Source organism: Cryptomeria japonica, chromosome 6 (genome assembly GCF_030272615.1).
Source record: "Cryptomeria japonica chromosome 6, Sugi_1.0, whole genome shotgun sequence".
In the NCBI taxonomy this organism is placed as follows: Eukaryota; Viridiplantae; Streptophyta; class Pinopsida; order Cupressales; family Cupressaceae; genus Cryptomeria; species Cryptomeria japonica.
This window is the reverse complement of record NC_081410.1, coordinates 208693058-208765146: the sequence shown is the minus strand read 5'-3', so window position 1 is coordinate 208765146 and position 72089 is coordinate 208693058. Positions and strand designations below refer to the sequence as shown.

Here is a 72089-nt window from a genome sequence, read left to right as displayed (position 1 = left end):
TATGGTGAGTATCTTGGGGGGGGAAACCAACTATGCCCTTGCATTGAAGCTATCACGATGTTCAATCAAAAAAGGGTGGGCCACTAATCTAAAGGTGTCTAGTCATGTTTTGGGGTATCTGGTGGCTATACATGCGGTATTTTGCTCATGTTGAGTGAAGCCTCCCAGTCTGTAGAGGTTATACTCTACAAGTTTTATCGCACCAAATGGCACTAGAGGAGATAGATGTCAGTATAACACATCGACACAAGGTGATAAGGGACTTTCATCTAAAACCACAATCTTTTGTATAGCGGACCAAAACAAAATACTGCTTGGGTCGTTCCCTCTCACAAGATGGGAGGTAAGCCCTCTAAAGATAATAACAATTTCTCTTACACCCAAGATAAAATGGAAGGCAAGGGGAGAGGATACTTTTGTTATCACCTTGGGTTCGAAACTAAACTAAACTAAACACAATGTGCCTAAGGCACAAGGCACACCAAGAAAGTTAATTACCCTCAACAAACAAAGAAAATGTCAATGAAATCATGTGAGCCTAATTAGACTAGGAATTTAAAATGCAAAGACACATATTATTTCAAATTAAAACAAGATTATTTTTAATCCAACCATTTCCAATTTATGAACTTGTTACTCTAGATATAGAGGTCCTAATTTAAAGACATCCTAGAAAAAGAGAGGTTGTAAAGAGAGAGAGAGAGGAGTTATCAAAAGATTTAAGTAGAGCATCATAGACTAATTTCAAATTTGATTATTTTTAATTCATTTATTTAAAATGACTCATAATTTAAAAAAGCACAAACACACTTAACAACGTTTAATAAAAATAACATAATTTAGAAATAATTAAGATAGAATTGTAGTCACATAAATCTGTCCACTTAATTAAATGAATACTTAGTATTTATTTGATTATTTAACCATCAATTAATAATTAATTAAATTAATATTTAATTAATTCATCTTAACCCTCTTCTCCTATTAATTAAATAAATTATTCAATTTATTTGATTTAATTCACTTAACCAAATTCAGACCATTAATTAAATAAATAAATCATATTTATTTAATTAAATCTTCTCTCACATTTAAATAAATTAATATTTATTTAAAACCCCCAAAATCCCACCTCTCACATTTAAATAAATAAATCATTTATTTAAAATCACCTTTATCCTCCACCCACTTGCATTTTCCTACAAATACAAGTTGCACAATTATTTTAAATAAATAATTTATTTAAATCACCTTTATCCTCCACCCACTTGTATTTTCCTACAAAAGCAAGTTGCACAACTATTTTAAATAAATTATTTATTTAAAATCCTATTTATCCTCACCCACTTGAAACCTTTAATGGTTTCCCTTAAAGTAGTCAAACTTGATGGCTTTAAAGTCTTCAAACTTGATGGCTTCCTTCTATAGTCTTCTTAAGACTTTAATGGTTTTCCTTAAAGTCTTCAAGCCTTTAATGGTTTCCCTCAAAGTCTTCAAGCATTTTAATGCTTTATCTTCATTTTTCTCATTTAAATAAATTAATATTTATTTGAATATTTATCCAAATGCAAATTACACCATTTAATTGAAATAAATGATTTTATTTTAATTGAAAATACCAAAATTTCTCCCACTTGCATTTTCCTACAAAATCCACTTGCATGCCTAAACCCCTTCTAGATTCTTCTAAACCCTTCCTAATTAGCCTAATCCATCCCCTAAATATTGTCACATTCCTAAGCAAATTGGAGTCACTTCTCAAAGACTCCAAAGTCTTTGAAAAGCAATTAATGCTTTGTGTGTTCAACAAATTAACCCTCAAAGTCTTGGATAATCTTTGAAAGCTTCCAACCTTCAACCACTAAATGGCTCAAAGTCTTTGATAACCATTGAAGGCTTTCAACCTTCAACCACTTAATCCCCAAAGTCTCCAATAACCATTAATGGTTACCTCAAACCCTCCCACATGGTTAAAACATTTGTTTTGACTCAACCTCTACCCAACCCAAAGGTCTCATCAAGCCTTTAATGCTTTGACCATGATTATCTCTTAAACATTTGCACAAAGGTTTATCCTTGGATTAACTCTTAATCCAGTGGGTAATCTTAATTTAGACTTGACCCTTACCTTCTAGATAACCATGAGGTCTTCTCAGGCCTTTAATGCCTCCAACCTCTTCTCTCAACCCAATCCTATGTTGACACTTGTCACCATTTTATTGGTGCCAATTGTGCACATGGATCCCCAACTTTCAATCCTAACCCTTGTTAAGATTGCTCAATCTTAACCCTTCATTTCCCTATTTCTTCTATAAATAGAACCCTTCTCCTCAAGCAAAAGGAGAAGCATTTTAGAGTATTGTTGTTATACTGGCATTAGCATAGAGCTTTTTCATAGCATCACTATCTACTCTAGCATAGTATTTAGCTTTTCATTTCATATTTGAAGCTTAGTATTAAATCTCAATCCTCCATAAGCATCCATAGTGCAAAAAGCTGCTGAGAGCTACACTCATTTGGGACTTGGAGAGGAGAGGAACAAGGGAGGAGCAACTATGAGCATCTTGATTAGCTATTTCATTTTATGTTTATATGCTTTCTATTTCATGCTTAATATCTCTCTTGATATGCCTGTTTAGGATAATCTTTTGTTGCTAACACTAACGTTTGTTTCTTGTGCTCTTGTGTGTGTTGCCATCAAATAGATTTTCTAATCCTTTTTGCAGAGCATCAAGAATTATTTTTAAAATTATTAATTTAATTGAATTAAATTTATTTAAAATATTTTTCATAAAATTATTCAATAAAAAATATTTAACTAATCAAATAAACACAATTTTCGGTACGTAATACATGTAAAATTAATTAGAAATTAAGTAAAGTTACATACGTGCATAATATCTTTGCATTCTCAGTTCTCGATATCTTTGTTTTATGTCAAGTGAATACTTCCTTAAGTCTTATTTTTCCTTCTCTTCATGTTCCCTGTGTCTTTAAAATAACCTTCAAATATCTCCAAATGACTTAAATTTGTCACCCAACTAAATGACCTTCAAATTGTTGCCCTTAAAATAACCTTTAAATGTCTTCTTTCATTAAAAAATATGAAAAAATTTGATAATTTGTGTTTCAAAAAATGAAATAAAAAATTTCTATTTATATGAGATTGTTAATTGTAAAACAAATACAATTTTGTGTTGGTTTGGGTTTGTATAAACATCGGTCGTTAAAAATGGCATGTCTGCACGAACCAGTTAGTTATATGGTTGTTTGTGCACTCTGTGTTTGAGTAAACAAGGGTTCAAATGAAGTACCTATTGGTGCTCAAATCAACAAATTGGAAAATTCTAGGAGTATGCCTTGCTCAATTATCAAATATTCCAATTGATTTTTCCAACTAATAGAGTGAACCTTTTGAGGTTGCTAACTCCCTTGCTTCAGGCTCTGCAGGACCTAGGGAGGTGTACCTTCTCACCAACTAACTTTCCAAATTGGTGCTTTTTATAGCAGATTTCACATTGTATTTCCTACTTCTATTCTAATCTCAAAGTGGCATATATCTTTGGGATAAATTATCTTTCAATTATCTAATTTATCCTACTCACTTGGTGATCTTCTTTAACTGACTATCTTTTCTTTAATCTGGTTCCTACTATCTACTGAACCATCCTTCCTTCTAAATTCTACTTATATCTCCTATTAACATAAAAATGAAACTGGAAATGTGGATAAGTGATCTGAATTGAAAGTTTGTATGTAATGAGACCAGTGCCTTATCTCCTTTGGGCAATAGATACATTCACTTGCAAACCCTGTGTATAACTCTGAAAGACAATTTTTAAATCCTCTCTTGGATGGATCTATCAATTATCTAACCCTCAATGTTACAATTAGATGTCTTAAATTATTTTTAGTTTGATTAATTTAACTCTCAGAGAAAGACCAATCAGAATAGAATGCAAATAGCCACCTTTTGTCTCAGATGCACTCTATATTTTTTTAAATTGTAATTACAACAGAAAATCTTCATACAAGGATTTAAGATAACAACCACTTGCTTCAAATGGTTATAACAGAGAACTGATCTAAAGATGAAAGAATCCACAACACAATTTGAAAATAAAAGAACTAGTTCTTGTATTGCTTGAAAATATGTATTACAACAATGATAATATCCTTACAGTAACATATATTACAAAATCTGATTTTTTTTCTTTCTAAAATCTCTAATGTTTTACATATAAATATGCTATACTAGGATTGCATCGCTTCATTTAATCTATCACATCTCCTAGGTTGGTACCTTTTTGACAATTTAGTCATTACTGGAAACTATCTATAATTCACATCATTTCGACATGGTTATACCGATAAGTAACCACCAGCTTGATTTTGATCTTCGAGTTACCTATGCCGAAAACATCTTGGTTGTTTCAATTATCGGCATACCTAAAAAATGTCTTCCTAACTTCACAAGTCATCCTGATGAAGATCTTCCCCTTTGATTCTGCCCATTGCTATAAGTTATTCTGATATAGGTATTCGGTCGAGAGTGCACTATTGGAGTAGCTATTCCAATGTGATTACATATACTCATTTTCGGGATAAGTTGCTCTATCAGATTATAGATGATCCATTATTTCGATTTCATTAGTTTTACCAATAGGGGTATCATTTTCCTTCATTGCCATAGGTCTTACTGATATCAGCTCCTTGGTCATAAGTGCATAATCAGGATAGTTCCCCTGATATCATTCTGTTTACCCATCATCAAAATAGTTTTAGTGATTGAAACCTTGTTGACATGTTATCCCGACTTCATCAATTATTTCAATATGCTTGCATAATGCTCTTTTTGTATTTTCCTTTGTCGGGATGACATATCCCGAAATGTGTGTGTGTCAAGATAGCTTGCTCTATCGGTATTGTAAAATACCATTTGTCTACCTTTGATAGCTATTCTAATAGACATCCACATGCTTGGTTCGACATAGGTATACTGAAATAGCGATATCAGGATAGTTAGTTCTATCGAAATCACATAGAATCATTATCCTGCCTTTAGTAGTTTATTCTGATAGGTGCCTCAAACATTTTGTTTGGTATAACTATACCAATGTAATTCTTATCAGAATAGCTCATTCTATTGGAATCTCATATAATTGTTATTCCACTTTTTTTAGTCATTCTGATGGGTATTCAAGACTTCATGTTCGACATTGCTATCTTGATGTCCATGTTCAACACTAATTATTTTATTGGGTTAGCTATCTCGATTCGGTATTTAATAATGATTTATCATGTCAAAATAGCTATTTCGATATAGACATGAAATGTTTGATTAGTGAAGGTTATTTTACTGATCTTTCTCACATCTATCAGAAATTTTTTACATATCATTGGGGCATAATGAAGAAAATATATGTGGGATTCTGTGTTAGGTAAAGAAAACTTTTGTAGCTTCAACATTTCACCATTTTAAACACAAAATATTGGTGATCATGTCAAGGGTATTGTTATAAATTTTAGGGTTCCAACAATACCTTGGGTTTGAACGAACCCCCTTTGTACGAACCCTTGTTCGCATGAACCGACTTCCTAGACATCTCTCTCCCAAATTCTTCAAAATTATGAGAAATTTTGGCCTTGAAACCTCTAGTTCAAGGCTCAAATGAAAGAATCTTGGCAACCTAAAAATATAGGATGGTAGTGTTCATAGAAATCTTTCCAACAACTATAATTTTATTATATTGTGAGTTTATTATGATCTTGTTTTTTAAATTTTATGAAATATTGTTTTTTCAGTGAACATGAACTTCTCTGTTCAACACATTGGGAAAAACAATAAACTAATTCAAAAAATTTATGAAAAATATTTATGCCCTACATATTGATGTCTTCTTTCTAACAAAAAAAAATTGAATTTCGATATATATAGAACAAGTTATATGTTCAAACATACACCTATGTCTAAATTATAATTAGTCAGACTTCAAAACTTAATAAAATGAAATATATTCAACATATCACTATCAAACCAACTCCATGCCCTGGATATTGATGTTACAAACCAAAATTTGAAAGAATTGAGTTTTTATCATTTATAGAAAAAAAAATTATATGTTTTAGAAGGCACATCACTCTTAAAAAATGTTGTTTGTTGTACTTTTCAAGGGATATAAAAAAATTAAAAACAATTTTCTTCAAAAAAAATTGAAAAAAATATATTTAGAATCTGCAGACAAGATGTTACAAATCGCTAATTTACATCTTCTTCAAATTCTAAATGGTTTAAAAGTTATAAGTGTCAGAAAGTGAAGATTATTTTAAAAATGTTCATCTCAGTGTCAAAGTTGGCAAAAAAGTGAGCACCATTATTATGAGTTCAAGATATACCTATCAAATAGATTTGGCTATCTTGTGCACCTTCTCAAGGTAGGAGAAATGAGATCTACATGTTTTCCTATATTCTTATCTTGCACATCTTCTAAACCCTCTTCTTATTCTCTAGTCTCTTATCCATTTGGTCATTCTCTCACATTTGCATATTCCTACTTTTTCATTTTTGTATAAAAGTGCACTCTTTTAGTCTCTTTTTCCTCCTTTGGTTTTTATTTACCTAAATAAGCTCTAAACTCCCTAAAAAATTATATCTCTAGATAAATTATTTATGGATTAGAGGATTGTAAATTTTATAACCTTTTCATTCCCACTATAACCTACAAAGATGCATTTCTCAGATTTTGGATCTTGTTTAGATCACTTTTCTTGAGGCACATGAACATAAGCCTCATAGCCAAAGACTTAAATTGGAGACAAGATTATTTCTACCTATCTACACTTAATAAGGATTTTAAGCAACAATATATGAAGAAAGAGATCTATTAATGAAATACAAAGTGGTATTTACAACTTCTTCCCAAAAGAATCTATCAAGGTTCACACCACTCAACATACCTCTAGCCCTTTCTATTAAGGTCCAATTCCTTATTTATTCTATTCCATTTTGTTGGGGAATATAAGGAGTAGTCTTTTGGTAAAGAATATCTGCATGCTTACATACCTCATCAAATTCCCTAGAACAATATTCGCCACTAGTGTCACATTTTAATACTTTTATCTTATAATCCATTTGTTTCTCAACTAGGGCTTTAAATTCTTTAACCATAGTGGAAAACTCATATTTAACATGTATAAAATAATGTTGGTGTGAATAAGGATATTTCCTAGCTAGTTATTAGTTAGCACCTATTCACACATGTTAAGTTTACTTAAGATAGCTTAGTTGTCAGAGACTACACAATCATTTAATATAGTTCAAGTTAGTTATCTTAGGTGTCATTCTAAATAGAGATGAGTCAACATCTTGCATTTGATGTTGTCATAGGGTAGTTGTAACTATAGTAATTCCCCTCTAGAGTACTCTTCTACATTCTTGTTTCTGAATGTGGATTTGGCTATGTGACTATGATTTTGTCATTTGTATTTTGGATGTAGATCTTTATGTGGTGCTTTGATCTTATTCTAGATGTTCCATTTGATTGTAGTGTATGACTTTGAGTGCCTATCTTATTCTCAATTTAATATGTGTTCCATGATTTTTTGGACCCATGATGTGTTGGATTGCATTATGGTGATTTGTGATTCAACAATTGCATTGAGATGCATGGTGGCTTATTGTGCATTTGATGATTATGATGGACTGATGTAGTGATTCAATACTAACATATGTGAGATGCTGATTTAAGTAATGATTGGAATATAACAAGTGGTTTTAACCTGATTGGTTGAATTAAAATTAGTAAATTATGTTTATGTTATTTTATTCTATTAAGAGATAAAATGCTTATTGATATGATTGATGATAATCTTGTTGGATTCAATGGATGGTTATGATGTTATATTGCTAACCATTTGGGGAATAATTATATGTTTATTGTTGAAATGAAATAACATTGATGTAATTTAATGTAGTAACTAGATGAGATTATTTTTTTTGTTCTTTAAATGATGATTACATGTGAAAGGGATGATATTGCATCATTCAAATATATTAGAATGCATGGAATTTTAAAATCCCCTTTCAATGATTGTATTTATTTTGATTATTTTAATATATACATGTATATGCATGAGAAAGTGCACTTGATGTGTGAATATTTTAGTGACTACAGGTACAAGATATTAAATCCACCAGGATCCATAGGTCTAAGCGTGCACATATACCTGACGGTGGTTATAGGAGATATCACACTGCCATGGTTATTGTTTCTAATTTGGATGATTTTCCCTAAATTCATGTGATTATACCTTCAATTACCAATTCAGTAATGTACGGTTACCCTAATGCATATTTGTGAATGACTAGTAAATACTATTTGTGCATAGTCGATCGTATGTGGATTGTTGTAATGATATTTTAATATTACTATGTTGAATTAATATTTAATTGTGTAATATGGCTTATATATATTTGATTTAATGTGGATTGCATGATTATATATTTGGGGGTCTTTTGGGAGTTAATTGGCTTTATTAGTCTAGTTTGATTTTAATATTTTTATATTCCCACTTCAAAAAGTCAGTTTATATTTATATTTTGGGTTAATTTTCAACACTTAGTCCATTTTTTTAGGAATTTACTTTAAAACCCTACATATGAAAGTTGAAATGTTCATTGTGGGAGATTGTATGGATGGAATTTTGTAGGTAGAGGCTAGTTTGAATGGTTTTGGTGAACTCTTTTAGTATGTTTGGCTTTCATTTTAATTTTGGAGTTTTTCTCAAGTTGAAGGTATGAATTCTTATTTTCTCCATCGTTCTTTAATTTGAGTGCTTACATCTTGATGGAAATGGTTTATGAGATGATTTAGAACCCTTCCATTGTTTCAATTTAGTCTTTCATTGAGTATTTGAATTTATTGCTTGAGTTTGAAATTTGTATGCTTTCAAATTTAAAAACTATGGTTGAAATGAGGAAACTCTGCCCAATTTTTTATGGCTAGATTAAATGTGAATTTTATTAAATTTTTGGAGTGTTTTGTAGTTATAGATCACTGAGTTTTCCTGGATTTTCAATTGTTTGAGTTTGAATTTTGAAGTTTTTTGGAGGTCCATCAATAGTGGATGGCTTCCATGAATGGTTATAGTCCAAAATGTGAATTTGTAAAAAGTTAGAATTCTCTGGTTTAAAATATGATTTTATTTTATGGAGATGATATTATATAAGTAAATTTTATTATTGGGTTAATTCGGATCCATTATCTTGGCATTATGGTCAATTGAGTATATTGTGAATTGTATGTGAATATGGCAATGCAAATATTAATTTGATGTGCATTAAAAATTGTTGGGCTCGATTGATGAAGTATTTAGTTTTGCATATTGTTACCTTTATCATTTGGTTTCATGTTTGGATTTTTTGAGCCTAAAGTAGGTAATAGGGTCAATGATCCCATGAGTGGTGTCCAATGGGGGTTGGGGCACAAAGGGACCACTAGCGTAACTCATTAGGCATTTCCATAATCATGTGGAAATATTAATTAAAACTTTGGGTTGGGAATTAAACACTAACAAGATAATGTATGCCCCAAGAAAGCCTTGAGTGCTACCATGAGGCCAAGGGTGTTTTGGGAAGGCATGCCTACACATAGAGTGATTGAGACTTGTCTAGAGAGGCATGCCCACACATGTAGTGATTGGACTTGCATGACCATCATTCTCATTTGTATGAGAGAATGCTCGGTTTTGTGTGAGTCATCCATTTGAGCTATGTGATGACACTAGTCACTTTTATTCTCTATGTACCTAGCTTTGTAGATATGAGTAGTAACCTTTGGGTTTATTGTTGTTTAGCAATTTGGTGACCTCATTGTGATTTATTCTAGATGGCGATTTTTGGATGTTCCTCTTGATGGTTCCCCTTAAATTATTATTGTTATTTGAGGATGCTCACTCCCCTTTGATATTTCTTATTGTTACTTAGGCACCTATTCTTATTTGGTTGTTTCTCTACGTTGCAAGTGATTCAATTTTGGTGTTTCAACCTTGTTATGGCACTATGATTCTTACTTTGTTGTTATGCTTCATGTTGAGTGTTGCTATATGTTTCTCTTGTGTGAGCCTATTAATTCTCTTGCATGTGTGTATGATTATTTGCGTCGTGTGACTATATCCATGAGCATGGTGGGTGTACCCAATGGCTCCACATGGTCAAGTGGCATTGCCAACCACCATTGGGGATCAAAGGACTTGGATCAGGAGTGGTTTGAAGAGTTCTTCCTCCTTCCTCAACACTTGTTTGTCTCCTTCTCTTACTTCTTACAAGTTATAATCAATGTAAAATGGTATTAAGCATTATAATAATTGATTATTTGTATGTTGGATTCTCCAAGAGGAGTTGAATGTAACTTGTATAATAATGTAATGAATTGTATTATCTTTATGTGGATTGGTGTTGGAACCAGCCACTAAGCATGATCTTATATGCTTCTCATTTCATGGTATTTTATGTGGTATCATAGGAACAATTTCATTGGTGCTTAAAATTAATGTAAATGTGTTTCTTATAGTTTTACAGATTGGTTTAGTTGTCTCATATTGTGGCCATGAGATATTGACCAAGCCTTAGTAGGATTGGGCCCTTTAGAGATAATCTGGGCTTAACTAGAGCCACCTGGTGAGTGTAACTTGGAATCTAATTGTGGTTTCTAGTTGTATTGGCCTACATTGAGTGTGTTTGCTATGGTTTAAGGAGTTTTAGATGACGTGGTGGCATTTTGAGTCCACCCAAACTCTACTTTGTCTTGTAGGTGTGATCCAGTGACTCAATGTTACTCATCTTGTCTCAATTCCACACCTTTTCAACTAGATATTGTTTGTCATGAGATAGTTTGAATGATAGTGATATAGTTTGTCATAATTTCTTTGTGGATCTTCAAAAAGAGATGGTTATGAGGAATCAAATTCCTCTTAAGGTTATGGAATGGTACAAGGATGAGATTAATTTCTTAATTGATAAGGATATTTTTTTTAAGGACTTCATGGGTGTCAAAGATTCCCTATGAGGTGTTAGAAGATGAATGCATGAGAATTGCAGAGATACTTCTTAAAATGCCTAAAGACTCGAGTGAAGAAAGATTAAAGACATATGATGAGCTTGTGGGGATGTTTGGCAAAAAGAATGTCAATAAAGTTGAAAGTGTGTCAAAAGAAAAAAATATATAGGAAATCATCTACATAGGATTCTTCCTTTGTATCTAGGGTGTTGAAATATGAGCATGTGAGTCCATAAAGAAGGGAATGTGTAGAAGTTGTAATTGTGGAAAGTGATGAAGAAGAACCAAGAAAGGTCCGTGTGCAAAAGGATGTTGTGATTGAAGAAAAGGTTGTTGCTTACATGCTCATTCTAAGGAAAATTATCTTGATGTTGCTAAGGTTCTTGGTTTGATTGGTCGAACTAATGGTCTAAAGGATGTTGGTGAGTTGTATCTTACTATTCAGATATATGATCAAGACATTATTGAACAGGCATGTGTGACATATTTTCTTTGGAACAATCTTGTTCCTCATAGTGTTTCTGATGTTCTTTTGGAAGTGCTAATAGAATTGTTGATTGAGTGTGGGGCCTTAACAGGAAGTGTTAGCTATGAATCGAGTGAACCTTGCATAGAGACAAACTTGGAAGAAAAATGACAAAGAAGTGCCTAAGGGCGCATCCTAATCTTAAATAGGACTTGCTTGAGTTTAGGAAAGTGATTGATAGGACTTTCTTGAGTTTAGGAAAGCAATTGTTTGAGTTGTATTAGTATTGTTTGAGGTGGTCTGATACTACAAAGAAATTCAAAGATGAGATAGACTTTGTTAAGTCTTAGCTTACCGAGTTGGTTCATTCGTTTGATATCTATAAGGATGCAAAGGGTGCTATGAGATCTAAGGTTTGATATTTTCACTCTCAATTGCACTGAAGGAAGAGACAAAGAGATGAGTATATGAAATTATCTTGTGGTCTTAAGGATGAAATGGAATAGCGGTTGTCTACATTTATCAGATTATTGGTAGAAGCTAAAAAGGTAGAATGGGGTGTGATGAATGTAGATATTTTTTATGTTGCAGCCAATCTAAGTCTTGAGAGTGAATGTCAGAGTAGAATTATGTCAACCACTTTTCACTCATGAAAATCTTCTCCTTTGGGTTTTAAGAATTAGTTCAAAGATATCTAGCTTTCCAATGCATGACAATTTATATGGGTTGTTGTACGAAGGTACTTTTAATCAATTTGTTTCTTTTTGTTGTTTTTTTGGGGAGTTATAGTTATGATTAGTCTATTTTGGCAAGATGAGTTATCCTTTTTCTTTGATGTCAAAGGGGGGGAGATCTTGTTGATAGGGGGAGACATTTTGCAGAGAAATATATTTGTTTTTCGATCAATGACAAAGGGGGATAATGTTACACATATGTGTCTTTGTTGTCATTGATGTCAAACCTATTGTTGGTGGTCCAGTTAATGGTCCAATTGTTGGTGCTAATATGGTTGATTTGTCTAGCTATTGGTTTGGTCTAGATGTAATATTACGATGTTAGTATGGATGTATTGTTATGGTTTGGTAATATTCTAATGTTGGTATGAAAGTGATGTATAGTAGAAGTATATGGTGTAGTATTTTGTCTGGCAATTTATTCCTGTTCGTGTTCTTGATGTTTGATTGCATTTGGTTGTTGGTTAGGATGTTTATTTGATTGATTATATGCTATAGAGTTATTTGTAGATTGACGTTGTGCTTTATAGATAGATTATGTTGATGATATGAGTTGTTTCTGAAAGGTTAATGTTCTTTGTTTGGTATTAAAGTGGTTTTGGTATCCATACCGACTGTTTTGGTGAATAATATCATGGTTTAACATATGCGTTTGTAGTGGATATTTTTAAGATGGTTGTGTTGACCATTCTAGAGTGTTTTTTGTAGTTTTATTTCAGATTTCTAGTTGATTGGATTGTTGTTCGTGGGCAACATTGTTGCCCATGATCAATTTTGGTATTGTTTTAGGAATGTGTAGAAGAATTCTTCCAAGATGTCATCTTTATTAAGGATTGAGATGTGTGTATTCTTACTCTTGGAGGTAGATATATTTAAGAAAAGATCTCTTCATCCTTTGTTAATAATACATCCCTGAAAAGGATCCCTTTACATTTGTTGCAAGATATCCCTTTAACAATAATCTCTTCCCTGCTTAACGAAACGAAGCCTACTCAGGAGTCTTTCTTTCTAGCTTGGAGTGCATGCATTATTGATTAGAGTATATCTCCTTAGTGTTGAAGGTGCTTGTCCTTGTTTCTATATACCTTAAGATATCAACATAGAACTATGTTGACATCTTAAGGGGGGCATATATGCAGCCTCCTATTTGCATTTTTGACTATCAATTATAAAAGTGGGATTGTTGCATACTCATGTTTCATCCCTATTTTGTCCATCACTTATTGGATTATTGCATTGGCATGCTTAATCCTCATTTCATTTATGGGATTATTGCATCCTCATGCATAATCCTCATTTCATTTATTAATATGGTATTGTTGCATCCTCATGCTTCATCCTCATTTTATGCATCATTTCTCTTATATAGAGTTTTCATTCTTGAAACCAGACAAAGAAAAGTCTTATACGCTTGATGCTTCATGCCCAAAACCAAATGTCACTTGCACACACACATGAGGATGAGTGGAACTAGTGGAACATGGCTAGAATATTCCTACTCTCCTCCACAACATGGATCACCTGAATAAACACATCTAGGGGCAAGGTATCTATGTTCTCCTCTTTCCAATCATTCTTCTCATGGATCATCTAGAAAAACACATCTAGGATGTATTAATGCTTCTCTCTTTCCTTCTTTTCATGAACTCATAGCTTAGCTACTTGTAATTTCATGGATGATATGTGCTTTTCTCTTTTATATGATCACTTATGTTTGTGAGATGACATTTTTCAAGAATGATATTAGTGGTTGAGACATTTTGATATCGAGGTCTCTTCGGCTAGTTGACTTGAGGTCTTGTTTTTTATTCTTACCTTTTGTGTCGTGTGTGTCTTTTTGTATTTTGTCTTTTTTGTCTTTTTGTTTTTGTGTGTGCTCTTGCATATATTTGAGTCAGTTAAGATCCTAAGATTGGGGTCTTGGTTCCTTGAAATTAGTGATGTCTTATACTCCTAGTGATTTTGCTTTGCATTCCACATCTTCTTCATCTCTCTTTCATCTAGTTTATTGTGAGTATTTGTGTAAGCTAATACTCCTACTAAAGTGGAGGGTAAATGAAGTGCCCTAAAATTGCACCCTTTGCAATTTTGACTACATTTGGGGCCCTCACCTTAGCGTTTCTCGTCCTTATGCTTGATTAGGACCTATTTATGTTAGCACCATACAAAATTGACTTTAATATCATATTCCACCTTGTATTGTCCCTTAATCCTAGACCAAATATGAGGTAGGATCAGGGTGTGGCACCTTGGTCCTCGTTGGGACCATGGCACCATGCCATGGTCCTCCCTAATTGGGGCCCATTTTAAACCCTGTTCCCCATCTCAAATTTGAGCAGGAAAACTTTCTCTATGTTGGCCTATGTCAAAAAAATTAATTAGTTTTGTTGATGGGTAGGTATATAAGGAGGTCCTCCCCTCTCATTAGGAGAGAAATTCACAATTGGGAGTATTATAATAAAGAAATAAAGAATTAAAGCATGGGAAAATTCATCATCAAGAATTTCTAGAGTTCTTCAAGGCTACATATTTTTCATCTAGCCATTGTGGAGCAACATTACATCATTCATTTGCAGACATGTGTGTGTGATTAGGGTTTTGTCATGTTCATGCCATTTTATACAACATATGTGATTACATTCAAGAAGCAAAGCATCATTAACATTCATTGCAAATCTAAGGTATACCTTTCCATCATTTTATTTCAAGTATTTGCAAGATTTCATTCCAGGTTGATTCCAAACTGAGGTTTGACTTAGGCAAACCCCTATCCCTAACCTATTTCCCCTTCTTTCTATGTGCAAGAAACAGGTATAGATTTGTACTCCTCAGAATAAGCTTCATTCACAGAGATGAATCATCCCCCTTTGGCATGAAATTTTTTTAGAGGATTGTTGTGATGCACCATGGTCCCGAATTTTTAGGAGCTTTTTAGAGGATCATATCCAACTTGGCTTATACTTCTCCTAATGAGAGGGGAAGACCTCCTTATATAATTTCCCGTTGGGAAAAATGATTAATTTTCCAACATAGGCCGACACAGAGAAAGGTTTCCCGCTAAAATTTGAGATGAGTAAAATGGTTTAAAATGGGCCCCAACTAGGGAGGACCATAGAATGGTGCCATGGTCCTAGTGAGGACCAAGGTGCCACACCCTGGTCCTACCTCATATTTGGTCCAACGTCAAGGGACAATGCAAGGTGGAATATGATATTAATGTCAATTTTGTATGGTGCAAACATAAATAGGTCCTAATCAACCGTGAGGAAGAGAAACACTAAGGTGAGGGCTCTGAATGTATTCAAAATTGCAAAGGATGCAATTTTATGATGCTATATTTAGCCCCCACTTTAGCGGGAGTATGAGATTACTCAAATAATCATGGTAAACTAGATGAAAGAGAGATGAAGAAGATGAGGAATGAAGAGAAAAAACACCAGGTGTATAAGACATCACTAATTTTGAGGAACCAAGCCCCTATTCTTAGGATCTTAACTCACTCAAATATATGCAAGAGAACACACAAAAACAAAAAGACAAACAAAGACAAAATATAAAAAGACACAAGACATAAAAGCTAAGAATAAAAAACAAGACCCCAAGTCAACTAGCCAAAGAGACCTTGATATCAAAATGTCTCAACCACTAATATCATTCTTGAAAAATGTCATCTCATGAACACAAGCGATCACATAAAATAGAAAAGAACACATCATCCATGAATTTACAAGTAGCTAAACTATGAGTTCATGAGAAGAAGGAAAGAGAGAAGCATGAATATATCCTAGATGTGTTTTTCTAGATGATCCATTAAAAGAATGATGAAAAGAGAATAACATAGATACTTCACCCCTAGATGTGTTTATCTAGGTGGTCCATGTTGGAGAGGAGAGTAGGAATAGTCTAGCCATGTTCCACTAGTTCCACTCATCCTCATGCATGTGTGCAAGTGATATCTGGTTTCAGGCATGAAGCATCTCGTCTAAGACTTTGTCTTGTCTGGTTTCAAGAATGAACACTCCATATAAGACAAATGATGCATAAAATGAGGATGCAACAATCCAATATTAATAAATTAAATGAATATTAAGCATGAGGATGCAATAATCCAATAAATGATGGAGAAAATAGGGATTAAACATGAGCACACAACAATCCCACATTGATAATTGATAGTTGAAAATGCAATGAGGAGGTCGCATATCTGCACCCCCTTAAGATGTCAACATAGTCCTATGTTGATGTCTTAAGGTAGATATAAACAAGGACACACACCTTCAACACCAAGGAGATATCTACTAATCAATAATGCATGCACTCCAAGCTAGAAAGAAAGACTCTTGAGTAGGCTTTGTTTCTTTAAGAAAGGAAGAGATAATTGTTAAAGAGATATCTTGCAAAAAATGTAAAGGGATCCTTTTGAGGGATGTATGATTAACAAAGGATGAAGGGATCTTTGCTTAAATATATCTACCTCCAAGAGTAAGAATACACACATCTCGATCTTTAATAAATATGACATCTCGATTCATGTTTCTTTCCTTGTCTTGATATTGCTTTGAGGATGTTGTGAATTAGTTGTTATTACTCCTAAGGTGTTGTGCCTCTTCTATGGTGGATCTCTTATTCTATTTTTGGGTCCAAATTAAGATATTTTGGGTTAATCATATTCATATGAATTGGCTTATATGTTTTGGTCTGAGCGGTTGCATGTAAAGTCTTGGGGTGATTCTTGGAAGGTGTGCCAACTTGGTGTGAACCCTCCTACATCTTCTTTACCTTTTGCTTGAAATATTTTGGGTCAGTATTATGTACATGTTACATTTCCTTTTTGGCTGATCTAATAGAGATTGTTATTAATTTGGTTGATTTATAATGGACAGATTAGTTGTGTTCAATTAAGTAGAGATGTATGATGGAAGAATATGTGAGATAGTAAGAAGTATGGTATGAATGTGAAGCAAAGCAATGATTCAAAAATGTTGCAAAGAAGTCAGATGAGTATTGATTAGTGAACTATTATCCACATGTTGATAGATGTTATTTCCTATGTAGCTCAATCTATTTTTGATATTGTATCAGTAGAGTTATTTTGTATCTTGCTGTGAAGAAGTGATCTTTAGTTGAATAAGTCCTTCTATTCTATCTTTCCCTAAGGCAATGCACCTTAGCCTGCAAGACCAAAGTACTGAGTGTTAGATAGTTCACATAACTGGAAGACAACTGAGAGGGGGGTGAATCAATTGTCACAGATTACAGGAACATTCAACAATTAAAAATTTAATACTATAACCCAAAACATTAATATCGAAATAGAAGTTAATCAATTAAGCATAATCAATAATCACAGAATAAAAGCCATCCACACAACACCAAGATTTGTATGTGGAAAGCCCAGTAAAGGGAAAAACCATGGTGGGAAGCCTACCCACAGCCAAATAATACTTCTGCAGTAAGTATGTGAATTACAATGAAGGGGCCTACACTTGCAGGAAGGCCAATAGCCTAGAGCACACTGGTCATCACGAAAGGAGCCTCACTGACTACATATAAATCTAGACTACAATCTGGAGAAGTGTTGAACTGCAAAAGATAGCATCTCCTATACCTGAGTACAGTTCCGGTTAAGCTTAATACCAAAGGACTAAATCCTCTTACATAAACCCGATTCAATCTCCAATGATCGACCAACTCCTCTGCCTAAATGATATTACGTTTATTTGCACATCAAATTCCTTGACCATGACCTCTTACATTAACCATGATGATCTACAATGAGATCTTACATCTATTTATACAAACCCTCAACCATAAACAATTAGGTTAGCCACCAGACAATAAACCAATTACATAATTACAAACCATTTCGGCCTTAGACCAAACAAGTAATATCAACACATAAGACATCCCCAAAATACATCAATAGGTCCTATCCACGGGTTACATTAAAGTCAGTCCATAACCTAGATCAATCAGGACCAAGTATAGGTCCACATGTTTCAATAATGATCTCCAAATGCCAAGTCTCAAACATGATCACCAACAACATCCTTAAACTCCATCAGAAGCTGCACCAACACCACTTATGCAATTCATCAAAGATCTCCATCAAAATCTCTATCGATGAAACCCTCGTCGAAACCAGAAACCAATCTTCTAAGCAAGAAGGATAGCATCCAATCTCTAGACCAAAACCACCTGACCATATATGAGTATAAGTATCATGAACAAGCTAATTCCATCACCAGACTATACCTAAGCCTATCAGATCATACCAGATCCAAGTTAACCAGAAACCACTTAACCTACCAGGACCAAAAGGGTGCTGGTAAAGCATCCAAACAACTAGTGTTGACATCAATGACAAAACATCAATGCAACACATAATCAATTCCACCAAATGGCCAACAATCTCCCCCTTTGGCATTGATGGCAACACTAGATGTGAAAAACATTTAAGTACCAAGAAATGCCAAACAAGTCTCCCCTTGTGGAAGACAACCAACAAATTCCCATAAATAGCTCTAAATATCAATTTCTCTCCCCCTTTCTTATCAATATCTCTCCCCCTTTCTTTTTCTTTTTCACATCAATATCTCTCCCCCTTTGACATCAATGCTAGAAATCTAACAAAAATATCAAAGAAAAAACATAAGCCTCTAAATCTCAAAGCTGACTACTCCTCTTGAGTAGTAGCATCCCACATTAGTGCCATAATGAATAGTATCTCAAATAGTGCATACCAGACTGATTGCAAACCGCATCAATCAAGTTTCTACCGGAGGGGCAGAAACTCCCAATTTGTCTCTCAAGTACTCAAATGATTCCTTGGATAATGGTTTAGTGCAAATATCTACAATCTTCTCTTTAGTGTTCACATAAACCAATCTAACTTTATTTGCTTCCACCTTCTCCTTCAAAAAGTTATACTTGATAGATATGTGCTTTGTCTTAGAATGAAATACCAGATTCTTTGATATATCAATAGCAATAGAGTTATCACTGTGAATAACTATCGGTGCATCACAATCCACTTTTATATCCTTCAACATTTGCTTCATCCATAAAACTTGTGTACAATTAGTAGCAGCAGCAACATACTCAGCTTCAGCAGTAGATAAAGAACTATTTCTTGTTGATCCATGAAACCAACTTCTTTCCAAGAAAGAAAGCTCCACCGAAAGTACTTTTTCAGTCATCAACATCTCCAGCCCAATCAACATCTATATATGCACATAAAGTAAATTTATCATCCTTAGGGTACCATAAGCTATATTCTGATGTACCTTGCAAGTATCTAAAAATCCTTTTCATCGCCATCTCATGATTTTCTCTTGGATCACTCTGAAATCTTGAAACAATACAAACAACATTCATAATGTTAGGCCTAGTCTGAGTCAAATAAAGCAGACCTCCAATCATAGATTTGTATCTTGTAGGATTTACCGGTGTAGAAACATCTTTTCTTGTCAATTTCTCACTTGTAACCATAGGAATACTTACCGTTTTAGAATCTCCCATACCAAATTTCTTCAATAATTCCTTAGCCTATTTAGTTTGACAGATAAAAAATACCTTTGTCAATCTAAGTAATCTACAAACCTAAGAAATATTTCATCTCACCAATCATAGACATCTCAAATTCTTTTTCTATATTCTTAGAAAATTCTATGCATAATTTATCTTCACGTCCAAAAATAATGTCATCAACAAATACTTCAACAATTAGTATATCATCATCAATGATTTTATAATATAAATTATTGTCAGCACTGCCCTTAGTAAAACCAAGCTTCAAAAGATATTTATCCAACCTTGCATACCAAGCTCTAGGTGCTTGTTTCAACCCATATAAATCTTTCCTTAACCTGCAAACCATATTTGTATCATCTGATAGTGAAAAACCATTAGGTTTCTCAATATAAACTTCCTCATTAAGATTCCCATTTAAGAATTCACATTTAACATCCATCTGATAAACCTTGTAGTTTTTATAAGCAGCATAAGCAAGAAATAATCTTACAGCTTCAATCCTAGCTATAGGTGCAAAAGTCTCTCCATAATCAATTCCTTCCTTCTGAGAATATCCTTTACAAACCAATCTAGCTTTATTTCTTATAACTTGACCACCCTCATTCAATTTATTCCTAAAAGCCCATTTAGTTCCAATAACATTTTTATTTTTAGGGCGGGGAACCAAAGTCCATGTGTTATTTTTCTCAATCTTATCTATGTCTTCTTCCATAGCTTTCAACCAATGTTCATCTTTACATGCTTCAATTACTAATACTGGTTCAATTTGTCAAATTAAACATACTTCATTAGTTGTCAGTCCTCTTCTTGTCATCACTCCATTTCTTATCCCCAATGATTTGATCTTCAGAATGATTCAATCTCACATACCTAGGAGTTTTCTGACTCTTTGTTCCTCTTCCATGTTCTTCAGTTACTGTAGAATTCTTTGATGTTTCTGGAGTAACTGGTTCAACTCTCTATTCTGGTAAAGGTGCTACTGGTTTAGATATAATCATTTCCATTGTCGATTCCTTCTCATGAGCTATGATACCAATTGTTAGAAAGTTCAGATAGCCGGAAGACAACTGAGAGGGGGGGGGGGGGGGGTGAATCAGTTGTCACATATTACAAGAACATTCAGCAATTAAAAATTTAATACCGAAACCCAAAACATTAATACCAGAATAACAATTAATCAATTAAGCATAAACAATAATCACAGAATAAAAGTCATCCACACAACACCAAGATTTGTACGTGGAAAACTTGGTAAAGGGAAAAACCATGGTGGGAAGCCTACCCACAGTCAGATAATACTTCTGCAATAAGTATGTAAATTACAATGAAGGGGCCTACACTTGTAGGAAGGCCAACAACGTAGAGCACACTGCTCACCACAAAAGGAGCCTCATTGACTACATATAAATCCAAACTACAATCTGGAGAAGTGTTGAACTACAAAAGATAGCATCTCCTATGCCTAAGTACAATTTTGGTTAAGCTCAATACCAGAGGACTAAATCCTCTTACATAAACCCAATTCGATCTCCAATGATTGACCAACTCCTCTTCCTGAATGATATTACATTTATTTGCACATTACATTCCTTGACCATGACCTCTTACATTAACCACAATGATCTACAATGAGATCTTACATCTATTTATATAAACCCTCGACCATAAAAAATCAGGTTGGCCACCAGACAATAAACCAATTACATAATTACAAACCATGTCATCCTTAGACCAAACAAGTAATATCAACACATAAAAAATCCCCAAAATACATCAATAGGTCTTATTCACTCGTTACATTAAAACCGATCCATAACCTAGATCAACCGGGACCAGGTATAGGTCCACACGTTTCAGCAATGATCTCCAAATGCCAAGTCTCAAACATGATCACCAATAGCATCCTAAAACTCCACCAGAAGCTATACCAACACCACTTATGCAATTCATCAAAGGTCTCCATCAAAAGCTCTATCGGTGAAACCCTCACCGGAACCAAAAAACAATCTTCTAAGCAAGCATGATAGCATCCAATCTCCAGACCAAAACCAACTGACCAAATATGAGTATAAGTATCATGAACAAGCCAATTCCATCATCAGACTATATCGGAGCCTACCAGATCATACTGTATCCAAGTTAACTAGAAACAACTTAACCTACCAGGACCATAAGGGTGTCGGTAAAGAATCCAAAAAGCTAGCGTTGACATCAATGCAACACATAATAAATTCCACCAAATGACCAACAATGAGCTCCCTGGCCTATGACCCAAATTATTGTAAATAATTAATATATATTATGAGTTTGATTCTCGCCATTGTTTTTCCTATTTTGGGATTTCCACGTAAAAATATTGGTGTTCTTGTGTAGATACATTTGTTGCTTTTGTTATTTACTCTCATGCACATTGGTATGGATGGATGTTATGGTTTAAGCAATTTGATCTAATCAATTTTTAGTATGTGTTGATTCACCCCCCCCTCTCAACATCCGATAGTGTTCAACCTATCTTATAAGGAGTTTGGCCTTATTAACTACTACTATCTTTAGTAGCCATTAGGATATGGTCACAAGACTCCCACATATAATTTTTTCAAATGGTGTGTGTTCAAGTTGCACTATGGAAAATAATCCAAAAGAAAATTTAACAAAGGGAAGTCTTGGAGGGACTTACAAGTCCTTTAGGTGGTTCACAATGGTCAAGTGAATACCTTTCCAACCTTGTCTATTAGAAATACTTTCTATTTACTCACCTTCGTTGTTGATTGTTCCATGTATTATTGGGTTTTCTTTATTTAGTGGAAGAATGAAGCTTGATAGGTTTCAAGATTTCAAGGCTCATATTGGGAAGCAACCTAGAAAGTATGTGAATATTCTTCACACTAACAATGGTAAGAAGTATGTCAACCATTTCCTTCATATATTTTGCACTCTTGGAGGGATTTATCTTCAATAGTTAGTTGCATACACACCACAATAGAATTATCTTATTGAAATAAAGAATAAGACCTTCAAGGAAGTTTCCAGTTGTATGATGCATGATCATTCTCTTGATCCATAATATAAGGTCAAGTTAATTAGCTATGCTATTCACATTCAAAACTAGTATCCCCCCATAATATTGAAAGGTATAACTCTTTTTGAAGCTTTGTTTGGAGAGAAACTAGTTATATAACATTTTTAAATTTTGGCTCCCCTGCTTGGGAACACATTCATTTAGAGAAATGTAAGGCTTTGGAACCTCATTGAAATTATTACATATTGGTTAGATATCCTAATGGTTTCAATTAGTATTAACTCTTATACCTAGATATAAATGAAATATTCACTAACAAGAGTGATCACTTCAAGGAAAGTCCTAGCTTTGTCTCTCATCCTTCTTAGATCCTTCCTCGATAGTGGACTCCGATGATAGTAACTTAGATGTCTCTAACTCATCTTTCTAGAGGATTCACAATATTAGGTGTAGCATCCTAAAATTGCACCCCTTGCAATTTTGATCGCATTTGGATCTTCACCTTAGTGTTTGTGCCCCTTGGCATGAGTGAAGATCTGATTATGTTCATGCACATCTCATACATAAAAACCTTGAATAGCACCCCCTTGGGCACCTTGATCTTGACCCAAAATAGGGCAAGACTAGGGCATGGTGCCATGGTCCTCCCTAAAATGGGCCCTCTTTAAAACCTCTTTCACATTTCAAATTTGAGCAGGATTTCCTTCTCTGTGTTGGCTCATGTTAGAAAATTAATCAATTTTCTCAACAAGAAAGTATATAAAGAGGATTTCCCCTCTCATTTGAAGAGAGACATAGCAATTGAGAAGCATTCAAGCACTAAAGAGCAATTGAGAATCTTTAGTCTTCCTTCAAGCCTTGGAGCAGAAATAAAGTCAAGATTTAAGCATTGAAGTGGAGATCTACATCATATTTCATGAAACCCTAATTCCATGTGGAGGCAAGCAAAACTTCACAAGGAGGTATAATCATTCAATTTTCAATCATAATTCAGCATCTCCCTCAAAAGGAGAACCTTTCCTTTTAATCATTTCAATTACATTTGTCTCAATTTCAAGGTTAATTCCAAAATTGGGGTTTGACCTAAGGCAAGCCCCTATTCCCAACCCATTTTCCTTTCTTTCTGTGTGCAGGAAACATGTGCCTAGTTGTACTTCTCATAATAAGCTTTAGACATAGAGGCGGAACAACCCTTTTTGGTGTGTGAAAAATTTGGAAGATTGTGTTGCTGCATCTTGGTCCTTTCTTTGTGGGGGAATTTTCACAGGGCAGATCCTACAAATGTCCCCATTTATCCTCATTCTTTAGATAATTTTTTATGATGTGGAGGATTCACTAACTAGGGTTTTCGTTGACCAATTGGAGAAGATTGACAATCAATTTGAAAATTTTCAATAATGGATGAGTCAACAATACCCGGAAAGTGAAGCTCTCCCATTGATTGAAGGATTAAAAAGAATGGTTCAAAGTGATAAACTTGGTGTTGATATCTTGTTTGGTATTTCTCACATTATTGATTCTAATATTATGCCCAAGAAGAGTTGTGCCGAAGCCCTAGGCTATACACAACCTCCTATTTAAGTTAATCATTCCATTCCTTTGACTACTCCTATGGCTAGCGTTCCCACATTTACATCAAACATCATGGCTACCTCTACACAAAATGTCATACCTACAAATGTTAGTCAAGGGGGAAACTACTCTTCTCTCATTCCTCCTACCATGAGTCTTCCATTTGTTACCCAATCTTCTCCTATACCTACGAATGCTAGTCAAGGGGGCAAATCCTCTTCTTTCATTCCTCCTACCATGAGTCTTTTATTTGTCACCCAATCCTCTCTCATACCTACCTATCATAATGTTCCACCTCCTTATTCTCAACCCCCACCTTCCTATAACAATATCTCTCATTATTCTCAACCCCTTACTTCATTCAACAATGTTACCCCTTCTTGTCAATCCAACATGTCCAATTTCAATCCATCTATTGAAGCTACCATCAATAATCTAGCTCAAATAGTGTCTTCCTTAGAACAACAAATAGCTTCTATGAATCAGTCTAAGTATAATGTGCCCACATTTGATGTAGAGAGCTCATTATCTAATGATATTGTCCTAGATATCCCTCCTAAACATGTGGAAGTTCCTCAATTGGAACTTTATAATGGAAAGGGTGATCCCTTGACTCATGTTAAAATATTTTAAACTTTGTGTAGTGACTTTGCTCATGACCAAACATTGTTGGCTAAAGTATTTACTAGAACATTAAGGGATAAACATTTGGAATGACATTGTTCTTTGCCTCCTTATTCTATTACTTCTTTTCAACAATTGGCTAATGCTTTTATTCAACAATTTCACAATTATATCGGTCTTAAAATTACTTTGACTGATTTAATGAATTGTAAACAAGGTGTGAAAGAAAAAGTGAGTGATTTTATTTGTAGATATAAGCATTTGTATTCTCAAATCTCTTTTCCTGTGCCTAATCAAGATATTCAAATAATTTTCATTTCTAATTTGCAAAAGGATATTAGGAATAAACTTCTCTTTTCTAAGTTTATTTCCTTTACGCAGTTGGGCACAATACTTCACAACTATCATCTTATCGTGAGTCAATTGGAAAAATCATCCTCTTCAATGGCTCTGAATGATAAAGGTGAAAGTGCACAACAAACTTTTATGAAGTTCAAACTGAATAAGGGATTCATCAAATTCAATGACAACAACAACACTCAAGTAGTAGTCACCGCAACAGGTGTGCCTCCTTTGTCCAAATTGTAATGCCCCGCCAGGAAACCCCGAAGGGATAAGCCAAAATTACAAGAATAAAGTGCAAATTTTTTTTTTTTAAAAGTTACAACACATAAGATGCAACAAGATATCAAAGATTCAGATTACAAAGCGGAAGACATTTACAACAATCTCCTAAAGAGTTTCCCAACGAGATTACTTAATTTCCACGATTCAATTAACTCACACAATTAATCCAATAAGCTACTAATCTAACAATGAGATAATTCCTAATCAGGATAATTTCTTTCAAAGGACGGAAATATAAATCACAACAAAGATTCATCCATTAAGATCCATTCATCAACCTCATTCAAGCTTTTCAATTTAAAATTACAAACCATACATCTACATTTTCTAATACACTAGGATTTCATCATAACATAGGAGATCTTTTCCAAGCATATCTAAATTTCTTAACAACAACTGAGAATAATTCATTACTCTAAGTTCCATTCTTTCCATATTCCAACTTAATGCATTTAAAGGACGATTACACACATACATTTACGATAAGTCGCATCCCAACCAATTAGGCATTCGATCCACATAGCATTCAAGGAAGAACTGAATATAAGCATTAATAGTTAATTCCAATTATCCACTTAACCATTTTACATAAAATAAACATACATGATAAAGCTGAATAAAGGAAACATAAGAGAATACACCACATAACACCATAATGATCTCGGAGTTCACCCCTAAAGGGCTACATCTCCGGGTCTGCTCAACTGCAAGACCCCTCTGATAATTAATAAAGTTAAGAGTATAAGAGGTTACACTATACAATCCAGCCATCCAGGGGAAAATAAACAATATACAAACGACCACACCGATCAATAAATACATAAACGATCCTTACAAGGAACAGGATCTAGCTGAACATAATCAAAGCTAATAACATAAGAGTCCATGAGAGCATCCGTAAAACTGAACCATCACCACCCAAGGTCTAACACGAAACTGACACTCACAAGGGCAGCGACAAAGGACGACTCGCAAAGGTACTCAAAATAGGACAAAACGACAACACACTAGCGAACGTAGGGACAAGTGTCATCACACGACCTGGTATGGATACCATGGCAAGTCTTCATAGGTCCCGGCCCATACACTGGTAACCCTGGCAACCTAATCTGAACTTCCGGCCCATCCAAGCCTCATGTGGACCCACACATCCTCTCGTGAAGACAAGGAAGGTGGTTTGCCATTTCAGGCCTTCTCACAGCATGTCGAGCCTATGCTAGCACTCGTCCCATGTGTGAGGCACATTATCTTATTTATAAATAATTTTCTAATCTACTTAGGTTATCACTTATTAGACTCACTTTCGACGGGTTATCTAGCAGCCACTTTGGGCGCGGCCCCCAATTGAAAGCCACTTTCCCATACGACACTAGACTAAACTCAGACGAACTCAAAACCAAGGAATACACATGGTCAGACGAACGGAGTTCAAGAAGAGAAACAATCATCTGGTCAAACACGACTCAAGGGTAATCACTTACTGACGGTACTCTAACTAGAGACCTGACCACTAAGGTTAACCACGAATCATCATTCGACTCACACAAAGAGGATATAATCAACTAAGTCAACATCACAATCCATAGTCAACTCAAAATTTGAGGACTGAAACAGGAACACCAAATCATCCGTACGACAGGGTCCTATTTAAACAAAGCAAACATGCCATTTCATAATTAAGGGCGAATACAACAATTACACTCGCAAGGCAATAATCAGGAAAGACAATATTTCCTCAAATTGATTTAAACATTACAAGGCGATCAAGTTTCCTACAAGATCCAAATCAGATTACAGTTATCTACCTCAACTGGGGATAAGTTGTTCTTGGTTTTCTAACTCCTAAGTTTCAAGCATTGAACAGGCAAATTGAGCCATGAAGAGTTTTAACTAATTCATATTGATAAATCTCAGACGACCATTAATCAACTAAAATAAGCTATTAAATCTCCGGCAAAACATCATTAAGTAGGGTTTACATCGTATTCCAACGCTTTCCAATAACATATTATTCTCTATTATTTTTAAACAATACTACATCAATTAGCCAACTCCCTTAATCAGCTAGCAAGTAAGATCTAGATTCATTAATCCAAGTTCAATAGGAAAATAAACAACAAAGTTCCATTGCGAAAATTCACATTTGAAGAACTTAATTAGAAAGAAGGCGTAAATCACAAAATGAAGTTGAAAACAATTAGCCTATAACTCCATTATAAGGTTAATCACTACCAACTAACATTTGCCAAGTTTAATGCCTCCTTAATCAAAATTAAGAACTAACTAACACTAATATTACAAGAATATTCAACATATTATGATCCCTCCTTTTTTTTTTTGAATGGGAAAGAAAATACATAAAAGGGAAAACCCATTTTAAAACTATACTTTCTTTAAACAAGAAAAAGAAAATGCATTTTAAAATAACTATTTTCTTTTATTAAAACGAAATGCATTTTTTTAAAAAAAAGTGGGAGGCGCGCTGGGAAGGGTCGTGCCCTAACCCTAGCGTCGTCCCAAACTATGCGGCGGCGCCACTCAACACGGCCCGCGGCGGCGGCGCCCTGCGGTGCCCGCAGGTCCGCGGCGCCCTGCGGCCACCGCAGTGTGCCGCGGCCCGGGACTAAGGCACCAGCGAGGAGTTTAAGGGAAACCCGGGTGAATGAGCGGGGAAAAGGGTAGGGGGCATGCGGTGAGGGGAGGGGAGCGGGTGGAGCTCCGCTCCCCGCTCTCCCAAACCCCAAACGCAGTCCGAAACCATAAAAAAAACACGCCCAGTCCGAAATGCTATAATTTCTTAATTTTTGAAACACAGATAAATGTTGAAATCAACGTTTTCATTTCCCCAAAATAAACACAGTTCGAACTATAAAGCAAAACGTCCATCACAGAATTGAAATAAATTTCGATTCAATTTAAATTCGAATTAAACAAACTAAGATTGATATCACGTTTTCATGTAAGGTTTTCTCATTCTCTACAAACGCCCAAGGGTTTCAAACGCCCAAAATCAAGGAGGAATTAACCAGCATCTCAAAACCAAAAACTCAAAACCAAAATTTCCAGCCAATCCAAAATGGACAATCACATTGATTTTCAATAACCAGTTCAGAATCCTACCTTAAAACGCAATCCTGGAATGGCTGAAGGAGAGCCCACCTGCCAGATCCAGCCTCATTCCTTCCCAAAACCTCCAATTTCCTTTCCAATTTTTCTTTCCAAAATTTTCTCCAACCAAAGATTTTCCAAATTTGTCCATCCTCCCCAATTTTTCCCCAAATTGGGTTATATGGCAGAGTTGACCCAAAAATTCCATTTTTGGAATAAAAACTTTTATTTACAAATAATTCTCCAAATTTAATACTTTCTCACAAACACAACAATTTAACTTGCCTTTTCAATTCAAAATTCGATTTCTCATTTAAACAAATTTAATCTTTCTAATTTAATAATTCAACAGAATGTAATTACATCCATTGCGATAAAATACCAAACTTTCTTTTCAACAGCATATATAAATGCATTAATATTCAAAATCAGACATTAAATCAAATTTGCTTCCAGTCTAAAATAGGCAATTCATTAACAACGAAAATCGCATAACGAATACCTGATTAATTTAATCCATTAATCTTCAATGCACAAACGCATACTTAATCAAGATAATTTACTAAGGACTAATTAATCAAATTAACCAAACACACCAGGCATGCAAACCGAGAAGGTCAACCAAACAGACGACTCGCAAACCCAAGCAAGAAGGGATTACTGACGACGACTGGTGATGCTCACTTGAGCACGACTAAGGCCGACTAGGGTCTTACGACCACCTAATCCAACTCTAAGGACTAAAAAGGTATGCTCAAACCTGCAAAACCAGGTGACGACGAACCTCGCACTCATGTGACTTCGTACCTGAAATTTCCTGCAACCAAAGATCATACATGCATACATATATACAATTTAATGAAATCATTAGTCCGATACTAACATCACGAAATAGGAACACTGAAAATCTGCATACAACTAGTGTGAGAACCACATCAATAGCCATGCGTTAAAACAAGCACCTGACTGTAACATCATTATATTACGATTAACTAATCAAGATTAAGCCAAGGTTAGAAATAGACTAGGGTAGGGGTACTACACAAATACTTTAGAAAAGAATTCACTCCTCTTAATGAATCTTTGCATAGTATTATGTCTCAATTGTTACAAAGGAATTATTGAAACTTCCCCCTATTAAACCAATTGACACAACTAATCCTTTTCCAACTTCTTATTATGCCAAAGCCTTTTGCCAATACCATTGTCAACCCGGTCATGATACTAAAAAGTGTTATTCCTTAAGGAGTAAGAGTTGAGATTTTATTGATAACAATACCATATCTCTAGCTAGTGTGAATGATAAAGGAAATAAATTTGTAGATCCTCCTAGTCAAAACCTTCAAATTTTCATTGATCCTTTACCTTCCCATTCCAATATGTGATTGAGACCGATCATCTGGCCTTCTCTCCCAATGATTTTGGCCTTGAGTCTAATAATTTGGTGAACCTTATAGATCGAAAAGAACCTCCTAAGGAATTGTGCATTACATTTGAACCTAGTGAGACTATTAAAGCACCTAATGGCCCACTTTATATAACTACAAAAATCAAAGGCATACCTTCTTGAGGAGTGCTTATTGATCTGGCTTGCATGGTTAATGTGATAACTGAAGACTTTATTTATACTTTGCAATTGCATCAAGTGATATATGATGATACTAATGTGGTAGTTAGAGTTTTTGATGGCTTCTCTTGTCCTGTTATTGGTTTTATCACACTTCCTATTGATGTTGGCACTAAATGCTCAGATTTTGTATTTGCTATCATTCCCACATCCGATCAATTTCGTGTGAAGTTGGGACATCCTTGTATCTCTTCCATGAAAGCGATCACTTCTACTGTTCATAAGTGTTTTAAATTTCCTCATAATGATAGAATAAAAACTCTTAATCATAGCATATATCAACCTACAATGAGGTGTGGAGATGTTTGTCTTAATTATTTTTGGTTCAAACAATTCCAACCTCTTCAACCTAGAAGTGATGCTCTCTTTAAATCATATCAAAAATGGAAAAGTGAGATGATTTTTTCATTGAGTAAACCTAGAAAACCAACACTTAGCCTTTCTCTTCATGATCATATACCTCTTCTTGAGGATAAGATTATTCTTCCTCCTAAGGAAAGAAACAATATTCTTCCCAAAGAGGAATCTATTCCTTCTCCTATGGATGAGTCCACTCTTCCTCCCAAGGATAAAAATTATCCTCCTCCCAAGTGTCAAGATATTCCTCTTAAGGGTAGACCTATTCCTCCTCCTCATGATGGACCTTGTCTCCTTCCTACACCTCCTATTCCTCCTTTATATGGTGTGGTTTTGCCTCCTACATCTTACAAAGGGAAGAAACTAACCTCTCCTATTGTTCAACCTAAAAGAACTCCTCCTATGAATCCTTCCTTAAAGAAATAAAAGAAACTTATACCTGACATACCTAAACCTTCACAAGCTTCAGCTAAAACTAAACGAAACCATTGTGCGAGAGAACGTTGATGGAGATGTTGTGCTAAAGCTCATGTGTTGGCCATTTGGTGGAATTGATTATGTGTTGCATTGATGTTTTGTCATTGATGCCAACACTAGCTGTTTGGATGCTTTATTGGCACCCTTCTAGTCCCAATAGGTTAAGTGGTTTCTGGTTAACTTGGATTCGACATGATCCGGTAGGCTTCGATATAGTCTAGTGATGTAATTGACTTGTTCATGATACTCATACTCATATTTGGTCAGTTGGTTTTGGTCTGGAGATCAGATGCTATCCTGCTTGCTTAGAAGATTGGTTTTTGGTTCCGGTGAGGGTTACACCAATAGAGCTTTTGGTGGAAATCTTTGATGAATTGCATAAGTAGTGTTGGTGCTACTTCAGGAGGAGTTTCTAGATGCTTTTGGTGATCATGTTCAAGACTTAGAAGATGGAGATCATTGTTGAAGCATGTGGACCTATATTGGGTCTCGGTTGATTTAGGTTATGGACCGACTTTAATGTAACGTGTGGATATGACCTATTGATGTAGTTATAGGATGTCTTATGTGTTGATATTATTTGTTTGGTATAAGGCCGACATGGTTTGTAATTATGTACTTGGTTTATTATTTGGTGGCCGACCCAATTGTTTATGGTTGAGGGTTTGTATATATAGATGTAAGATCTCATTGTAGATCATCATGGTTATTGTTAGAGGTCATGGTTAAGGAATGTAATGTGCGAATAATGTAATATCATTCAGGAAGAGGAGTTGTTTGATCATTGGAGATCGAATTGGGTTTATGTAAGAGGATTTATTCCTTCGATATTGAGCTTAACCGAAACTGTACTCAAGCATAGGAGATGCTATCTTTTGTAGTTCAACACTTCTATGGATTGTAGTCTAGATTTCTATGTAGTCAGTGAGGCTCCTTTTGTGATGAGAAGTGCACTCTAGGATGTTGGCCTTCCTACAAGTGCAAGCCCCTCAATTGTAATTCACATACTTACTGCAGAAGTGTTATCTAACTATGGGTAGGCTTCACACCATGGTTTTTCCCTTTACCAGGTTTTCCACGTACAAATCTTGGTGTTATGTGGATGGCTTTTATTCTGTGATTATTATTTATGATTAATTGGTTTATCTATTATTCCGGTATTAATGTCTTGGGTTCTGGTATTAAAGTTTAAATTGCTAATGGTTTGTGTAATCTATAACAACTGATTCACCCCCCCCCCCTCTCAGTTGTCTTCTAGTTATTTGAACTATCTAACACTCGTGAACTTGCTTCCCAAACCATTTCTTCTCCTAAAACACCAATTATTGACATAATTCCATTTTCTCCTAATGAGGATGTTCAACCTAATTCTCTAAAATACAAAATGCTTAAGAAAAATGATGGTTCAAGTTCTATTCCTATTAGAGCTCCTTTTTTTGTTAATCTTGATGAAGAAATAGGTGAGAATGTTGCTAATGGTGAAAATGTAGATCCTAATATTTCTGATGATGAATATGAATATGTTGATGTTGATAATGATTTATCTAGACAATTTTCAAAATCATTAATCCTAGCTCCTAGTAACGAACAAATTGATCCATCATTAGAGCATGGTCCTTGTTTGGAACTTGTGATAGCTCCATCTACTGTGTTTGATGTTGCTCCTCTTGCGTGTTGTCCACCTTCCCAAAATAATGATGAGCAAGATTGAGGGGCGGATGACGTTCTTGATTAGCTTCATTAGCACCGTAGATTCTCTCTCTCTCTCTCTCTCTCTCTCTCTTGCTTTTTTGTGACCTTTTTCTATTTCTCACTATTCTTCTATTTGTTGTCCCTAGTGTTGTTTACTTGAGGACTGTTGGCAATTGACACTCAATTGGTTAGTTTCAATATGTTGTCATTGATGGAAACATGGCAACATGTTCTGGCTTCATATTTTGGGTTAGTTGTGTACCGACAGGCACTTCATAGACACTTCACCGGCACCAGCACCGACACTAGCAAGTTGGATAGATTTCTTTGATTACCGACAATGCAGGCCAACATGGTTTAGAATCAGGTTATCGATATTGGAGGCCAACATCATTTGGAGATCCGACATCGACAATTGTTTTTTATATTCATGTATTTATGTTATCTAGTCAACATGTATTTGGAGATCCAACATCAGCAATTGTTTTTGATATTCATGTATTTATGTTATCTAGTCGACGTGTATATTCATATTGTAATTATCTTTGTAAGCCAACATAAGGCATGATGATTTGTAAAGGGTATATAGGTCAGTTGATCAGATCATTTTAAAAGGTCATATGAGAGTATGTAAGGTTATGGAATGTAAAGGAGATGCGAAACATATGAGAAAGATCATGTATGTGAGGATATTTATGTAGGGGTTATTCTGGTAACGGTTTAGGGTTTTAGACCGGAAGAGACAGAGCTTAATCGGAACTGTATTCAGGCATAAAAGATGCTATCATTGCAGTTCAATCATTTCTCTAGATTGTAATTTGGATTTGTATGTATTCAGTGAGGCTCCTTTTGTGATTGAGCATTGTGACCTAGGTTGTAAGCCTTCTTGCAAGTGCAGGCACCTCTATTTTGTAATATCTCTTCATATGGCCAATGAATTAATATTGTGGATCACAAATCCCACCATGGTTTTTTCTCTTGAGGTTTTCCACGTATAACTTTGTGTGTTATGGTATTCAATTGTGTGATTGGCTTATTGGTTGCTTTACTTCCTTCAATTCTATATGTACCGATATACCAGTTGGTGTATGCATGTTTTAATAAGGTTAAAATTGATCATTCTGGTAGAACACTGATTCACCCTCCCCCCCCCCTCTCAATGTTCTTGGTTTCCAACAGAGGACGATGCAAAGTGTTGAGATCTCTTTTGGTCTCTTCCATGTTGACTCAAAAGACACATGTGTCCCTTTCTTCCATGGTGGTTTCCTTTCTTTGGCAAATGAGGACAATTGTATGCATATATATATATATATATATATGATATACATGAGTTATCATAAAAAGCATACTAACCCCAAATTTAAGAAAAACCACCCCATGCTTTGTGCTTTGTGCTCATTATCCCTTGATTTGTCCTCTCTTGGGGGCTAAATTATTGTGATAACGTGCTTGCCTTTTTGGGTGTATCCTACCTTAAAGAAATTTCTCCCAATAAGGCATGCACAATCACTTTAACATGGGGGCATACACTCTGCTCAATGATTCCCTCTCTTGCATATCTTGATACTTAAATTTACTTAGCTTCTGCTTTGTAATTTTTGGTATTTTTCTTTTCATGACTAATAGTAAGAGAACCTTACTAGTTGTAGTCATGGTTCTCCCTTTCTCTCTCTCATGATCTTCCCTTTTACCTTGTCATTGAAGTGGAGATCCTAAAGTCCACTAGGGGCTTGGTGTATCTTGTCTCCTTGACAACTTGGTGAAAGTATTTCAATGTGAACCCTTTGTACTTTACCAAGAGTAAGATTGACCTCATACTCCTGCTAAAGTGGGGGCTAAATGTAGCATCCTAAAATTGAGCCCCTTGCAATTTTGACCGCATTTGGGTCTTCACCATAGTGTTTGCACCTCTTGGCCTGATTGAAGACCTAATTATGCTCATACACATTGCATACATCAAAAACCCTGAATGGCACCCATTTGGGCACCTTGATCATGACCCAAAATAGGGCAGGACTAGGGTGTGGCGCCATGGTCCTCCCTCAAATCAGCCCTCTTTAAACCCTTTTTCACATTTCAAATTTGAGCGGGATTTCCCTCTCTATGTTGGCTCATGTCGGAAAATTAATCATTTTTCTCAACGGGAAAGTATATAAAGAGGATTTCCCCTCTCATTTGAAGAGAGACATAAGAATTGAGAAGCATTTAAGAACACAAGAGATAAAGCATTCAAGCATTCAAGAGTAATTGAGCATCTTCAATCTTCTTTCAAGCCTTGGAGCAGCAATAAAGTCAAGATTCAAGCATTGAAGTGGAGATCTACATCCTATTTCATGAAACCATAATTCCATGTGGAGGCAAGTAAAACTTCACAAGGAGGTATAATCATTCAATTTTCAATTATAATTTAGCATCTCCCTCAAAAGGAGAACCTTTCCTTTCAATCATTTCAATTACATTTATCTCAATTTCATGGTTAATTCCAAAACCGGGGTTTGAGCTAAGGCAAACCCCTATTCCCAACCTATTTATCTTTCTTTCTGTGTGCAGGAAACAAGTGTTTAGTTGTACTTCTCATAATAAGCTTTAGACATAGAGACAGAACAACCCTTTTTGGTGTGCAAAAAATTTGAAGGACCGTGTTGTTGTGTCCTGGTCCTTGATTTTTCAAGGCATTTTCACAAGGTAGATCCGAATCAGCTTATATTATTCAAATCCAGGTGCACGACAAAACCCCAAACCTATAGCTCATTAATTTCTCAGTTTTGTCTCTAATTTCAGCACTTTACCCTAAATCAGCATTTCAACTTACAAAAGAGGGAAAAACACATCACAATTAATCAATCCACTTAGTATCCAGTCCTTATTTGATTTGTGACTAAATCTACTGGATTCCTCCCCTCTTTTGAATGTAAAGGAATTCCCCCTCAAAGCAAGGTGATTTCTCCTTCTATGTTGTAAATTGCCAAATGAAAAAATTTCCCCTTTACATTAGGCTAAGGATTATTATCTTTAATATTTATCCTCTTCGTTGCCTTGATGGACTCAAGAGTTTCTATAGTAAAAAATCATATTTGTTGAGGTTCCTTTAGATACTCGTAGGACTCAACCTTAAAATCAATATCTTCACATGTATAAATTACTTCTACTTTTGATCCACAATCATTTAACGAATAACTAGGAATTTCTCAAGGGGATTTAACAATAGAGGAAGATTATAGTCCCTTGATGAGGAATCATGCATCGAACCTTATCCCTCTTCCTAAGGAAGAAATCCAAATTCATAATGGGTGAAATTGTTTAAAAAATTAAAGCATGAATTATGGCCAAATGTTTCTCATAGATTCTTCTTTCAAATTTACATTGGGATATTTGTTCCAATCACAAAGATTAATTTTAATTCACTCGACTCTATCTATTATGTAGCTCATAGATATATTATACATTAGATATATGTGAAGAGTGCATTTCTTCAAGGGGATCTTTAGGTGGAGATTTACATGAAGTGGCCACAAGGATTTGTTCAATGTTATTGGTTTACAAGTTGATGAAGTATATCTATGGCCTTTAATAATATCCTTGATCTTGGTATGCTAAGATGATTCAATCCTTTCTTATCTTAGTTGAAGTTTATAGATGTCACTTAGATCTTAATGTCAATATTTAATGATAACTTTATGACTCTCATTTTCTTCTTATCGTTTATTTGGATTCCTTTACAATTATAGTGGACCTTCATCATCCATCATTAGTAGAGTTAATTTTTCTTTGCATGACATATTTTCTATGATTGACTTGAAATTTTTACACTACTTTCTCAAGACTAATATCACTTAGTCATTTTCTTATATCACCTTGCTCAACCTAGGTATGCTCATGATCTTCTACATCAATTCTATGTGGTTGATTGAAATCCTACTCTAACTCCATTTCTATTTGGAGGCGAGATTGAGGCAACATGTTATACTCCACTAATTGATGTCACTTTGTATCATTGCCTTGTTAGGTGCCTCATCTATCTAAATCACACTTGATGAGTGATATTTCTTTTGTAGACAAAATGGTTTCACAATTTATGTAGAAATCGCATGGTCTTCATTAGACAGAATCCAAATTCATCTTGCATTATATACATGGCACTCATCGACATGGTATTTAATATGCAATAGGCACATGACTAGACTTGGTTATAAATATAAATTTTAATTGTGATAACAATATTGATTGTCATAAGTCTACATTTAGATGCAAATTTTATCTTGGTTTAAGCCACATTTTCTCTTAAAGAAAAAAGAAACACGCTATTTTCATTTCTTTGATTGAGGCTTGGTATTGGAGATCAAATATGGCTATTTAGCTTTAGAGTATTCTAATTAATTTTGGTTTTACTATCTCTCATACTTTTGTGCACTTTTGTGACAACTAGAATGTGTTTCATCTAGATCTTGAAGAACCCCATTCAACATCAATAAACTAAACATATCAAGATCCATATGCACTAAATTAGGGAGATGTATTTAAGATATATACACTAGTTAATAACTTTATTTTTATTTACTTAAGATATATAAATCTACTTTAGAATTATTTAAGAATCATTTTATTTGTATTTGCTAATAGTTTTGTTTTATTTACATAAAAGTTATTTTATACTTTTAGTTTTTTTGTTAAAATACATTAGGTATTTAAATAGTTTTTGTTAACACACTCATATTGAATTACACTCCATTCCTTGCTATCACTAAATGATTATGCTTCTTAGCACAATAAAATAATATATTTTTTAAGTAAGTAGAATTATTTTAAAATAATTATATATTTTTTTAGTAAGTATAGCTTTTCAAATAAAATAAAGTAAACAATGTAATTAAAATAAAATAATTTTTAACTACATATAATAATTGAAAATTGATATCTCTCAACATTTTTAAGATTGATATTTTTAAGATATTTATTCTAATTATTAAAACCTATTCTTTTAATATCAGTGAACATATAAATTTTACTAATTAAATGTATAAACCAATTTAACTCTTCATCTTTATTGATTTTTTAGAGAGTCATTACATATAACTAAATTCATATTTTTCATTTGTAAATACACCCCTTATGACATTAAAAACTTATTAAAAAAAAAATGCAAAACATGTTAGAATATATCACAAATATGTTTTACCCCTAATAAGAATTTAACGCATTAAACTCCTTGTCTTATTGAATAAAATGATATCCACTCTTATATATCAACGTAATCACTTCTCTTCTCTTATATATCAAGATAATCACTTTATATAAACAATTTTAATTTATTATGACTAAATTAATCTAAGGAATCTTTGAGGAATCGAGGAAGAGTATGCAAAAGTAATATTTATAAGCACTAGTATTGGAAGGGGATAATAATTTTTATTTATATAAAGTAAACTTATTCTTATTATTGTTAATTAAATTTCATTTAGAAATAAATGAATATAATTATAATTAAATTTGTTTCTTCTTACTATGATTTTTGGTATGTTCTATTTTAGTATAAATTTTCATATTAAGTCTTGGAATTTAAATGATATGTTGGATGGATGAAGTATGTAATATGTTAAGTATTTTTTGAAAGTGTATATAAGGAAGTAGAGCTTTCGAACAAGATTTAAGAGGTAAGCTAAAAAAATTTGTTGAATTTTATAACTTTAACCTAAAAATAAAATACATGTCCACTCTCAATATAACCTAAATTTTATAATTAATATTTGTTTTAATATTTAAAAAATATAAATCTCTAAAATATTTACTATTTATATTTAAATAAATAAAATAAAATTGAACATTACAGACTCTCTATCATGGCCTCACAACATAACTAACTAATAATCTATAGGTCTCTTTATCATGGCCTCACATACATAGTTAACTAATTATTCTAAGGATTAAAATAAATTAAAAATAAAGATTAAGAAAGGGTAGGGTTTCAAAATTTCTATGATAATATAAATAATTTAAACAAAGAAAATCATCCTTCCTCTTCATATTAACAAAATGCTTATTGAGAAAAGTGATGCAACCAAGCAAGAATTTCAAATCTTCTTTGAGTTGGAAGATCATTGATGGAAAAGAGGCGTTGGATAAAATAGTGTAAATTGAGACAATAAGGGGGACACATTTTTGTTATACTTATTACTAGAGGCTTGATTCAAGGATTAGAGGTATACGCCTTTCCTGTGACTAAAAAGGATGGTTTTGTGGAGGATTATGTAGGGGCAACAAATAGTGAACTTCCATGGGGTTTGTATATGAATTTTCTCCTTTCGCCTATAGGTGCCTCAACTTTTGTGACCCATATCCATCTAGGGTTGACCTTGGATAACCTCTACACTCATAAATCTTTTGTTTATAGATTCTCTTAGGATAGAGTGCTCACCAGAAGGTAGGGGTGAGGATGGCATGTTAGAGAGCCTTGTTAGGCTTGTAGTTAGGAATAGGGATATGTCTATCCATTGATATGAAGGATGTGACTAAGAGGTTATAGTGAGGGTGAATTTTCCCTATTAGTGGTACTTCCTTCTCTTAGCATTGATGAGCTAAGGACTTTCTTCTCTTATCATTGGTGATCTAGGGACTTTAGGTTCCTTTATTATTATTATTTTATAGGCTTTTAGGTCTATTAGTGTTGTGTATATTGGGTTTTCTTCAATAGATCCATTGGTAGTAGGTTCCCCATCTTATTCAACCATGCACGTTTTTATCTAATCCCAAGGGAAGCTTCTTTACACTATTTTGAAGAGACCTAATTTAGCTGTAGACAAATTTACTTCTTACATGAGGAATTCCCTCTTTGGGATATTCTCGATCTTTTGTCCAATATTGATGTAGTCTAATGTTGGGCTCTAAAAATGTGGTAGGTGACTATTTAGGTGGTTACCATGACCAATTATTGTTCTCATTCTATTTTCAAACCCTTGAGAATAGTACTATTATCCTTCTAGGAGGTCCATAGTTCCTTGATAGATATGGATTTCTTTGAAAAGATGGTCTTATTGGATTTGATGTTACCAAGGAAAGCTTTGATAGGATCTATATCTAGGCTAGACTCCTAGGGTTTCAATTAGAATATTGGGATGAAAAGAGCATACGAGGTATTTCCAATTCTCTTGGTCATTTTTTATTAATTGATAAAGTAAAGAATCCAATATAAGTCTTTCTTGTAAGATTGTTTCACTGGCATAAGGCTAGGTAGTTCCATTCATGGGAAAGAGATTTAGAATGTTGAAAGAGTTTTAGAGATTAAAGAGTGCTCTACTGTGAGGAATGAAGGGAAGGAATTGGACACTATTGTTGTGGGTCACATAGGAAATGCATAGGGTCTCCCATTAAAGACAAGAGGAAACTAGATGTTAATCCTATGATTTATAGTTAGGTGATGCCTATACATTCTTTCAAAAATGGTTGGAGGCTCCCCATGTGGTTTAGGCTTTAAATCTACTTCAAAGTTCTTTGGTAAGGTTTGAATTCAAACCTCCATGAGTGTTATGGTTGTCCCTTTGCTATGATATTGTTGTTGTTTTCTCAAGGGAGCCTTTTTGGGTTTAAGGTATGTTTATGTATAGATACTAATCTCATTTTGTTTTTTATCTTTCCTAAAATACAATGTTTCAAGATCCATTCAAAACCCTCTTCCAATTCATAAATCTAGCAAAAAAATATTTATCTAATAAAAATAATAATAAAGTCTAAAAAATATTAATACAATCACTACAATAAAATCTATCTAAAAATAATAAATAAAAACTCTTTAATATTATATATATATTTCATTCAATATAATTATTTTATTTTAAAATTAAATATTTAATATATCTAAATTGAATTTTTAACAACACTCTTCACCTTCACCTTCAACTAAAATTGCTACTAAAGAATAAACTAAAATCCCAATAATCTATTGTACCAAATTACTTAACATTAAGAACAACAGAACCTTTCTATACTGATATATACCAATATAAATATTTCTTCCATACTATCTCAACTTACATATATAACTCATATAACTAGATCTGAAGTTAAAAATAACTTAACAGAGAATTAAAAAATTTCAGAATATCTACAATATCTACCTCCAATGTGCCTAGATCATTTTTAACCACATTCAATCATTCAAGGTTGTGGGTACGAGTGTATCCAAAGGGAGGGAGGGAAAAAAATAGAGAGACAGAGAAGTACAACTCTTAGAATAAGTAGAACTCTTAGAATGTAGAAAGTTGAAGAATCGGGTAGTGCAGTGAGCAGCTACAGCAGTTTTGTATATACATATGGATGCAAATGCATGCACCAGCAGCAGTTCTAAGTTAGTAAGAACTATGACAATAATAATAATGGAGAAATGAATAAGCAAGCTGCACACCTTCACATGACGCTGTTAATTTCTTAGAAACCAGTAATCTGATGAACGTTAGCCTGCAAATAATCCTATATAGTACTGTACTGTATATACATTTCATATACACATACAGTATTATAGTTTGGTACCCATATAATGAATATATCTTATATGTATATATCATTCTGTGATTTTTCAGGTGTCTTATTCATTCCAAAACGGGAACCACTCTGTGTCTTGTGGGTTAGTAAAAGCAGTGGCGGCCGCCTCCTGTAGAGTAAAAAGGAAATTATCTCTTGACTAAATCAAAAGAAACAAAACCTTAATCAGATAAAAGCATATGAAGATTGACCTCTCTCATTTCAGTAGCAGAAGTGTCAATCAGAATATCTTCCAACGATAGTTTTTGTATAGATGATCGGCTTGTTGACTTGTGCGGCCTCGAGGTCTGTTGATCATGAATAAAAAGTCAGTCAGTAGAAATAATGGTACTTCCAAAAGTATATGAAATGAAATGAAAGTTTCTAATGAAAACGATAAGATCAGATAGTCTATGTGATTATGGATGTTTTATAAATTAAAAAAAAAAAAATTATATTATATTTTTACGTTGTTTTGTATGAAGTATGTTCAAAATCTTTTTCAATGATATTATTTTGTGTGGCGAGATCAGACAGTCTATATGATTATTGATCTTTTATAAAAGAAAAAAAAAACTGTTTAAAACTTTTGAACTACATTCAATGAGATTATATCGTTTACATTATGGAGTATGATAAAAAACTTTTGAATGATTATTTTTAATGGCGTCTATGAGATCAGACAATCTATGTGATTATAGAGCTTTTAGAAAAGAAAGAGAAAAAACTGTTTTAAACTTTTGGACCACATTCAATGAGATTACATTGTTTGTTTTTTGCTTTATGGAGTATATTCAAGAATTTTTTGAATCGTGTTATTTTTAATGGCATTTTCAAGATCAGAGAGTCTGTGATTATTGAATTTTTAGAAAAAAAAAATATGTTAAACTGTTGATATATTTACTGAGATTATGTTTGTCTGTTTCTTGCATTATGAATCATGATTAAAAAATTTAAAATACGGACGTAAGATAAATTATAGAATATGATGAATTATGAAGTATAATCCAAAATTTGATGTGAATTGAATTCTCTGGCTATGAAAACTTAACGTCTATTATAAGACATGATTAGTTTTTGAGGGAAAAAAACAAAAGGAATTGTCAACTCACCTGAATTTTTTGATGTTTTTCATCTAATACAGCCAAGGCAGCATCATGAATATGAGGGTGTTGAGAAGCCTTATGTTCCACGTTCGCATCACATCCTTTATTTCTACTGTTATCATTATTAGTGTTGTTGAAGCGCATTAAGGAAGAAACATCATGCCCAGACACGCCAATTCCTTGCCCACTGTCATCATTTATGTTGCTCTTCTTCTCCTGCTGCTCGTGTTCTTCGTGTTCATCGCATGAATGAGGAGTGCAATGGGAGCTCTCTGAGCCTTTACCACTGTCTGATATTCCCTGCCAGAAATTACATTATTGTAAGCTTGCAGGACCATATTTGGGTACCCATGGTGAAAAGCATTTCATTTCATGGTCTTGAAGAAAATGGTATCTTAAAGCGCTGACAGACTTTAAGTACATGAATCGACATTCTCTTTGTAACCGAATAATTTACTTTATTTGCAAAAGAAATGAATCACATTGTTTACATGAAAGGAGGTCATCATGTCTTGCAGGTATGCAAATACTATAATTACTTATACATGGGAAAAACGGATGCAGATGGCATTAGATTCTAAGTGGTTTGGCTTTTGATTACAATGTGGACGTTGGTCAATAGAAACATAACTGAAAAAGTTATTATTACTATGGTGCAGTCTCTAACAAGATTGGTTTTTTATACATTGTTTGTGTAGAAAGCAACAGAAAATTTCTAAATCTGATTCTCTTGAACATTCAACTTACTTCATCAAAGGAGGTCCTTGGAAGCATGAATTTGTCTGTTTTAACAACTTGTTGTGCATCATCCACGTTATATACTACAGATGCTGCTGCTGCTGCTGCTACTCCACCAGGATTAATAGGAGGATATAAGCTATTTACTCGTCCAATTTCTACTGATCTACACACATCTGCCAAAACTTCTTGGCTTTTGTTTCCTTCCATCATATTGTCATTTGCAGTCCTTTCCCAATTGCATTGTCTGGGTTGTGTCTGGTAAAACACCTTGGACACAACAAGCTCGCCTTCTTTCTCCTCTTCATTCAAACCCAAGTGGTACTGATGCATTACCCAGTTTGTTTTCTCTGGTTTCCTATGTTTTCCAAAATTGGTATACAGGACTAGAATCTTTTTGCAGCCTTTTTGTTTGCCATTAACCATTACAGGCCTGGTTTTACCAGTCTTGTGCCATCTTGTTTCCCCTCCTTGTAAGTCACATTCTGCTTGGATTTTCCTTCTCTTTCGAGTGCCTGTAGTGTAGGCCTTTGAAGGGCGATGGAAAAAGTGCCTGTTAAGGCCATCTCTTGTCACACCTAGAGGAAAAAGGAGACAAGTGTTTTTAATGTTATAAAAGAACAAAAAAGTCCTTTAACATTGTTATCATGAGATGTAGTCAGTTAGTTTTGCAAGTACCTGGAAGTTTTTCTGGGTGGGTATAGCAAATCCCATCTTCTCCTTGAAGAGTGGGTATGAATTCATCTATCAAAGGATGGGGTTTAGAGCCACCCATCTCAGCCTTGGCTTCCAAATGCTCCAACAGCTCTTGATCAGTTGGATCAAACTTTACTCCTGCAGGGAGCCCTTGCCAGTCTTGAATGCCCTATCCACATCAAATTGTATTTAACTTAACAGAACATGATTCTTGCAACGAATAAACTGTTTGTAATGCTAAATTTGTGATGTATTATGACATATAGGATACTCAGCATATTACATAGCCGATTGAATATCGTGTTGATCTATATAAGTATGTCTAAAGGCCCTAAAATTGAGAAGAAATAGATATTTTGAAGTCTACATCCTGCATAGTTTTGTGGGTTTGTAAGAATTGATAGCTCTTGTGAATTTCAATTCGAATCTCTCCGCCATGGATAGTACAGTTTAGATCATTATACAAATTGGCTCCTTTTAGGTAAATGAAAGAACAAAACAGAGATAGAATGAACAAAGGATATAAAATTAACTCACCTCCTTGCATTGAAGCTTGTGCCCACAACGAGGACATGGGTTTGTTCCACGCTCTTCAAGTTTTGCATCAATGATACTAGAGCTGCTACTGGCTGTAGTATTCCTATCCTTCACAGGTCTTGTTATTGGGTCGGCCATCTCTTTCGCTCTTGAGAATCATAAGTTTTGGGACTTTAGTGCTCATATATTCATCTAACTTGAATCATACAGCAACAACAAGATTGCTGATAAGCAGTAGACAGAAAAAGACTATTAACTTCTCAGCTTATATGCTATCCATGTCCAGGATTGATTCCAAGAGCTGCTTGTACTGAAGCTATCGGGATCAACACAATCATATGCATCAGATTGCATACAAATTTTCTGATTAGGGTTTTTCTGTTCAACTTCCTTTATAACTGCACTGTGATTAAAAAGAAACAAAAAGAAAGAATTAAAGAGAAAACAAAAGTTCATTCTTTCTCCTACTTCAAGTTACGCATTGACAAACAGTTAAAAGTTCTGAGATGCTCAGAAAAAGCAATCTTCTATTTTAATTACTGCAGATAAAAGATCTGCAGGCAATAATAATGAGAAAACTTGTAGCTTTTATGGACAGTTGCGTGAATGGTTATAATTGGTTTTGCTAAAGATCACACCTGATTTATAACCAAAAGTTACTAACTTAGGCACCTAATGACCAAGAATCTCTTTCTCCCAAGCCATGGATGCTGAAAAAGAGAAAGACAAAGGCATGGTTCCCCTCAAAACACTTTAAACAGAATTCACAGTATTCTTTAATGGGATTAAAAAACTTGAGAGAAAGCAAAAGCACAGTATTAGAGAGTAATCAATCCAAACCTTTAGGTATATGCTGCCCATTTCTCCTTCATGTCAATTAATGATAGAATCAAGGCTTAGCAACGCAATCTTCAAAGGTTATCAACTTTATCAAAAGAAACAGTCCCACAGCTGTTCACACAAGGTTAAAAAAAGAAGACAAAGAATAATTAAATAGAGATAAAAACCAGGAAACCCAAAAGCACAATTCTGTCTTTTGTCACAATTCTTCTTTCACCATGACCATGCATGGTCAAAAGTTGTTTTTGTTGTCACTTCAGGTCTCTGTGAATTCATTCTCTTCTCCCATGAACAAACAGCTCTCATACAAGCCTGTCTCTGTGTGTGTGTGTGTGAGAGAGAGAGAGAGAGGGAGAGAAAGAGAGAATAATCAAGTGCACAGTGTGTCACACTAAAGCAGAGATGGATAAAGGAGATGGCAGAAGATTATAAGGCATTTGAGAGCCACTTTTTTCTAAGATGATGGGCACAAGTTTTCACGGGCGTTTGCCAAACAAGATGAAAAAGAGCGCCATCTATGGCCAAAATACAGGCTGATGATCGGACTGAATAGAGACGAAGCAGATGAGGTGGTTTGATGTATCCCTCCCTCCATTTCATTATGATAGATGGCTTGAAATGCAAGGCAATGAATCACAAAAAGCTTGTATTACAAGTAGGACGAATATTTTTCCATAACTGCATAGCTGTCACATAATATCTGTATTTGTTATTGTAAAACCATGGAAAAAGATGGGTCTTTGGTAAGAAATTTAGAAAAGCAGAAGAATAACATTTAACAGGCTATGTGGGTCCTTGAGAATTCTTGTTGCACAGGCCATATATTATATCAAAGGAATAGGAGAGATGAAAGAGTGCTTTCCGGGCTATCCCTTTTGCACCTAAGCTTGTACCTTGGTAAAGAGTTAGGTTAAATATCGCTCACATGTCACTCTTGGATAGCTTGGACAACACTCTTCTGCAATCATGCCCCATGCCCCTTGTTCCTTGCCCCTTGCTCTAGTTATATAATATATATTATTACATATTCCTTCATGATTCTATGTAATTAAGATATTATGTCAAACTGGGTACTTAGAATTTGGTCCCATGAAGGTCTTTGAAGTAAGAGAAGGTATAATATTATTGTACTTTTTTCAGATCTTTTGTTTTGCTCTTTATTTTTAAATGGAAAAATCTTCTATCTAGTGACTGTGATGGGCTATTTATGATCACAGCATTTCCATTCTATTTTATAAAATTAAATTCCTTGTTAATTTTATAAACCATTCATATGTGAACAAACATATGGGCCCTTCTAAATTATTATACAAAGTTAAGTGTAAAAAGGTACATGTTTTTAATTATAAATTATTTTTTCTTAGATTACAAGAAAGAGAAAAATAAGAGGATTATCACTTGCAAATTTATTAAGTATTCAAATATTTTGTTCTCATTAAATTGGATTCAAAATAGATAAATTAAAATAAAAAATTTAAATCTAGAAAAGTGTGATTTATATTTGAGTTGTGAATTATATGATAGTTTTAGTATATAAATAATAAAAATTCAATTTTAAAAAATTGTTATGTGATCAGACATTCTATAGTAATATCAATAAATCCCATATTATTTTAATGCATATAAAAATCAAAATATAATGAATATATATTTGAAAATATTAAATTATAAGAAAATATAATAAAAATACATAATATTTAGTAAAAACAAAAGATAAAATTTAAGTAGATAAAGTAAAATAGAACAACTCTTAAGTAAATAAAATAGCTCATAGAAATTAGCATATTTAGGATATCTATATTAAACATAAACCCCATACAAGGTAGGGTTTTGATTCGTTTGACTAAAGCAAGTCACAAGGTCTAAAAAATCATAAATCAGATAAATTTTATAAATAAAATTTAAAATATAGAAAAATAATTATAAATAAAAATAAAGTGAACAAGGTAAATAAAATAAATAAATCTAAAATATTTTTAAATTCATACTAAATAAATTTTAAATAAATTAATATTAAGAGACATTATTTAGATAAATTTATTTAAGATATTTATACTAATTAGTTTATTAGAATTGTATATTTTAATTAATATATTAAATGAGTCTTTTCTAATTAATAATAAAAAATTATTGCTCAATTTGTTTATTTTTTAGATTAGATTAACATTTTAAATTCATATTTATTTTATTTTAATATTATTATAATAAAAATATAGATTACATATCAAAATATAATTTTAAAAATCATTGCATTCAAGTTTTTTAGTAGTACTTTCATTTGATTGTGTTATACTTTGCCATACTTTTGGAAATCAAAAAAGGTAGACCTTATGAAGGGGAAAGAGCTTGTGATGGATGTTGGAGTAATTAGAATATTATCTAATTATTTAATAATTAGGTTATTTAATTACTTTATTCACTTAAGCTAAAAAATTTCCTTTTCTTCAATTAGGCTAATAATAGCTTAAGTTGTCCCATTCATTTTGATTGTGACACTTAACACTAGCTAATTTAATCTAGCTTTCGAGTTTTCATCTAGGGTTTCATTCATCCCTTCATAAAGATTCATATTGTAATAGGTAGTGTGCTTGCAAATGATTCTTGGCTTATGAGGTTTAATCATTAACTTCTACATGGTATTAGAGCACATTTGTTAACTTCTTGTCTATTCTTGAGGTATCCAGTATTGAAATAATTATTTGTACACTTTAGGCTTAAACTCTGAGGTTACCATCACATTCACAATGTCCCAAAATCTATATATTAGTTATCATTTTGTCAAAATCCAAATAGTTGAAGTTTTGGGTGTTTTTTGTTAAGGACACAAAAATTGAGGCAAAATCTAGGGATCAACAAAAAATCTAGGTACTTAGGCAAAATAGACCTCACCATTGCATTTGTAGCATCCCAAAACCTATAGATTGACTGCTTTTCATCAAAATCTAAGCAATTGAGTTTCTAGGTTTTTTATAGTGACATACTTTTCGAGGCAATATTTGGAGGTCAACAAAAAAATTGGGCAATTTGGAAAAAATGAACCCCGTCATCATGCTCATAGTGCCTAAAAACCCTAGAATCACCTGCCAAGTCGTAAAATTAGAGTGTAATTTTTTGACCTATTTTGGGGGGTTGACTTTCGATTGCACTTATTTTTGTACTAATCTATATGGAATATAGACTAAACAAACAACTTTAACAACATCTTCCAATCATTGCTAATGTTTGTCCACATGAGCAACCATGTCAACAAATTTGCCCAGTCAGTCTACAATATCAACATGATGTCATGCTGACATTAGCAATAAGACTCCTATGCAAGCACCTCTTCAAGCCTTCAATTTGCATTTTTATCTCTCTTCAATTTTTTGGCCATAACTTGGTCATATAGAGTCAAAACATGTAAATAAGATATCATCAAAAAGGTGGTTTCAAGCCTAATCGGTAATTTTTTTAGATCCCACTCTAATTTCTGCTACGAGCCTATGAAGTTATATCTTTAGTTGTTTTTTTTGGAGGGCCATAACTTTTGTGTGAGGAATTCATTTTGCATGATTCTTATGGCATCAAGAAGACAGTCTAGTCCTCTACATAGATCTTAGGCCTATTTTTATAATATAATATTCACTAGGTATTTTCTATTTTAATCAAATCACATATCTAGTCTTTTGGGTTGCTTTCTTGGAAAACATGCAAGTTAATTAAATTTTTTTGATATCCAAGTGATTTTTTTTGTCATGGAGAGGATATATTGTTCTATTAGTCCACTTTTGTACTTTTTTTCGCAACTTTATCATGGATGCAAATCATATTAATCCACTCACTCCATTCAACTACTATAGTTGGTAAAAACAAATACAAATTAATTTGAACAAACAAGGGTTATACATAGTGACCATGGGTATAAAACTTGACCCTTTAGGCATTGTTGAGAGGAGAAAATGGTTCAATAGGTGTGATGAGGCATTTTGGACTTTTTTTTTTTTGCTTGCTGAGGCATTTTGGACATTATGTATGTCTATGTCTCCAAATATTCTCTTTCATGTCAAGTATTGCACCAATCCTAATAAGATATGGATTACATTGGAGTCCTTGTTTGGGAAGAAAGATTCGTTGAGGGGATTTCATTTGGAGAATGAGATTGTTGGCTTGAATCATTTATATTTTGGTAGCATCTAAGACTTCTTAACCAAACTCAATTCTCTCAAATTATAGTTGAGGTATTGTGGTCTTCAGAAGGAGGGCTCTCAATTGATTCTCTCTATCCTTGCCAAGCTTGGTCTTGATAATTTATTTTTTGTCTATACCTTTTATGTCAGTAGAGATGCATTTAGTGCTAAGTACATGATGCCTTCACTTGATGAGTTTTCTACACAACTCACTCGTGAGAAAGAAAAGTTAATTCAGATGTGTTGATTGAAGTCTACCAAATCATAGGCTCTTCTTGCATCTTAGGCACCACAAGTCAAAATACTTCACATGAAAAAGGAAAGAAACAGAAACACAAGGATTCCAAGTCACATGAGTAGCCCAAGGACATGTACAATCACATGATTCTTTAGATTCTTCTTCCTCTTCTAAGAAGTCTTCATCTAAGAAGGATAAACAGAAGTGTGCATATTGCACTAAGGCATACCATGATGAGCATTGATGTTATGCAAAGAAGATTTAATATGAGCTTCAACAACTACTTCTGAAGCATGATATTGATCCACCTTCATCTATGCCATCTTCTTCTACCACTTCATAGCCTACACACTCCAAATACACTTCTATGAAATGTGGCAAAGACATGATGAAGGACCATGCTCTCTTTGCATCCATACATCTTCAATCCACCACGTGGTTTCTTGATTGGAGCCTCTCATCATATGGATTTCTCTATGGGTATGTTCTCTTCATACAATCCTTGCACTGTACCACACATATTGATGGGAAATAACACTTATATGAGTGTTATTGGGAGGGGTTCTATTAAGGTTGATGATGGTACATTTAATTATGTACTATGTGTTCCTTCTTTATCATCTAATCTTCTTTCCATACATCAAATTACCCATAGTGGCAGGGTAAGACAATAGATTTTACACTTTATTTGGTGATTATTAGAGACTTACATAGTAGAGAGATTAATGTTGGGATAGTTGATCATGCCTCTTTATTGTATGAAATCTCTCATTATCCTCCCATTGAGCTTGTAGTTCCATTGACTAGTTATAACTCTCATTTATCTATAATGGATCAGGTATCTAATGAGACATTTAGTGACTTGAACCTATGTGTGCTTCAATCCTCCATTGTGGTTTCTAAGACTTATGTTGTACCTCCCCATCCACCTCTTGCTTCTTTAGAGATCAATTCAGTTCAACAGGTTGATGGTTTCTTTCCAATTTCTACTTTGTGGGATAATTACTTGCTAGATATTGTAGGGTTGTTTGATACATCACACATTCTAGACATTGGGTACATTCTTGAGGATCTTCACTTTCTCTTTGATGGAAGATTAGACATTGTTGTCATCTTATCTTCATCGGTGCCTTCAAGGGTTGTTCATCAAGTATCTTCATAGTTGTTTGATTTTGATTTAATTGATTTGGCATATCAAATTATTTACACACGTGGACAATTGAGCAGTCTTCTATGGCACACATCAAGAGGGTATTCCTTCCATCTCCTTGCATGGAGTTTCTTCTACCTTGGTAATTTGATTCATTTCTTCCCAAGGGGAGGAATGTGGTTAGCTACTCTTGTATCATCATTAACATTCATCTTGAAGCCTTCATCTCTAGCATTGCATCTTCTCTCTAATGGGGGGATACATCATCTCTTATTTTCTCTCCCGTGGGGAGATATTAATTGTACTTATGTGACCAATTCAATACTTGGGGATACATTTGGAGTCCTCCATGCTTAGTCACATGTACACTTATTTATTTATTTATCTCTCTTTTGGAGAGGAGTTTTCTCCCACAATGTCTTTCTTCTTTTCTCTTTTTATGAGAGTTGCATCGGTTTGTACATGGGTACCTAATCAAACCTTGTTGTTGGGACCCATTCATGCTTACATCTTTGCATTCATCCTTATATTTTTAGTTTCTCTCTAAGTTAATTTTAAAGGGGGGTGTTGGAGTAAGTAGGCCAAATTATCTAAATATTCAATAATTAGTTCCTTTAATTAATTTATTCACTTAAGCTAAACTTAGGTGCTTTTTCCTTTTATTTAATTAGGCTAATAATAGCTTAAGTTATCTCATTCATTATGATTGTGACACTTGGAACTAGCTAATTTAATCTTGCTTTAGGGTTTTCATCTAGATTTCATTAATCCTTTCATAAGGATTCATTCATTCATTTGTGTAATTAATACAAAATTATCACATTGTTGAGCATATTATTCTTTCTTGATCTCTATATTATGACAAATGGTTCTCTTGCAAATTATTCTTAGCTTGTGAGGTTTAATGATCAACTTCTACAAGGGAGAAGAGTTTTGAAGGAAGTGATAGGTCTTTGAGGAAGAAATGATAGCAAATTTTATGGAACTTTTGGAATAGGCAATAAAAAAACATATAATTAAAGCATTTATATATGGGAGCTAGCTATGTATCTAAAAACTATGCTCCTTACATGGGTATCAAGTCTACCATGGAAAAATTGCCAAAAAAGGGTATCAGTCTACATGTAGAGGTAGATGAATGTGTTTGATGTATCTCAAAATCTTAGTTGTAATTCCATGATGTCAAATGCCACTATATCCTTTTTACTCCATGATAATTTCAAAGATCCCATTCATCATGTCAAAGCGTATTTTAATCATATTCTATATCATATCTTATGCAATAAAGTGGAGGAAAATTTTATTGTGGAATCATCGAAGATATAGCAAAAGGGGCCAAAGTATTCCCTTTAGTGGAGGCTAGGACCTTTTGACTACTAAGACCTTATAGTGAAGGTTATTTCTACATTTTCAATGTGTTGTGTGAGGGTGATTCAGGTAAGGTGATAGAGGTCTCTCATTCTGGTAAGGATGTTTCATGTGAAAATATAATGACATGATGAAAAGTGTTTAACTAAGGCTTGTGTAATTTTCCTCAACCTTTACTAGACAATATACTCTCCCTTATGTTTGGGATAACAATGATAAATTGTAGTTTGGGGTTTGTGTGGATTATTTTTATGGTTGGTATGGTGGCTTTGAATGTACTAGTGCATTGTTGTATGGATTATAATGCAGTAGTTTATGAAATTATGATTTGCTTCTTTTCATACACTATATTTTTGTATATACATGAGGTGTTTTAGTAGTCAATTTTTTCTTGTGAATAAGTACCATTGATCTTTTTGTAGATGGTTTATCTAGATTTAGTGGCTATCTACAACTAACTTTCAAGGGTTAAACTATTTTTTTAAATGGTTTTTAGATCCAAACTAGATTTATCAACATTTTTTCTTAGACAATCAATTTATGTTCATATAAATTTTTAATTTACTTTATTTATATTTTGAAATATGATTTATGAAAGGTACTAATTAATTATAAATTTATGTGAGTTGAATATATTATTTTTTTTAAATAAAAGATTGCATACATTGTTTTATCTCATCTTTATTATTTTATAGCTTTTTAGTTTGTTAAATGAATCTAGCATAATAAAAATTAAATTAAATTTATTAAATAATACTAATTTTTGATTTAATTTAAAAAATATTTATAGTAAAAATTCTAATTATATATATTATCTTTAAATAATAATATAACATTATTATTTATAACTTAATAAATTTTATGCATCATAAATTTGAAATACCATATTACTATTTCAAAGATCTTTATAAGATATAAAATATCAAAATTTTAATCAAAAACTTAAAAAATAATAAACTTAAGACAATTTTAATCATCTTATGTGAAGGGGTTGGCTAAAAAATTTGAAAGATGGGATACTCTTGAGTGGGAGTTGGAAAATATCAAGGTTGCTATTGGTCCCGTTCAATGAAGGATAGGAAGAAGTTGGAGGAGAGTATCAATAGTCTCTAGGACAACTAGAATAAAATTGTGAAACATATGCAAGACATTGTAGTGTATTGGACATTGTGGTGTATTGCAAGGAGATGGTGAAAAAATGGTTGTCTCACTATAGGTATTTCATGGAGAAGAAGAAATACACGCATAAAAGAGTTGAGTTGGAGATTGGTTTTGCTAGTTCACCTCCTAGGTCCAACAAAAAAGGTAAACACAAAGTAAATCGAGAATCCACTCCCATATAGGAAGAAAATGTAAACAAAGAACTATCCTTCACGAAAAAATTAGAAATTCTTAACAAAGAATGGTAGGCTATGAAGGACCTCAATCTCGATTAATCATGAGCTGCTATGTCGGTTGGTCTTTTCTTGCTCCCCCTATTTTGTTGTTTCTTGATAGTCCTCCTTTGGTGCTTTAGTTTCTCTTTTTCTTTCAGTAATTTTACCACTTCTAAGACCCCTCTCTTTTGCCTTGATTGTTGTTTTATAATGAGTTCACGCCTTATCCCAGTTTACCTAATTAGAACTCATCTACATCTATATTGTCCAATATCAATATCATTTTTAAAGATTTAAAAAAATTAATTAAAAAAATATTCAAAACATTATGAACATTCATAATGTGATAAAAAAAAATCCCACCAAAGAATAGCTCCATTTCTTTATTTTTTCCCATAAAATGCCTATGTTTTTAGAATATGATCTAATTTGATGTTATTTCCCTACCTTTTACCTCCAATGTCTTCCCAAACCTGAAATATAGTGAAATAGTACTTTGCATGAATCACATCTTTATTAATAATTATGCAAGTAGTAAATCATTTTCATTTTTAACTTGATTTAATTTAACGCAAACCACGATTAAAAAAGGAAGTAAGCTAGGAGGGTTAATTTAAAAATATAATAAATTAGATTTAATCAAATATCACATCTAGGAGAACTTTTATGCCTTTTGATATATTTTATCTTTGATATCTCCCTCACAAGCTAATAGCTTTTACATCCAAATTCGTAAGCTATTTCATTAATTTCATTATTCACATTCATTAATGCTGAATAAAATTAATGTTTTGGGTTAAATTATTTTTTGTCAAACTAAATTTAATTTAATATTCAATTATATATTCATTTATATTAAATGTAAACATTTTATTTCTTATCAAATGATTTTTAATATTTCTAAAATCTAATTGTGATTTATGGGAATTTTTTGTAATCAATGTTTTTAATGGATTGTGTGGTAGGAGAATAAAACGACAAGTATCTATGTAGAAAAATTATTTCTCCCTAGTTAAAAGTGATACATCACACACACATACGTGTGTGTGTATATATACATATATATAGTACATGTGATTCTAATAAAGTAATATTGTTCATTATGGATGTGATGTAGTGATGTGTAACATATCGGGATCCCACAATGTGGTGTCTCACTTCCAGTTTATCCTTTTTTTTTTAAATCACATAATTTTTAGAAAATATAATGATTTAAACCTTGAGAGGTTCTATAAAAAACATTTTAATTAAAAATGGTTATATCAAATCTCGTTAGATCTAACCCCTTAGGATAGAACTCCGACTTTACCTTAAATCATACATGCAATGGAGTCTCCTTTGCACCTATCAAAATGTTGATTAAAAAACCATTTTTCCTTTACTTTTTGGGAGATCAAATAAATTCATTTAGATGTTATGTTTATTATAATCTTTCCAAAAAGTATAATTTTTAATATATTAAATTTGATTATTATATTTATTTTTATTTCTTGTGAATGTATGTTTTTTCACCAAACATTAAGGTATTTGTTTTATACGTGAAGAAAAATATAAAAATAGAAGTAATTTTTTTTAAAAAATATGTGTTCCCTAAGTATTGATGTCTTCATTTAAAGAAAGAAAGAACATAATTCAAATGCATACACAAAAAGTTGTGCGATACGACATAAACCTCTGTCCAAATTATAATTATTATAACTTAAAAAATTATGTAAAGATATCCATGTACTAAATGCTGGTGTGACATATCTATATTTCAAAACTTGAAATTTTATCCTTTCTATAAAAAATGTTATGCATTAGAACATAACCATACTTTTTTTTTAAATTACTATAAATAAAAGTTATTAAAAGTTGCATAAAAATATTCACAAATTATTTTTATTTTTTTAAATATATTTAGAATTTGCACACAAAATCTCACAAATCAATAGTTTGTATCATCTTCAAATTCTTAATGATTTAACAACTATAAGTGTTTGAAAGTGAAGATTTGGTAAAACGTGTTTTCTTCTCTAGATTGAACTATTAGTATTATCAACTACAACATCAATACAACAAGTTAAATATTGAAGCATTATATAGCTTACTTTCTCTTCCTTTATGGAATTGATGAATTAGAAAAATCCAAGTCTTGGTTATAATTAAATGCTAATCTTAATGGAAAAATATATTTCTTTAGGTAGTTCCAAAGTGACAAAGAGACATTCATGGTTATTTAAGCTTTTAAGAAAAATATCATCATAGTAAGCTATGAATCAAGTTGGTGGTTGAATGATTGATAAAGTTCATGATCATTGTCTTGATAAAATTTAGAGTCAATGAGCATGGAAAAAACTCAAAGTCAAATATTTTATACAACAACAATTTAATTCAATTTTCAAGGGAATTTTAATGTTAAGGACTTGATTTTTCTTTCAATAGAAAGGTTAAATTCTAAAACGTTTCGCCTATCATTTTTAAACCAATCTCAATTATTAAAGGTTGGATTTTTTACTTTATCTTTGTGAGATTTTGCCAAGATCAAGAGTTCAATGAAAAGTACAAGAGAGACAAAATAGATGATAGAAATAAACTGTATTCTATCAAGATGAAAATACTGATCAACTGGATCATCAATCATTACATACAATGAATATGAGCCTACTTATATAGGCAAGACTATATGGATATGTGAGCACACAAACACCCAAGTGTCTGATACCCAAACTACTATTAAATGCATGTACCTAAGTAAACTTAAGTAAAGTGTAATAATATCCAAGATGAATAATAATTTACGCCAACACCCCCCCTTAAGTGCAACTTAGGGGAATGCACTAAAGTCTACAATGCAACTAAGCAATGCAAAATGGGTCCCGGCTACAAGGACATGTTAGGTACCCATGAACAAATGCAAATGCAATCTCCCATAAACGGAGAAAGAGAGAAAAACCCAATGGAAAAAAACTCTCCCCCAAAAGAGAGATGATGAAAGCACACAATGCTCTCAATGATGAAGAAGAGACCATGAAACCCTCCCCCAATGTTGAATCTCTTGCAAAGATTGTCCAAGATGTTGACAAAAAATACCTCCCCATAAGGAATAAAGAGAGCCTATGTTGCACCAATAATGTCAAAGTGTGACAAAACCAGGTACCAAGTCGATGACGATGAATCACTCGCTGCAACAAAATGAAGATCAAGCATGAAGACAACCTGCTTTAAGCATCATTTGAAAACTCGTAAATGAGAAAAATACTGGTACAATCTAAGTCTCATGGGAGCCATGCACAAATGTGTACAATCTAAGTCTCAACTGGAGCCATGCACCAAGTCTCACAAGATATTCCTAATCTACGTATACAAGAGGATTACATCAAATAGTCAACAATGACAAGGTACAAAGAGGTGTGACACTTTATGATAATGCGAGTACAACATTGCTCATGTAAGAGAATACAACATGATAGTGCAAATCTGGAAACATGAAAATGATGCCACCAAGAAGCCCTGTAGAATACTACAGAAAAAGACGCCTCCGAATGGAATTTCATCAAGAGATATAAATGAACAACTGGCCACCCATAAAAAGATCATATTGGCACTTGCAAATAATGGCAAAGTGGACTTCTAATTTCAATGATTACAACTTCTCAAAATGATATATAAGAAACTTCAACAAATACTACTAGTGATCTAAACTGGTATCCAAATACAAGTACCAAATAGGCCAAAAAATGACCAAATATTGAAAGTACAATTTCTACTCATAATCACTACAAAATAATGGCATATTATGAAAGTAGACAAAAAAATTTGCACTCTAAAAAAAACGGCACCTGAAAAGGAGTCCATATGAGCCCAAACAAAGCCTCCAAAGTTGTAAAAATCAAGATTTCACGATTTTAGAAAAACCTATATCCGAAAATCAGAAAACTCCTGCACCACTATATAGATCACAAAATTCTACCCCAAAAAAAAAAAAATTACTCGAAAAAAAGAGTCTGGATGAGTGAGATATCACTATTTGAAAATTGTTTGCAAAATTATAATTTCTGGAAAATTTCCGCCACAGCTTCAAACTTCAAATGCCTCTAGATTTGGCCTCTGAAGTCCGATTTGGATGAAACAAAAGGCAAAACTGACTTTCTTGGACCTCCTCAATCCAATGGTAACCTCAGATTTGACCCATCAAGCTTCAATAATAACTTGCAATAGAAAGCTCCAAAATATACAACCCCAAATAGCATCAAATTTCTCTTAATTAGCAAACCAATGACACTCTAATGGCTCTGATACCATGTGAGATTTTGCCAAGATCAAGAGTTCAATGAAAAGCACAAGAGAGACAAAATAGATGATAGAAATAAACTGTATTCTATCAAGATGAAAATACTGATCAACTGGATCATCAATCGTTACATACAATGAATATGAGCCTGCCTATATAGGCAAGATTATATGGATATGTGAGCACACAAACACCCAAGTGTCTGATACCCAAACTACTATTAAATGCATGTACCTAAGTAAACTTAAGTAAATTGTAATAATATCCAGGATGAATAATTATTTATGCCAACAATCTTATTGATATTATATTAATGTTATTTAAGTTTTCCAATAGAGATTTGTCTATCTATAAATGTAATCTCTATTTATTTATTTATGTATCCTTGAGTAAACAATTGAATAATGAATTCCAATTCAAGTAGATGTGGGTTTTTTAAGAGTGTTTGTACATTACAACTTATAGATTTGTATGGTTGTTGTTGTCTTATAGATAGGCATTGTTGAACACACTCAGAGAATGAGAGTGGGGGTGGTTCTTTACATAAATTTAAACAATTTCATTTGTACATTAAACTTCAAATCAAAATTGCAAAAGGGAAGAACTAAAAGCAAAACATGCATCACAAAAATCCACATAAGGACACCAATAATTTTACGTGGAAAACCCAATGAGGGAAAAACCACAATGAGAGTTAACTCACACTATAGGAATAAATATTATAATATTATTTGAAGGCTCACTACTCTCTAATGGACTTGTTTATCAAGATATAAAGACCCACTAAAGAGACTCATTGTCTTAGAGAAGGATACATGATACTTTGAACTATGAAATATGAACTTGAATTACTATAAAAAATGCATTTGACATATGCAAATGATGTGGTCTCTTTTTTGCACATTCATTACATCTGACTAACTTAGTACATACAAATGATTATTTATTCTATTTATATCCTCCACAACATCTCAAAACTCTAACTAGGTCGGCTCCAAGATGACCTTTAGATGAAATGTGTGATACAACATAGGTCGGCTCAAATCACATGCATAATAAAATAGGATGAGTTGTGGATCAACCCAAAGCATAACCAAGCCCAAAAAAAACATGGCACATCCTCCAAAGAAAATGTAATAGGCCAAGATCAAACCACAAATAAAAGATCCAAGGTTGTCTACCCAAACATCAGGAACACCACCAAAACTATCAACTATACACCTTTGTTACATCCAAGAGAGACCAAAAACATCATGTTGACCAAAATATGAGAAGTATAGACTATTCCCAACATCCCTACAACCATCTAATAAAAAAATTTATCATTATGTGCTAGTGGGAGTAGAGAAAACCACCAATTGTTGAAAACAAAGCATCTCAAACTGACTATGACACTTCAACACTTGAGATATTGCATTGAAGAGCACGAATTCATCTGAAAATTGCATGAATGAATCCTTATACCTCTCTAATAATATCCCTAAGTTTTCACAACCATATCTATCCATCCAAAGAAGTGTAGAGCATATTGGTAAACTTCTAAGATAACATTATTCTAGTGCACTCCGGAGAACAACCAGCTCAAACTCTTCTTATAGAAGATCTTATGACATGAAAGTTTGGAAATAACCTCCATGGTGATTAACAAACTCAACTCTAAAACTACAAGGCCAAGTATTGCAATACAAAGGAATGCGGATCAAAATACAATCACTAACTTAGGAAAATATGTAGTTTATGCCTTAGACAACTTTTCTCAAATCCATAAATATGCAAAGGTGGTGAAGTGGGGATTCACTAGTTTAGTTATATAAACAAGGAATGAACCTATTTCACATAGTTTTTACATTGAAGAGAGATGAAATCAATAGATTCACCTCCAAAGGGGTGGATATTGATTGATTTCAGATGGCTCCCTTTGTGGGGGTTGAATTGGATACTAAAAAAGATGTAAAGTGAAAGCTAGATCAAGGCTTAAGATGGAAAATTGACATAAACAAACATGAATAGGTAGTTGCAGATTTGATATGAAGATATAAACACAAATATGAGATGAGGAAGATGAATGGAACCTATGATTGGAATTTGGGTCTAAAAAGGTGGGACAAAGGAGCTCCAAACGACCCTATCCGTAGAATGTTGGATGTGGATGAACTTTATCTTTTTCGAATACTGCTCAAAATCTACTCCAGAAGCTTTGTGTTGGACAAAAGAGTGTGGAGCGACCCTATCCTCCACTTTTCATGCCTACAAAAGTTGGATTTGTTTGTTTCTATCTACTTTGCCTAATTCTAGATTTATAGCTCTTAAACGTGTAACTTGAACTTGCAAAAGAGAGAAACATGTTGGGAATGGGGTTTTCACTAAGTCAAACCATGGGTTTGGAATTAACCCTTGAAATAAATTGAAATATTTAAGTAAATATTGAATGTTATACCTTAGATATATTATAGATGATTGTAGGTTTATGATGCAATTCTCTTTGAATGTGATCACAAGTGTTGATGTAATAACATGATACGACATGAAAAGACATGAATAAACTAATCATAAATAAATGCTTGCATGATGATTGATGTAACTTGCTGGTTCATGATGTTTAGATCTTGAAGAGTATGAAAATAAATTAGAAGAATGCTCTTATATAGGGTTCTCAAGGTATTTCCCTAATTAGGCTGACCTCCAATGGTCAAATTGAGACATCATGATCTGAAACCAATGGGTAGGAAATATGCATCAAGATATTCAAAATTGGCCTTGGTTTGGGAGGACAAGGGCACTCTGGGTGCCAATGGGAAAGTTTTCTCATGAGGAAAAATGTCACTAGAAATAGGGAGCCACATTTTAGAAAATGACCACCCGTTACACTTTGGATGCCTAAGTTAGATGAAATTAAAACCTATTTAATATTATGGTGTGTAGATTGCAAACATTTAATTGAAAAACAAACTATATGACATTAATCTACACATAATTCTTTTCAAAGTGAAAAATAAAAATCATAATATGATAAGTTTAGGTCTAATTATGGTCGTTGAACATGAGGGATTTTAAAAACAGTAATTAGGGCCAATAAAAAATTAATTTTAAAAAATTACAAAAAAATATCATCATAAATAAATGTGCATGGTATGGTCCTAAAATAGGCATTTTTAAATAGTGGTTTTTAGAAATCCCTTTTGAAAGCTATTTTACATTATCTGGGTACAAATTTTTAAGTCAAATATGGCAAATTTTAAAAAATAGGAAAAAGCTTCCACTTTTTGGCCAAAAGGTGGACTCAACTTCTTGCACACACTCACCATTGTCCACCAAAAGCAAGGTGATCAGGGCAAAGATAGGGTGCAAATAGCCCAAGACAAAGGTTCAGACCACCATGTGAATAAATGACACCAATTTTGAGGTAAAAATCTAGAAATGGGCTTGGATGAGAGCTAAAATAGGTCACACTAAGGCAAGGACACAAAAAGTGGTTTGAATTATATAGGGTTATAATTTATGATGCTAAATTTATCCCCACTTTAGCAAGAGTATGAGCCTATGTGCATACTCACGGTAAAGTAGAATAAACAGAGAGATATATTATTGGATATTGTTGAGAAATTTTGTTGGAATGATGTGTTGTCATTGATGTCAACATATTGTTCTGTGTGTTCTAGTGTTGCAGACATATTAAATGAGTTGGTTTGGCCAGTGTGTTGCAAATGATTTGTTGTGTATTAAAGGGTTTTGAGATAAGTATCTCTAGTTGATTCAGCTAAAGTCTCAAAGGTCTGCATGGTGATTTGATCGAGTTATGAGATCTGGTATTGAGGCTGGTTTTTCAGTTGTTTGTGTTGATCAGTATTCTAGATTTTGCTCCACATTGTAATATCTTGGTTTGCGGATTTGGCAAAGTGTTTGGGACGGTCATATGTGTCCTAAATTTAGATGGTTCATGATTTGGAGGTCAGCGAGTGAATCTTTCAGTTTGACAGCTAGTACAATTGATGTTCTTGAGGTTTGGTATAATGATGATGATGATTCTAGTAAGTGGTGATGTTATGGCTATTGTTGTGGTAATTCATGATGCTTGTGGATGTTTCTTAATCATGTCCTATCCGTGTTGATGGTCCGCATTGATTGTTGTGTTCATTATTGATTATTTCTCTAGTATGTTCGTGTTATGCGATGTTCTTAGCCGACCGGATGATTCTAGAGTGTTGTGGGTGTTCAAGGTGGTGATTTAGGTACATACCATGTCTTAGCCAATATTGTTTTGGTCTGTATGTATTTTTTTAGCGTGTGTGGTTATATTCTTGTACTTTGTGATGTGTGTTGAGCTGACCTTGAAAGATAGGTTGTTGATTTGTATAAATATGTGTAATATGATGAATACTAAGGGGGAGTGAATTAGTATACCAAAATATACTAAACTTAAACACTTAAACAGTTTAGCAGCAAACCAGTACAACAATTTTACTAACAAACCAGTTAACACAAATGCAAACCAAACAACAAATAAGGCATTCACCCACAGAAGCACAATCACCATAACACAAGAGATTTTGACGTGGAAAGCTAAATGGGAAAAACCACGGTGAGATGAAAATCACAAGTAACTATCTGTAGAATAGTAACTAGACTGGTTAAGGTCATACAATGTTCTTTACCAGAACAGATCCTATTAGGTATCTCAATCTCTATTAGGAGATAAGTCCGATTAAAGACTACCTTGTGAGAGGATTTCAGATCCACAGTTGTGAATCACCTTGTTAGAGGATTTACAAAGGCTTTTCCAGGCCTACCCGATTAAGGGTTACAGACTTGTCGAAGATGTGAGTAATCAACAAGTGAGTGATCTAAATACTAACACATTATGCTTGGTTAGATCCTTGATAGCTCATTGTTAATGCATTTTAGCATTACTTCAGTCTTCAATATCTTCACACTCTATTTCTTCACACAGATCTAATCTTCATCTGTGATCGCACATGCAAAAACTTCATCAACCACACAAAAACCCTAACACTTCCTAAAACCCTAGACATGATGTCCTTTTAAAGGAATCTGATTTCATGTCGGTCCAATAGGATTACATTGCAAGTTCCTAGGTTTAGTGTATCTGGACACATTTGGTAACACGACATAGAATCACGGCCAAAGTGTCGGTGGATGATAACTCATCACAGAAATAATACCGGTTGGTAACTCATCATAGAGTAATATCGGTTCATACATTTACCTATTACCGGTTCACATATTTTACCGATTACTAGTTTGCCAAAATGAAGAGTAGGAAAAATGATAATTATTGCTTCAATTCCTTCGTACCGCTTGAGATCCTCGAACCGCTTGAGGTCTTCATACCGCTTGGGATCAGTAGACACTTTCTGCAAAAACTAATAGCCTAGAGGCTATAATACAAAATACTGGTTAAGAACAAATACTGGTTGAGCATAACTCATACATACAAAAAGTGATCTCAAAGCAAGTGTGTGTCCATCAATGACAATCACATCAACATCATCAAAAATGCCAACAGTCTCCCCCTTTGGCATTGATGGCAACACTTAGGAAAAAAAAAATGACATCTAAGTGTTTTACAACAAAAAATATGCCATAATCAAAATTACTCCCCCTAAGCATATACACTACCCCTTTTGCAGAAAATACAATGTATACTACTCTCTTACAGAGATAAACATGAAAGTATACATAACATGCATCAAAATTTTAACTACAAAATACTACTCCCCCTTTGCCAACAATGACAAAGTACAGCTGAATAATCCCTATTTCCATTATCATTAAAATAATAAGTGTTTATGACAATAAAGAGTGAAACTTGTCAAAAACTGATTTAAAGTCCTGCATAAATGTCTTCATGGATAAAGACCATGACTCAAGCAATGAGGTAGCAACCTCAAATTTTGTTTGCATTTGGAAAACATGTTCCTCCATGGCATCCAAGGTACTCATCTCTTGAGTGACCAATAAGGCATCCAGATTGAGATAGCATTTCTGAAGTATTTGTAGTCTTGGTAGTAGAACTAGTTGAAGTTCCTACAGATCTCATGTCCAGTTGCTGATCTCTAACTCTATTCTTGCAGTCTGGAGTTGAAACCGGTGAATGGTTTGCCCAAATGTGGCGAAGGAATCATAGGGGGTCTTGAAGGTTCTTATATATGCCTACAAATCAGATTGAAGTTTGTCTTTCTGAGCAAGCACATCATCACAGAATAGATGGGGTTGGCTTATCTTCCTGAGTAGTAATTTCCCCTCATCCATGGCATCTCTTATGTCCTTTTGTACCTTCTGAAGTTCAGACCAGAGCTCATTTAACTTCTTCACTAAGGTAGTGTTCAGTGCCTTTTGATGCTTCTTTTGAGCATTGGCTTCATCAACATCTTCCAAGCATTGCACCTGGTCCTCTACAACTGTGCATAAGAGTTTCAGTTGAGCTAGAGAGGAATTGGTACTTGGGAGGTTCGTATTGGGAATCAAACTGGTAAGAGTTTCCACAATAGTTTGAATAACATCTTGCTCCTTCTTCCTCCTTATCACTTTCAGTCGCTCTTGGGAAATCTTAATGCTTTGCAGCAACTCCATTTCATTTGCAGATTGGAGGTCAATGGGACTAGTAATATCAGCCGGTTTGGACTACCGGTGGCCTTTGGGGTCTCCACTTGTATGCTCTTTGTCGCTTCCTCCTTGTCCTTGGATTTTTGCTTTTCTTCTTCTGCCTTCTTTTGCTCCTCTACTTCTTTCTTTCTTTTCTCTTCTTCCTTCTTCCTTTCTTCTTCTTTCCACTTCTCTTCTTCCTTCTTCTTCTTCTCCTCTTCTTTTCTCTTCTCCTCTTCCTTCTTCTTCTTCTCCTCTTCTTTTCTCTTCTCCTCTTCCTGTTTCTTTTCTTCTTCCTTCTTCTTCTTCTCCTTTTCCTGCTTCTTCTTCTCCTATTCCTTCTTCCTCTTCTCCTCTTCCTGTTTCTTTTCTTCTTCCTTCTTCTTCTTCTCCTCTTCCTGTTTCTTTTATTCTTCCTTCTTCTTCTTCTCGTCTTCCTATTTCTTCTTCTCCTCTTCCTGCTTCCTCTTCTCCTCTTCTTTTCTCTTCTCCTCTTCCTCCTTGCTCTTTTTCTCCTCTTCTGTTTGTTTCCTCTTCTCTTCCTATTTTCTCTTTTCCTCCTCTTGTTTCTTTTTCTCATTCTCTGTTTGCTCTCTATCAGCCTTTTCTTTTTCCTATTTGATTGACTTCAGATTCACTAGAAGTTGCCTTTGCATACAGGTGCATAAATCAAACGAGGCATCTTCCATGATCATCCTATAGGCGGCATTTACCGCTGTAGCAGAGACAGAGTTAATTCTGCTAGCATGGAATGTCTGGTAACCTATCACCACGTAGGCATATTTGACCAGATCATCCTTGATGGTATTGACAGTCATTCCCCATTGGTCGCTCATAGAACCGGTGAGCTTGGCCATTTCTGTCTTAATGACTTTCCTTAGAGCAAGCACATCTCCAACATTACAGAAACCGATGATGGCATGAATCGCTTCAAGTGTGATGTCATGTGTTCGCTTAAATACATTTTGTAACCATGCACTCTGCTTAGAATGATGCAGATGTGATCATCTGTAAATTCTTCAAGGAAATAGACCGCATTGTGAAGCTTCTTCTTTTCCAAGATGTTGTATTCCAGTTTGATCTTCTTGTCCTTCCCACAAAATAGGCTTACTAAGAATGGATCACTAAAGATCCTAGGTCTTCAATTTTATAGTCATTATAATCCGAAATACCTTCCTCAACTATAACGCCAGCAGGTATTTGGGATAGGGCATTATATTTTGCCTTCTGTTGAATGAAATCAATTGAATCAATGGGTGCACTAGAACTAGAGTGTGATGCAGAAGTCATGATAAACAGAGAAACTTTAAAAATACTTTCGCACGTTGAGATTTAGGGCTTGCAAAGTCCACTTCGCCACACACTACTTCAATTGCTGGATTACCGCTTTGAGTTCTACACTTGACCGATTGATATTATCTTCTGATTCTTCTTCAAAATTTTGAAATCTCTCTGAATCGCAAGACAAATCGCCTTTAGTCACTCTGCACTTGAAAACTTCTTCGCTCGCAAATTGATAAGTGAAAATGACTTGAAAATCCCTTTTAAATGAATTCTTCACCTACCATAATAAATGCTCCACCATTAGGGCATAAACCCTAATTTTCCTTTTACCGTTTTCGGTCTTCTGCTGATTAATAGGTATCACATACTGGTTAAGGTCTTTTAACGATGTAAACCGGGGGTTCGAAACATTTCACCAATTTGTTTCCCCCTAAGCTTTTTTGTAGCTTAGTTTGCCGGTTCAATGACTTCCACACTAGGTGCAGAAACCGATTCTTCTTGTGACACTTCTTTAGGTTTCTTCTTCCATGTTGTCTTCATATCTATTTTAACAGTTTCAACATCAATCTTTCCTTCCAGACTGATCGGTATATCATCTGATATGTTCTTTCTCATTCTGCAGGTTCTGGCAGGGTGTCCCAGTTTGTTGCAATGATAGCAAACCATTCCAGGTGATCTCCAAGGTCCATTATTCATGTTTCCATTCTTCCTTTTGCATTTTGTAGAAGTGTGACCATTTCCATGATAGATCAAATAGGTTGCTCTCCATCCGATTTTCGCTCAATAGCCACCACTACTAACTGATAATTATATGTATTAAACCGGTTTGGATTCCGGTTCCCAGAGGGTTCAAGAAAAGCTCCTTGACTCCTTTGAGGATACCTGCCGGTGTTGTGCATGATAGACCTACATTCAAATTCTCTATGCCCAACCTTGTTGCATGCATAAAAATTTCCATTGAATCTATTGGATCTAGGCTTATTGTTTAGAAAGTAAGGAAAGTTATTGTAAGCCTTATTTCTACATACATTAGCAATATGTCCTTCCTTGAGACAATTAAAGCAAACAGGTTTGAACTTTTTCTTACCTTTATCCTTTGATGTTGGTTGCTTCTTTGATGCTACATCTTTTCTTCCAGAGGTCTCACCTTCCTCATAACCAGAAAAACCAAGTCCAGAGGTATTCTTCACCGGTTTTGCTGATTCAAGCTTTTGTTCTAGCTTAACAGTGCTCTTATTGAATTTGGCAAGTATTTCCTTTGACTCAGTGAGTTCTTTGCAAATAGTAGCATTGGACTCCTTCAAGGTTGCATTCTTAGAAATAGCCAAGTTTAGTTCACCTTGCATTTCTTCTTTTTCCACTTTACTCTCTTGGAGATGAGTGGTAAGTGCACTGATTTCTTGCTTTAGCTTGGAGATCTCATGATCTTTGTCTTTTACTAGATCTTCAGCTTTTCTCTGGTTCTCAAGCTCTTGACACATCCTGATAGTCAGTCCTTTAAGTTCCCTTCTTAGGTTGGCATTAGACTCATTCAGTTTTTCAAGTTCTTCAACTAGGGCTTCCATGTTCGCTTCATCAGAGGAACTATTTTCAGTTAGTTCCATCAATTTTTCAGCATGCTCTCTTATTTTTTCCAGAGAGGCCTTATATTTGACTTTAAGTTCATCACGGGCTTTCTCAGTCTGAGTGAGCCGATGAATAAGTTCCCTCACAGTGTATTCCCCCATATCTCTTTCCAAGTGGTTAAACTTATAGAAAGGTTGGCTCTGATACCAATTGATGAATACTAAGAGGGGGGGTGAATTAGTATACCAAAAAATACTGAACTTAAACACTTAAATAGTTTAGCAGTAAATTGGTATAACAGTTTTACTAACAAACCGGTTAACACAAATGCAAACCAAACAACAAATAAGGCATTCACCCACAGAAGCACAATCACCATAACATAAGAGATTTTGACGTGGAAACCCAAATGGGAAAAACCAAGATGAGATGAAACTCACAAGTAACTATCTGTAGAATAGTAACTAGACCGGTGAAGGTCATACAATGTTCTTTACCATAACAGATCCTGTTAGGAATCTCAATCTCTGTTAGGAGATAAGTCTGATTAAAGACTACCTTGTGAGAGGATTTCAGATCCACAGTTGTGAATCACCTTGTTAGAGGATTTACAAAGAATTCACCAGGCCTACCCGGTTAAGGGTTACAAACTTGTCGAAGATGTGAGTAATCAACAAGTGAGTGATCTAAATACTAGCACATTATGCTTGGTTAGATCCTTGATAGCTCATTGTTAATGCATTTCAACATTACTTCAGTCTTCAATATCTTCACACTTTGTTTCTTCACACAGACCTAATCTTCTTCAGTGATCGCACATGCAAAAACTTCATCAACCACACAAGAACCCTAACACTTCCTAAAACCCTAGACATGATGTCCTTAAAAAGGAATCTGATTTCATGTTGGTCCAATAGGATTACATTGCAAGTTCCTAGGTTCAGTGCATCTGGACAAATTTGGTAACACGACACAGAATCACCACCAAAGTGTCAGTGGATGATAACTCATCACAAAAATAATACCAGCTGGTAACTCATCACAAAGTAATACCGGTTCATACATTTACCTATTACCGGTTCACATATTTTACCGATTATCAGTTTGCCAAAATGAAGACTAGGAAAACTGATAAATGTCGCTTCACTTCCTTCATACCGCTTGAGGTTTTCATACCGCTTGGGATCGGTAGACACTTTTTGCAAAAACCGATAGCCTAAAGGCTATAATACATAATACCGGTTTGGAACAAATACCAGTTGAGCATAACTCATACATACAAAAAGTGATCTCAAAGCAAGTGTGTGTCCATCAATGACAATCACAACAACATCATCAAAAATGCCAACATAATAGTCATGTGAGAGATGTATCTACATGGTATATGTGTGTGAATAATGTATTAATCATTCAGTAGCAGAGAATAAGTGTGAAGAAGTGTGAAAGAGTAGAGTATGTGATATGTGCTTAACAGGAACTGTAACCAGGCATGAGGAGATGTTATTTTATCAGTTCATGATCTTCCAGATGTAATCCAAATGTTTTTGTAAGTGTTGAAATCCAAGAACATTGAGGGGGGGGTGAATCAGTGTTCTACCGATAATGTTAGTTTTGAACTTATTGCTTATTAATTGGTTAACAGTAAATAAAATTAAAGAGCATACACCAAATAAAATATAAAGAGGAAACACCATAACACCAATATTTATACGTGGAAAACCCTGCAAAGGGAAAAACCATGGTGGGGTTGATACCCACAATATCTATATACTTGATCAAGGTATACAAATATTACATGAAGGGGATTGTACATGCAATCAGGCCAACTGCCTAGAGCTCACTGCTCAACACAAAATGAGAAGTCTCACTAACTTACAAAGCATTACAAAGTAATTACAAGAAGAATGAACTTATAAGATGCATCTGACCATGCTAGATAAGTTTTGGTTCATGCTCTGATAACCTTCACTATGTACTGGTTTGTTGATGCTTGTTTTGCCCTGTTCTGCTATCGGTTAGGTTGTGCATGTGAAACTGCACACAAAAGCTTCTAATCACTAACCAAAATACATACCAGTAATCCTTGAATAATTCACAACCAAAATTCGCATTTCAAAAACTTGTATAATCTATCGTTGAAAAGATCTCCTTAAATATCCTTCTATCTTCCTCCATGTCGGCTTCAATGAAAAGTATAAACATGTAGGCTATTGGATCATAATGAATTTCAAACACAATCCCAATGATCATGTTGGCCTTCACACATTACCATAAATTCCATAAAAGAAATAATCGAAGCCATAAGATCTCCTAATTGGTTCCTATCCATTACCGGGTTCCAAATACACGTTATCGGGATCAGGACTTAGCTAGTTGTGAAGAAAAGTGAATGTCAGTTAACCCAAAGAAAACAAAGTAATGAATCCTAATAGAATATTTACACCTGGAGATGAGTTTCCATCAATGACAACCCAAAATGCCATTAACCCCTACCAGATGAGTGTCAATTGCCAACAATCTCCCCCTTTGGCATTGATGGCAACACTCATGTGAAAAATGGTGTTGTCACTGAATCTACCTCTAAATTTTCTTGACCTCTTGACCTATACATGAATCTTCTATATCCATCTAATGCTCCCCCTAAGAACTATATACATTTTTCACTTTATTCCTCCCCCTTTGACATCAATGACAAAGCGGGGTGCCCACAAAGAATTTTGTACAATTATGAACATAGGTCGGTTCTATACATGTTTCAAAATGTCTGCATACATATTCTTCAAATGAAAAGTAGGTATCCCAACCTTGCTTAAGGGAGTCAAGAATGGAGATGAATCCATTCAAGAGACTGGCATAATATTCAATTTCCTTTGATGTAGTGGGATCCTCCTTCTGCATGTTAGCAATGCATTCAGTCTTATGAAATATTAAATTATCCAATTGGGGACCAATGAGATTTTGGAGCTCATCTGCTCTCATTATTATGATGTCCCTATCCTTCTCCAATTTGAAAATTTGATCCATAACTACCAAAATTGGACCATCCAAAGAACTTGTAAGATTGACAGTTGGGTTGTAAGAATTAGAAATCTGAATTAAATTGTTCCTACAATCTGACAATTGCTTGTCTATGGATTTTGTAAGCTTATCAAATAAGACAAGTCTGATATACACTACCTCCCTTTGCCAGTGCTGCATCAATGGATTTCAAACAAGTTTGGAGTTTCCCTTTGTCAAACTCAATCATTTGCAAAAATGTTTGCTTCTGGGCCTCAACAAATTTATCTTTAGCCTCTGTCAATGAAATTGTCAATAAGGAATCATAGTGCTTAGGAATAAAATTAATAATTTCCTCCAATTTACCAGATGAGCTTGCACTCTCTTGTGCTTGGAATTCTAGTACCAATTGGTTCAAAACTTCAAAATTGTACTTGATTAATTCCTTGTCTTTTGACTCTTCCTCAGCCAACTCCTAGGTTTCCTGTGCTTGAATTGTTGTTGCCGCCAAAATTTTCTCAGACGGTGACATCTTGTGATAGGGTTTGTCAAAATTCATAGAAAGTTGTGACAAGTTGCCTTTGGCTATAGTTGAAGTGTCAATTGCCAAGACGGAAGAGATAGCTACCACAATTTCCTTACCCTTGTCTGTTGGAGAGGTAATCTTAGAATCCTTTATCTCTTGTGCATCGGTGGCTTAACCACTTGGTGCCCTATCCAAATCCTGAACATCCTTTGCACCCTTATTATTTGTTTCCTTATCTACATGTACCTTTGTGTCTTCTACATTTTGTACATTATCTATCGGTAAATCCTCTGCTGCAAAATTTGACTCACTAGCTGGTACAGTGGTAGCTGGTGGAGTGCTAGCCGGTTGCTCAATATTTACACTTGATTGTTTAGCCAGTTGCTCAATATTTACACTTGATTGTTTAGCTGGTTGCTGAGCTTTTGGCAACTGAATATTATGAGACTGTACAAAACTGGGACTCAGTTCATAACCCAAACTCAAAAGAATCCTTACACAAATATCTATAGTTTTTCTTCGGATCTCCTCAAACCTTTCCAGCATTAGGTTGTTTATTTTATGCTTAGGATTGAATTCGGATGAGCCAGTTTTATTAATCAAATCAGTCATCTCTGGAGGGGTTATTGTGGGATAGAGATTAACCAATTTTGTGTCTTTTATCTGTCAATCCAGAGTATGAGCATGTATTTTTCTGGCCTCAAACTTATCATACAACTCTTTAGGCAAAATTTTCTCAAGTTCAATCAATGCCCTACTAAGAGAATCAAGATATAAAAGAGTTTCTTCCTCAATTTTATTTTTGTCCTTTCCCTCAAATCCATCAAAGAATAAAGAAATTTTATCTAAGTTCCCATCATTAATAATTTGATTAATTAGATCCTGAGCATTCAATTGCTTCTTACTGGTTCTCCTTTTGGCTTCAGTTTGAGCTGCTCATCTTACTTGGGTTTGCGCTTATGTACAATTGTTATTTTGGTCTTCCGAGGAGTCTCCTTAACAGGTTCTTTCTTTTTCTCCTCCTTCTTCTCCCTCACTACTCCTTTCTTCTTAGGAATTTCCTTTATACCCTCATCTGATTTTATTTCTTCTGAAGAAATAGTCATGTGTTGTCAGGTATCCTTTTGCTTTTTCTTTGCTAACTCAGCCAATTAGGACTAGCAGTCCTAGTGGATGATGCTTCTGGTTTCTTGGAAGTTTCTATTTGTACCAAGACCACAT

The 72089-nt window shown here is 34.0% G+C and overlaps 1 protein-coding gene across 4 annotated transcripts; it reads right to left on the bottom strand.

The window, feature by feature from the left end:
* Nucleotides 1-41118: 41118 nt before the first annotated feature.
* Nucleotides 41119-45916, bottom strand: LOC131069829 (NAC domain-containing protein 10). 4 transcript variants are annotated; one of them, XM_058005398.2, is made up of 8 exons: nt 45322-45916; nt 45120-45191; nt 44482-44884; nt 43927-44113; nt 43258-43826; nt 42517-42810; nt 41617-41712; nt 41119-41534 (listed from the first exon to the last, which is right to left on the bottom strand). In XM_058005398.2, exons 3-8 carry the CDS (start codon nt 44617-44619, stop codon nt 41469-41471), a joined length of 1350 nt encoding a protein of 449 aa, XP_057861381.2. In that variant the 5' UTR covers nt 44620-44884; nt 45120-45191; nt 45322-45916; the 3' UTR covers nt 41119-41468. The 4 variants fall into 4 exon arrangements, with proteins under 4 accessions (XP_057861381.2, XP_057861382.2, XP_057861384.2 ...); XM_058005399.2 differs by having other exon boundaries at nt 44482-44879; XM_058005401.2 differs by having other exon boundaries at nt 44482-44797.
* Between the last annotated feature and the right edge of the window lie 26173 nt (nt 45917-72089).

What these genes read in the sequence shown, in the direction of transcription:
- LOC131069829 (XM_058005398.2), bottom strand. Translation starts at nt 44,619, where the DNA reads ATGGCCGACCCAATAACAAGACCTGTGAAGGATAGGAATACTACAGCC. An exon ending in CCACCCAGAAAAACTTCCAG is followed by an intron (nt 43,827 to 43,926) that starts GTACTTGCAAAA and finishes TTTTTCCTCTAG; the next exon opens with GTGTGACAAGAGATGGCCTT. An exon ending in CTGCTACTGAAATGAGAGAG is followed by an intron (nt 41,535 to 41,616) that starts GTCAATCTTCAT and finishes TTTACTCTACAG; the next exon opens with GAGGCGGCCGCCACTGCTTT.